The 71174-nt window shown below is 51.7% G+C and overlaps 1 protein-coding gene across 1 annotated transcript; it reads right to left on the bottom strand.

Annotated features, from left to right (window-relative positions):
* Positions 1 to 6812: 6812 nt before the first annotated feature.
* Positions 6813 to 35970, bottom strand: THBS2 (thrombospondin 2). The gene is made up of 22 exons (XM_025422793.3): positions 35639 to 35970; positions 33021 to 33093; positions 30872 to 31425; positions 29061 to 29145; positions 25598 to 25794; positions 24029 to 24169; positions 23384 to 23480; positions 21665 to 21835; positions 20874 to 21050; positions 19994 to 20167; positions 19324 to 19451; positions 19101 to 19253; positions 18394 to 18612; positions 17456 to 17563; positions 16925 to 17084; positions 15583 to 15701; positions 14840 to 15074; positions 13337 to 13564; positions 12626 to 12897; positions 11961 to 12058; positions 10435 to 10574; positions 6813 to 8842 (listed from the first exon to the last, which is right to left on the bottom strand). The coding sequence occupies exons 2-22, from the start codon at positions 33070 to 33072 to the stop codon at positions 8835 to 8837; spliced, it is 3516 nt and encodes a 1171-aa protein (XP_025278578.1). The 5' UTR covers positions 33073 to 33093; positions 35639 to 35970; the 3' UTR covers positions 6813 to 8834.
* Between the last annotated feature and the right edge of the window lie 35204 nt (positions 35971 to 71174).

Genomic DNA, 71174 nt, shown 5'->3' on the forward strand with positions numbered 1-71174 from the left:
TTGTCTGGGCTCTGCGGCTCAGGATCCTTTTTCCAACAGCACAATCTTCTCTTAGCAAATCAACCTACAGAGAAACACATTTCAGCTTTAACAAATGCATTCCTTGGGAAGGTTACACCCAGGACGTTCTGATTAGGATTTGGGTGTTTCTGAGATGCTTCTGCGTCTCCTGCGCAGGCTGCTGCTTGGGGAGGTTACCCTCTGGGCAGGCTGCCTCACCCATCCCAGGCTAGCTGCTCCCAGCCTCACTCTGCAGCCGTCCGCCTCAGCATCCCAGGCCGGGGGGCCCACAGCTGGCTCTCATTTCTCGTTCCTGCCCAGGTCTGGCTGGGGGAGTGGGGAGGGTGGTAACTGATCATCCATAAGGTGTGAGGAGGAGTTCTGAACCCTGCCCGGGTGCACCTGTCCCTCATCTTTCATGGGCAGCTTCGGGGAGTTCAGAGTCTGTGTCTGAGCAAGCCCCGTGGTGGGCATCCCACAGCCAGGGGCTGCGGAAGGGGCTGCAGGGGTGCGGGTGGGAGGCCAGGTCACAGCGACTTCTCCAAATGCCAACTCTGAGGGCGTTCCCCTCACTGCCTGCCCAGAGATCCCTCCAGATGTGGAGTTAAACCTCTGTGACCTCCTTACCCTAGATCCACTCCCTGCCCCTGACACCCCAGCTTGTTTGCCCTTCTCGAAGGGCAGAGGCCACGTTGAGTCCCCCCCAACCCACCACATCTCACCTCCCTTCCTCTCGGGGAGGCCCAGGGAGGACGACACGACTGTCCTGCCTCACCAACAGGAAGCACGAGGCTCCGAGGGTCTAAGTCGTGGTCTACGGTCAGCTCCCGAATCTGTTCTTTTTTTTTTTTTAAGATTTTATTGATTTATTCATGAGAGACACAGAGAGAGAGAGAGAGAGAGGCAGAAACACAGGCAGAGGGAGAAGCAGGCTCCATGCAGGGAGCCCGATGTGGGACTCAATCCCAGGACTCCAGGATCACACCCTGGGCTGAAAGCAGGCGCCAAACCCCTGAGCCACCCAGGGGTCCCCCGAGTCTGCTCTCACTTCTCTTTCCTCCCAGGACAGGATCTCACCAAGATCAGCAGGAACGAGGAGGCCTGGCAGGAGCACAGACCCCAGAGAAAAAGCAAAACCACCAGAGAGGGGACGGTTGGGGGCGTCCTCACAGCCCTGCTCTGACGTGTTGTCCACACTCACCTGAAACCTCTGCACGAAGCAAATGTCCTGAGCTCAGTTGCAGTATGTGTCTGAGGGACTCGTTCCCTGGGTCTGTACTGCAGTTAGACCATGTGCTCCTCAACATCCCATTTCCTCACCAACGTGAAACTCACGTAAACATAAAATTAGCTATTTTAATGTATACATCCTGGTGGGGCTTAGTGAATTCATGACATGGCCAAACCATCATTCCATCTAGCTCCAAAGAAACTTCACCCCAAGAACACATCACCCCAAAGAAACTTCTGTGCCCACTGAGCAATCATCTTGCTGCCCCACTGCCCAGGCCCTAGTGACCACCCCGCTGCTGTCTCCATAGACTTGACTGTTCTGAATATTTCAAGTACAAGATGTAACCTTCTGTGCCTGGCTTGTTTCTCTCCATACAATCCGATCTAGGTTGGCACAGGTTTAGCTTTCTGGGGCCTTCTGAGCTCCCTCCTGTTACGGCTGGATAATACTGCACCGCGGGGCCAGGCCACATTTGGTCTACCGTCCACCTGCTGCAAGAACGTGTAAGCTGCTCTGCATTCTGACTGTGGATAACGTGTTCAGAACCTTTGGGGACACGTATTTGACTTTATTTCCAGGTCTTGGGGGTGTGTGACTAGGAGAGGGCTTGCAGGGTCACATGGTAACTCTGGGTTTAACTTTTTGAAGAACTACTATCCTGTCTCCCACAGCAACTGATCCGTTTCGTGTCCTACCACCACCTGATGCTGATACCTCCACATCCTCACTAGCTGACACTTGTCTGTCCTTATCATCATCGTTCTCCTGGGTGTGATGTTGTTTCCACTTCATGTTGCTGATGGCTAGTGATGTTGAGCACCTCTTTTTTTTTTTCTAAAATTTTATTTATTTATTCATGGGAGACACACAGAGAGAGGCAGAGACATAGGCAGAGGAAGAAGCAGGCTCCCTGCAGGGAGCCGGAAGCGGGGGTTCAAACCCAGGACCCCAGGATCACAACCTGAGCTGAAGGCAGACGCTCAACCACTGAGCCAACCAGGTGTCCAATGTTGAGCGGACATTTGTTTATTTATCTTCTTTGGAGAAACATCTATCCAAACGCACGGCCCATTTTTTCAATTGAGGTTTTTGCCTTCTTTGTTGTTGGGTTGTAAGAGTTCTTTATACACTCTTAAGACCCTGCCAGATCTCTGGGTTGTCAATGCATTCTTTCATTTAAGTGATTTGTCTTTTTACTTCCTTGATAATGTTCTTTGGTACACAAATGCTTTTCATTTCGAAAGAGCAGTTTATCTAGTTTGTTGTGTTGCTCATGCTTTTTGTGCCAGATTTAAGAATCCATTGCCAAATTCTCGGTTGTAAAGATTTAACTGTTTCTACCTGAGAGTTCTGTACTTTTAGCTCTTAGACTTAGGTTGCCAACTCATTCTAAGCTGATTTTTGTGTAGAGTGTGAGATGAGGGTCAACTTTCTTCTTTTACATGTGGAAATCCAATTTCCCTGCATCATTTTGTTGGAGATGATTCCTTCCTCCTTGGGTGGTCCTGGAGCCCCTTTTGAAAACCAACCAGCCAAAAGGACACAGGTTTGTTTCTGAACTCTGGTCTATCCCATTGCTCTATAGGTCTGTCCTTATGACAGTTTTAAATTATGTAAATATGGGTAGCCCCGGTGGCCCAGCAGTTTGGCACTGCCTTTGGCCTGGGGTGTGATCCTGGAGACCTGGGGTCAAGTCCTGCGTCAGGCTCCCTGCGTGGAGCCTGCTTCTCCCTCTGCCTGTGTCTCTGCCTCTCTCTCTCTCTCTCAGTCTCTGTGACTGTCAAGAATAAATAAATAAAATTTTTAAAAATTCTGTAAGTACTGTAGATTTGTGACAAGTTTTAACACCAGACGGTGTGAGTTCTCCAGCTTTTTTGCCCTACCACTCAGCATTGTTTCAGCTCTTCAGAGACCTTGGATCCCATAAAAGTTTGAGAATCACCTTTTCCATTTCTACAAATGAGGCCATGTGAATTTAAACGAGAACCCTACTGACCCCATGACCACAGGGGGTACCTACCGGTACTGTCCTCACAATATTGACACCTTCCTTCTGTAAACATGGTAGGTCTTTTGGTTTAGGTTTGAGCTCATTTCTTTTAGCAATGCTTTCCATTTTTATTCTACACGTCTTTCACCTCCTTGGTTGAATTTATTTCTACGTATTTTATTGTTTGGGATGCTTTTGTAAATGGGATTGTTTCTTCACTTCACTTTCCTATCACATGTTGCAAGTGGACATAAACACAACTGATGCTACACTGTGAGCTTCCTGCATTTCCCACGCTTCCCACCTTGTTGCTCTAAGATTGACGTACAACATTGTCATTACATTTCAGGTGTACTCAGCGGTGCCTTGGGGACTCAGTCAGTGAGGTGTCTACCTTCGGCTCAGGGCATGTTCCCAGGGTCCTGGGATCGAGTCCTGCATCAGGATCCCTGCTTGATAGGGCTGCTTCTCCCTCCCCCTCTGCCTCTCACCCTGCTCATGCTCTCTCTCTTTCTCTCTCTCTCTCTTTCAAATAAATAAATAAATAAATAAATAAATAAATAAATAAATAAATATTCAAAGTGTACTCCCATTTTTTTCAGATCTCTGAAAATTATGGCACCAGAAAAGAAAGGTTTGGAAAATAAATAAATAATCTAAGAAGTTCTTTCAATGAGATATTTTGGGATTTTAGCTATAGATTTCAGAATGGGCAGATATCATATTCTTTTGCAAATGACATGCAATAGCCCGAAGGCAGTCGGCTGTACAGATGCTGCAGAACTGGCCATTGGAAGCGCGTCTTCCACTTACACAGGAAGAGCCTCAGGCAGGCAGAAGTTTCCAAGAGGCTGTGTCTTCGTGAGATGCATACAAGGTGTGTGAATAATATTAAATATTCCATGTTAACATACAGCAACATATTTAATATATATGTCTTTTTTTTAAATATTTTATTTATTTATTCATGAGAGACACAGAAAGAGAAAGGGAGAGACAGAGGCAGAGGGAGAAGCGGGCTCCATGCAGGGAGCCCAATGTGGGACTTGATCCCAAGACTCCGGGACCAAGCCCTGAGTTGATGGCAGGTGCTCAACTGCTGAGCCACCCAGGTGCCCCTTATACATGTGTCTTGTTCAACAATGGAATTTGTTCCAGCAACCGTATTAAAAAGAAAAATAATTCCATTGTAGAGTGGGGAATATTACACACATTCTGTCCCAATCCAGAATAACTAAACAAATTTCACAAATAGCAAAATAAATCTGTGGAACAACAAACTAAATTTATATAAATAATAAACAATAATTTGAAAGTAAATAAATATCATATAAAATAAAGTGTCACCAAGTATACTAACACTTTTTCTTCTTTCTATTCCATTTTTCCCCCCAAAGCCCTTTGGATGCTCACAGTTAATTTGCAGTCAGACTATCCTTTTAACATGAAGTTATAGCCAAGAGCAAACTCCCTGGGGCAGAGCGAGGCTGAGTCCCCGTGTTTCCTGGGCCCGTGGGGATCAGGGGGGTGGGCCCGGCTGGTGGCTGTGGGAACCTGTTCCTCCCGCCTCCTGGGCAGCTGGTCCCAACACTGGCCATCCCGTGTGCACCCGCGTCCACCCACACGGGCACTCGACCTAACTCTGCTCCGGGTGATGTCCTGACCAGAGCCGGGGTGTCCGGGTTGTGTGCCAAGGGAATCTGCTGGACGCTGTGATGTCAAAATACCACCTCTCATAATGCATTTGATGTGTTTGGGCTGAAACAGCCACTCTAAGGAGAATGCAGTGTCCGGACAGTGCTGGGCGTTTTCAGGCGCTGATGCTCCAGGACCGTGAGCTGGAAGCCGGTCTGCAAGGCCAGCCTGCAGCTATAGCCCCGGCTCCGCCAAGGGGCCGGGCCGCCCACACTCCACAAGGACAGCCGTGGGCCAATACTTGGCGGCTCGGGGCCCAGACTTCTTGGCAGGAGTGCCCACCGGCTTCCCCAAAGCTGAGGGCCCCTGGCGGTGCTGGCAGTGGCTCCTCTCGTCCCTGGACCTCAGGTCCCCCGCCAAGTCACTCCCCTGGGAGCAGCGGCTTGGCCAGGGTAGGCTCATCCCCAGAAGTCCTGGGTTGTTCCCTCCCCCACGGGGATTCCAGCCTGTGGCCGATCAGATCTATTTGAGGGTCTTTCTGTCCTTCACAGAACATGGCAAGTGCTGGGTTTCTACCTCACCGTGGGCTGCTGGACCAGGGCCTTGGGGGTGTTGGGTGGCAGTGTCTGGGCTGCTCTGCAAGCCATGTCCCACTCTGCAGCCATGGCTGCATCACTTTGTGAAACTCAGACTAATTGAGCAAAACCTGAGATGTCGAAACCCACAGAAACCCTGGGAGGGACCCCTGTTAACCTATAGTGGAAGCTGCTGGCTGCCAGTGTCCTGGAACCACCTCCCCTCCAGTGGTTACAGCCCCATTCTGGATCCCTGTGAATCAGGATGCTCCACACTGCCCCATGAACCAGCTGTTGTGCAGCAGGGGAGGATGCACATGGTGTGCACTGAGCAACTGCAGCTTCTCCTGAACCAAACATCCCATTGGAGGCGTCCGGATGACGTTGTGTTGGAACCTTGCCCAGAAGGAAGAGAGAGGCCTGCAGAGCAGTGTCTCCAAGTCCTGGGTCTCCTTCCAGGGATGCTCGTTCCTGTCGGGGCACAGACACCATCCCCGGAGGGGACGGTCCCGAGGGCCCTGGACTGCATTTGGAGCAGCCCTCACAGACTTGTGCTCTAAGTCACTAGACAATGAGAGTGTGGAGAAATGTGTCTCACCCTCCTGCCTGCCTCCTGAGCAGTGGAAAGAAACGTAGTGTGTTTTGTTTCATTAGATTCCCTCTACAGTCACCTCCAGGCCGCAAAGATCACTCTCCTCATTGATTTCTTTTTATATTCCTCAGAGGCTTCCTGTTCCATGTACATAGAGCTGGTCTCTCCTTGGCATTTATGTCACGACATCCACCATTTCACCTCCCAGATCAAAGCAGGGCCTTGACTCATCCTGTCACCCCAGGCGGTCTGTCCTGCATCTTGTGGCTCCAGCGCTTGACTCCCTCTGGATTTACTGCCAATCGCACTTATTTCCCCATCTTCCTCCACATCTGACTGCACCATAACTCTCAGAAACCCCACAAAGCAGCTGGGAACCAGAGACACCCCACAGCTCCTACAGAGGGCAGGCTTGTTTGTGTTACTGCCACAGGATCCATCTCTGGTTTGGAACAAGAACAGGTGCATCTGGGAGGGGCGCTGTGTTCAGGGACACCTGCTGAAAGTCACCACCTGGCTCTGCTCTCGCGTCAGGAGGAAGAGCAGCCAGCGGGAAGGGGCACCTAGTGACCGTCGGGTGCAGCGCTGATAGCTGACAGAACCTGAGGCCTGTCCTGAGTGGACCCCAAATCTACACCTGAACCTCAGGAAGGCAGAGGGGAGCCCTGTGACCAGACGTGCTCACGCAGAGGGAAGCAAGACGTCAGCTCTCCCCAGCTGGGGTTGGTCTCCCTTCCCCCCAATAGAAACCCTGCTAATTCTTTTTAAAAAAGGGAGAGAGATTCATTTATAGAAAACCTTTTTACAATTTATTTCCTGTTATTAATCTTTAAAGTATAAAAATTGAGGCTCTAGCTAAATGCAGGGTTTCAGTGGTGAAATTTTGACCATGTGAACAAATAAATAAATATTTACAGTCTTTGGCAAAACAAATGAAGTTTCATCAATCTGGAAGAGAAGTTTGTTCAAAAAAAAAACATAAATAATTTACCAAAAAAACTATGGTACATTCTAAATATTCACATCATCATCCCACAGCACTGTGTTGTTCGGCCAAGGGACACCAACAGAGAAACCTGCACGGCCTCCACGACCGTTACATTTAGTCCAGTCCCCAAACCCCGCTGTTCTGGGGACACGGCTCTGCAGAACAAGGTCAAAAGTGCAGCAAAACAAAAAATCAACCTCGAAGGAAGCAACAAACGTAACTTTATCGAATGAAATGTGGAAGTTGAGACAAAAGTCGTGAATCCTCTCTATTTTGCATAGAAACAAGATTGCTGTTGACAGAAAGGGGAGAAAGATTCGCCTGCATTAGACAAAACCAATTCCTCTCATTAAACCCCTTCTGTGGAGTGAGATTAATATTTCCTGTAGAAAGATCATGCAATTTAAGGCAAAAAAAAAAAAAAAAGAAACAAAAACGTGTGTATATTATGGTATGACTGGTTATCGGGTGTGCCCAGCAGGCTGGATGCTGACTCTTCATCAGCATTAAAGTCTCAAATCCTATGTACAGCAGGTCGGCAACAGTAACAGACCGAAGGACAGTCGCTGGCGACAGTATAGATAAAGGTTCCATTATAAACTCTTCACAATCATTTATTGATCCTCCTCCGTTTTAAGCATGCTTTATCGTGACAACATAATATTGCAGAGCTTGGGTCTTGACAGGAAGGTATTTTGTTGTAACTTCATCTTTGTATTATCATGCGTGTGGTATGTTTTCATCCCTAGGAATCACACTACATGTGTTACTTGACATGTTTAAAATAAGTTATTAGTGAATGGAGCTGCATTCTGTAGTCATTTAATAAATATTAACAAAACGTTTATAAGTGGAACCTTGGGGGAAAGTTTGGCCAGATTAGGTAAGCAGCTCTTGCATAGTGTCGAAGCCTAGAATAGGAGTTAGACGCTAAAGTGCATTTGCTGGTGTGTTTGCCCGCTTGTCTGATCTCCAGCAGCAGAGACTGAGAAAGAAGCTCAAGCAGAAACTCTGGCAATCAGAAAATCAAGGGACAACAGGCCAGGAGCTCCCTCAAGGCTGCAGGGCAGGAGCGGCCTGCTCGGCTCTGCTAACTTCTCTAACGGGGGCTCTGAGGAGCCCTGCCTGGACCCATGTGGGCACCGCCTTGCAGGGTGTCCCTTCTCAGATGAAGCTGCGCCCCTGCCCTGTCGAGGCCGCGGACTCGGGCAGTGGGCAGGGGAGCGGGGTTCTCGTAATTCCCGTGCGTGTTCCCACTATGGGGCTGGCCCCCCGAGGTGTGACGTCCCTGACCTCTCGGCTACACGGTACCACTTCATACTCCAGTGGACCCGTCCCCGTGGCCACCTGCCTGCGGCTGTGGAACAGCTCTAACCCAGGAATGGAAATGGCTCTAAGCACTGAAAGTCGTGTAGCAATATTTTCCTGCTTAATTTATGACAAAGGCTTGCACACAATATTCCCTTCAACTCCATATACACATAAATACAATAAGTAATTACATTTTATATGTAAACGTCGTTCTTTTTAAACAAACAAGAGAAAACGATGTAATGCCATGTTCAATTTTCACTGCACGTAGAGTCTGGTGCATCATCAGGCTGTCTTCCGGCGGCGGGCGGGATGTTTCCCGTCGGGTTCCACGAACACGCACCCTCTGGAGGCATGTGGGCTTGGGGTCGGCGACGGTGAGCGACCCTCAAAGTCAAGGTCAAGGACAGGAGCTGCTGCTAAAGAGAGAGAAGCTGGAAGCACCAGCAGAGACTGGGGCCTAGGTAACAGCGTCTACAGTACATTTCCGGAGATGCGGCAAGTCTTGCTTAGACATCTGCAAAATAAAAATACAATAAACAGAATTAGCATGGGTGGACCACAGGTTTGGTTTGGTTTTATTTTCTTCTACCCGTAACCTAAAATATCATCTTAATTTTTAAAACCTCCACACTTTGGATGGATGTGTGAATGGTTGGACTTGTGTGTGGAAGGGGTGTGTGTGGGGGGAGGAACACATCAACCCAACAGAGGGACAAAGAAACAACGTTCTTGTGTCCTCGTTCTCTCTTTATGTGTAATTTTCAACATGTGGTTGTTGAGAAGTACCTCTGGGCCTCACCGACCCTGCCAGTGGGAGGGAATATGTTCACGTCCCCACGAAGCTGTGGGGTCACATTAGATGGGGCAGGCTCGCTTCTGGGTCTGCAATACGGTGATCCAAGTATGCTCCAGAGAGAGAATGGCAGAGAACCCTCTTCCTTCCTTCCCTCCTTCCTTCCCTCCTTCCTTCCTTCCTTCCTTCCTTCCTTCCTTCCTTCCTTCCTTCCCTCCCTCCCTCCCTCCCTCCTTCTTTCCTTCCTTTTTTCCTTCCTTCCCTCCCTCCCTTCCTTCCCTCCTTCTTTCTTTCCTTTTTTCCTTCCTTCCCTCCCTCCCTTCTTTGCTCCTTTCTTCCTTCCCTCCTTCCTTCCTTCTCTTCTTCCTTCTCTTCTTCCCTCCTTCTTTCCTTCTTTTCCTCCTTCCTTTCCTTCTTCCTTCCTTTCCTCTTTACTCTCCTTCTTCCTTCCTTTTTCTTTCCTTCCTTCCTTCTTTCCTTCCTTCCTTCTCTTCTTCCCTCCTTCCTTTCCTCCTTCCTTCCTCCCTTCCTCCTCTCCTTTTCTCCTTCTTTCCTCCCCTCCTTCTTTCCTTCCTCCTTCCATCTTTTCTTCCCTCCTTGCTTTCCTTCTTCCTTTCCTCTCTCTTCCATATTTTCCTCCTTCCTTCCTCCCTCCTTCCTTTCCTCCTTCCTCCTTCCTTCCATCTTTTCTTCCTTCCTTTATTCCTTCCTTCCCTCCTTCTTTCTTTCCTCCTTTTGTCCCTTCTTCCCTCCTTTCCTCCTTCCTTCCTCCCTCCTTCCTTTCCTCTTTCCTCCTTCCTCCCTCCCTCCTTCCATCTTTTTCTTCCTTCCTTTCTTCCTTCCTTTCTTCCTCCCTTCCTTCCTTCCTTCCTTCCCTCCTTCTTTCCTTCTTCCTTTTGTCCCTTCTTCCCTCCTTTCCTCCTTCCTTCCCTCTTCCATATTTTCCTCCTTCCTTCCTCCCTCCTTCCTTTCATCTTTCCTCCTCCCTCCCTCCCTCATTCCATCTTTCCTTCCTTCCTTCCTTCCTTCCTTCCTTCCTTCCTTCCTTCCTCCCCTCTTTCCTTCCTCCTTCCCTCCTTCCCTTTCTAAGCAAGGGTAGCAATCTAAAATGCTGCCAGAGGTCCAGAACGTGTACAAAATGTACACAGCCCCAGGACCAAGCACAGTGTAGACAAGCAGAGCCAGTGAATAACTGGGAAGTGGCTCTGGATGGGGCTCCCACTCACCACCCTAATGTGCCACTTTTATAAAATGTGTGTCCCTTCCCTGTTCTCTGTGCCATGAGCCGCCTGCACAGTGACAATGTCACCCACCTCTGCATTCATATTTGAGGTCCGAGAAATAGACCATCTCTTGAGAGAAGACAAACAGACCCAGTCGACCACCAGCATAGGTTTGGTCATAGATGGGTCCCGAGTCGGCCATGACCTGTTTTCCTTCGTGCACCAAGACCCTGAAAACAGGAGAAAGAACAAGGTGTGACTGCTGGAGATGAGAGGCCAACTCTCTCCTTACAGCTGGCAGCAATAAATAGGCCAGCGCTCCAAAACCCAGCAGACCTGTAAGTGGCCCCCCAGCTGCAGACAGAGTGCCCTCCAGTCCCCAGCTGCCTGGTGGACAGACAGACAGCCACCATTTCCAGACTCTCTGCCTGGCATCAGGTCCTCACCACCGAGGCCACCCTCCTCATGGCCTTCACATGGCATCATCCACTGGCATCCACCCACTAGGCCAGAGCTGCACGCCAAGAAGGACAGGGCTCTATCCTCATGCCCAGAGCAGGACTGCATGCACCACTGCCTCCCTGACCAGGTCACAGCTCATGGGCAAGGGAACATCGTGCCCAGACAGCGAGGTCGTGCTTCTCTTGCCCTGGTCTGCTTATTCACGCTGGGGACACACACGCTTCTGGCCTTTGTGGAGAATCCCACCTGCCCTGCCCTTATTACTCAAGTTTAAATAATTCATGTTTGTTGCAATCAAGATCAATGAGAAACGCTGTCTATGCCAAAAGAGCAAAATACTGTTAGTCTGATATTTGTGAAAGCTTTATTGGAAAATGTTTTAGGTTCAGCCATCCACAACATCAGAAACAAATATGAGTCTTTACGACTGCTAACTCTGGGAAACGAACTAGGGGTGGTAGAAGGGGAGGAGGGCGGGGGGTGGGAGTGAATGGGTGACGGGCACTGGGTGTTATTCTGTATGTTAGTAAATTGAACACCAATAAAAAAAAATGAAAAAAAAAAAAGAAACAAATATGAATGTCTTCTCTGAAGGAATCACATGTTAATTTTGCAAAGACACGGTTCATTTGCACTTTCTGCCCCCTGCCTGGGATATTCACAAGGATGAGAGATGCTCATCAGCCTCCAAGTTACATTAACAAGACAAGTTGGTAGGGATCCCTGGGTGGCTCAGAGGTTTAGCACCTGCCTTCGGCCCAGGATGTGATCCTGGAGTCCCAGGATCGAGTCCCACATCAGGCTCCCTGAATGGAGCCTGCTTCTCCCTCTGCCTGTGTCTCTGCCCCCCCACCCCATGTCTCTCATGAATAAATAAAATCTTTAAAAAAAAGAAAAACAAGACAAGCTGGATTTTCTCCTCTTCCATAGTTCTTTTTGTTTGTTTGTTTTGTTTTGTTTTTTGGGGTTTTTTTTATAAGTGATGTGCAGTAGAAGATGCAGGATAGAAAAAAGATGCACAAAAGTGGAAGAGCCAAGAGGACAGCAAAGAGGTGAGCGTTCATGTCAGCTCATTTGTCTGTTATTGTTCAGACGCGTCATCTGACAGAAGGACACTCTTGCAGTGGGAGCCAGTTGGGGGAAGCCACCCTCACCTTATGTAGCCTGTCTTCGGTCTATGGGTCAGGTGCCACCTGTAAGCAGTGTAGTCCTTCCAGCCGATATTTTTGGGGTCGTGCCACAATGTGCGCACCTGAGAAAACACATCTGTCCTGAGTCCCGTTGGCACCTGAGTCTTGACCACAGTCTCACTACCAAATGGGAAGCAAAGACGTTACTCTGCACATTCACGCCTGAGGTTCATGCTGCTACATCACCCTCGGCTGGATTTCGTAGCGTGAATCTCTCGTGTGGATCAAAACCCACTGACAGGGAGCAATGTGGTCCTGAGCTCAGGGCAGAGGTGTTTGAGCCGGAGCCGTGGATTCAGATTCTGGATCCTCTGCTTCCTCAACATGGGACTTTGGGTAAAACACTTAAACTTTTAAAACCCATTTCCCCCTACCTCTAGAAGAAGGTATAAATATGTTCAGTTTACAAGAGGATCATCATTGGCGTTTACAAAAGAACCAGACATGGCATCTTTAGTAAGGTTCATACTCAATAAAAGAGTGTTAAAACCAGTGTACATTCAGCCAAAATTAATGACAACATGGAGGCGAGCCGTCTTTGCATTGGACGAAGGCTGCTCTCTTGAAAAGCCATGGTGGCTGCAAGGCCACGTCAAAGGGCACTGGCTCAGCGTGCCCTGTCGTCCTACCTGACCTTCGGTGTTCCCCGTATGCCACAGAGCATTCCTCAGGTGCTCGCCCGTCCCCGTGGTGGAGTTCACCACCTTGAGGGACACGCCGGAGTAGCCGTACGCCCGGGTGGGCTGGTCTTCCCAGTAGGTCTGCGTGACCTGCTTCCACATCACCACGTAGAAGCGGCTACTGGACTGGTAGCCAAAGACGAAGCCGGCGTAGTCATCGTCCCGGTCGGTGTTGACATAAAACGTGCCACTGAAGTCCACGGACCCAAACTCATCAAACCCTGGATGTCAAAGGGAACACGCATCATAGGATTTGGTCAGAATGGCTTTTGAGGGAAAAGCCTGGATTAGCTCCGGGGTCAGTGGACGTGGATATTAGGAGGTGGGGCTTGGCTCTTCTCTGGCATCCACCTCGGGTTCTGTGACTCTGGCGTTAATGAAACGTGTGGGGTTTCATACGCTCAGATCCCACATACCGCGTTTTGGCAGAGCTCTACTGTATCGTGTAACATCTCACAGACCAAATCCATAAAATAAAAAGGCTTATTGAATCTCAATGTGTGATGCTCCAGTCCTTCCATTGAGACCACATAGGCAGACCTGGAAGCACAGGGCCTCCCGAGAGACCTCCCTAATCTTCCCACCCCACTAGCCTCCAGCGTGCCCATGGGCGCCTTGCCCCCCAGAACCCACAACGCCCGGCACGTGTCCGAGGCTCACCAACAGCAATGCCGGGGTCGGAGTTGGCCGTCTGCACCAGCTCCTTGCCTTGATGGCGAATGACCCAGTTGGGGTCGATTTGGGTGGTGCCCTTGGGGTCCAAGTGGACCATCTGAAAGTTTCTGAAGTCGGTTTCACTGATGGCACTGTTTTCGGGACACACATCATCAATGTCTGGGATGCTGTCATTGTCAAAGTCGTCCTTGCAGGCGTCCCCACGCCCATCACCTGCCACCAGGACAAGGAGGAGAATGAGGAAACTAAGTAGAGGGTTTGCCATTTGCCTCTCAGGAGGGTCCTCACACGTGTAGATGTGATGCCCCAAGAGCCACAACCATGTGCTGTAACCGCAGCAGCCGGCAAGTCCCCAAGGGCCCCCCTCAACACTGGGCTGCGGGGCAGGGGGCTGACACGTGGAAGACTGAACTGAACTGCCAGCTGTTTCCAGAACTTCTGTTACGACCTTTCTTCATCATCCTGCCCCAAATCTATCTGGATGGTAAAGCAGGGCTCTTTCTACAAATGGCTTTCCTTGGTGAGACATGACCTTGGTTTTCCTAGAAGCTTCTTTCTACTTGTCCAGTGAGGTGCTGGAAGGGGTGGAGGGAGACCCACGGGCTGCACACGGGGGGACCCACGGCCCCCACAGCTGCCAGTCTGCAGTGAGTGAGACCATCCCCAGGCCGATGGCAGCTTCCTAAACTAGCTCCTGCTTCAGAAGGAGAAAACGGTACTGAGTTCAGCTAATTTCCCATCACATTCTGAAAACCACTTCTTGGTTCCACCCAGTAGCACATGTCCCACCGATAGGGATGCAGGCACGCACGCCCTTGTGCATGAGCCTGGATGGCACTGAATGCTCCGAGCCAGCCAGCCTCTTCCCATCCTGGCCTGTACCTGGACTCCCACAGGATGGCCTGAGTGGAGTGCTGTGGTCCAGACAGGCTCCCTATGTCCTGCTGGAACCATCTGCATGGTGCGGGGATCCCCTGGAGCCACCCTCAGATCCTGAGTCCCCCACTTGCCCATGAGCCAAGTCAGCTCAGATGTCCACATCCCGCCTACACTGCTGAAGGCCAACCAGCCCCACAGGCACTTGCGGCCCTAAAGCCACTTTCTCATGGGGCCCCCAGAGCCCCCAGCACAGCATGCACCTCACTGTCTACTGGAGACCCTCCTGAGAACCCCAATTCCTGAGGCCAGACCCAGCTGCCGCACACTGCATGGGCTCAGCTGCGGGAAAACCAAGTCCTCTTCTTGATATTTCACACCCAGCATGTTTTGCTTGCTTTGCTCCTGAAAGACTAAATCCCAACCTTCCCTGTCATGACCCCAGGTCCCTACCTCATCTCGTGTGTGACTGGCACCTCTCCACGGAGACCACTAACAGCTTTCACACTAAGATGCTGCTGCCCTGAGATGCAAAGAGCTTGCCCTGGCCCCGTGGCTCAGCACCCCCACCCCCCGCAGACAGGTCCCTGGGCTCCCAGGCTCAACACCTACCATCCGAGTCCTCCTGGCCAGGGTTGAACACAAGCCGGCAGTTGTCCCTGTCATCGGGGACACCATCATTGTCATCGTCCGAGTCACAGGCGTCACCCTGGCCATCGTGGTCGTGGTCGGCCTGGTTGGCGTTGGAGATGTAGGGGCAGTTGTCCTGGTTGTTCTGGTGTCCGTCCTCGTCGATGTCCTCATTGTTGTCACACTGGTCTCCCACGAGGTCATTATCCACGTCGGTCTGGGGGACAGAACAGGGACCCACGTGAGCCCCCGGGGACGGGCTGTGCCCTCTGCCTTCCATGCCCACTCTCCGTGGGCTCGTGACATAGAAAGAGGACTGGAAAGAATTAAGGCCACAGAATCAAGCGCCTTTGTGACATCGTTTGCAGCCGTACACCCCACGCACGGCAGCAGGACGTTACGATCGCTGCGTCTTCCAGAGCAAAATCTGGAAGAGGGAAGCAGCTCCCACGTTTGCTGCAGGGAAGTGGGAAGATAAATGGAGGAGGCACGGCTCCCTCCAGCAGGGGAGGCGAAGGCACCCACGCATTTGGCCCGGGGCCACCGAGATATGAGAGTGGAGCCCCGGGTTCAGTAAATGTTTTCAATTAAAATTATTGAAAAGCCTATGCTGTCACTTGTTGGCAGCGCTAACGGAAAGCCACAGGCACGTCCACCGACTACTGACGAGGCCCTTGGGCCCCTCGGGCCCCTGGACACACCCGGTCCATCGCGCCATCAATCACCTGGTCGGGGTTGTGCACCAGGGGGCAGTTGTCGCAGTGGTCACCCACACCGTCCCCGTCGGTGTCTCTCTGGTCGGTGTTGTAGACGTACGGACAGTTGTCCCTCTCGTTGAACACATCTGCAGGTTTTCAAGAGGAAACACGGAAGTGGGCTGAGTTTAGAAAAAGCCCAGAGCCTTCCTACTGCATTTAGAGCAACTTATAGCCAAGCTTTCATTTAATAAAAAAGGATCTAAGATTATGGTAAAGTGTAAATATTATTGGGTTTGTGGAAGACCATATGTCAGATTTCCCATTAAAGTTGAGATCCCCTTAGTTTAAACCAGAGGCGCTCTCAGCCTTTCGGGAAAACGCTGCACACTGAGCTGTGTTCTCACGGTGCAAGCTCTGAGTTCACCGTGTGGACTGTTTCCCTCCCATCACCTTGAAAATATGGCCTGAGCCCCAGACACTGAGTGGCTCCTGGGGTTCGACTGCCTCCTCGTCACCCGTTTGCTATGTGGAGGGAAGTGATGGCGGCAGAGACTGACAGGGCTTCCAGGTGTGATGAATCCCATCAATGTTGGAGTCTTGGAACGTGACTTAACCCCGTGCACAACCGGCAACCCCAAATATCACAACCACCGAGTCAGAAGGAGCGCGTGGGACAGGCTGAGGCGCCTCCTGCCCGGCCCACTGGGACCCCAGGGACGGCACAGGGAGGCCAGTGAGGACGGGTCCCCAGGAGGGCTGGCACGTGCACCAGCTGCCATGGGGAGAGAGGTGCCCATTGGCCCTGGGCCCAGCCCACAGACGCCCACAGGCAGGGCAGACCACCATAGGGACAAGGGCTGCTCTGGAGGGCGCCAGCCTCTGCGGCGGAACACGACCTGGACTTGTCGGACGTTCCTGACACCCAGGGGTCCCCCGAGGGCAGCTTCACCGTGGCTGACTCGTGAATGGTTGGAACCAAGGGTGCGGGTGGAGAATATCCCAGGACAGGGAGGCAGCCACTACCATCAGACGCGTCTCAGAGGCGCGGTGTGGCAAGGACACAGGACAGCGCTCCTGGGGTTCGGAAGGGGGTAAGCACGAAGGACACAGGGAACAGGACCAGGGGCTCGGGTCACAGGAAGGAAGATGCCACACCTGCCATCTTAGGAAGGGAGGACCCGAGGCTGGAAACGTCCCCCACTGGCCTCAGAAAGGGACGGGCCAGTGAGGTTGGGCTCCCGCGAGTACAGCGGAGGCGCCGTTGAACCTCGCGCCAGCCCGTGGATGCTGCGAGCTTACACCAGGCCCACAGGAGGACACCGACGCGCGAGGCCGTAAACCCGCATCCAGGGCAAAGAGCAGGACTGACCGTCTCCGTCAATGTCCACGGAGCACGCGTCCCCCTCGCCATTGTTGTCCGTGTCGATCTGCGCGGGGTTGTGCACGTACGGGCAGTTGTCACAGCGGTCTCCAACCTCATCCTTGTCATAGTCAAATTGCCGGGGGTTGAAGAGAAGCTGGCAGTTGTCCTACAGAAAGGGAAGGGAAGAAGCCAGGACACCGCGTGGGGTTGTACGGGGCTGCAAGTCACGGCCGCATGCAGGGCGGACACCCTCGCACCCAGAGCCAGCCAGCCCCGGCCACGCTTTCTTGCCACCTAACCATTTTGTGATTATTTATACATTAAATATGCCTCCTGCTCAAATGTTGAGATTTTCTTATGGCAAAGATGATGTGGTACGTGCATGATGGTGAGAACAGATACATCCACGTCACAGGCGTGAGCCAAGTGAGTGATGGATGCGGGAAGGGAGATCACAGACGCGTACGGCGGCCTGAGTCGGAGCTCTCCTCCCCGGCCACCCGCTCCCTAGGCCGACAGCAGTCCCGCTGGGCCCACCTTCTCATCGTCCACGCCGTCGTTGTCGTCATCATCGTCACAGGCGTCCCCAGTGCCGTCCTTGTCAAAGTCTTCCTGCCCAGAGTTAGGCAGCAGGGGGCAGTTGTCCTGCAAGCAGAGGACGTGCCCGAGTTATACAACACGCAGGGGGCAGGGGAGCGACCCCGTGGGCTCAGAACTGCGGTGTCAAGGTCAGGAGCTGTCCTCAGGGAGGCGAGGCCGTGCTTGGGGACGCCGTACCGCTGCCGTGGGTCCAAACCAGGGTCACTCGTGGCACTTGCCCAGGACCCCCGTGACGCCACCACACAAGAGCAGAAGCCGTGGGAGCGAGGGCCCTGCTCTGGAAGCCTGGAGGAGGGCAAAGCCTGGGGGTCCCCTTCCTCCCACAGCGCCAGCTCACGCGCCCTCCGCCCTCCTCGGCCAACGGCGCCAGGAGTCAGGTGTGGACATCTGATCGGAAACTGAGACGTAGAGTCCAAACCATCTCCCCAACCAGCTCTTCACACGGTGGGTAACTGGGCGTAATTAGGAAGGACATTTCGTTTCACTCCAACTCCGACTATGTTATAATTCAAACCCAACTGGCTGGTGAAGCACGCATTTCAGTTCTGTTCTCCAGCTGCCACAGAATCCCAGAGTCCACATACGCAGCGGGGACCCCGGGTCCCACACAGGTCCCACCCGGGGCCAGGTCTACAGCCCGCTGCCATCACACCCAGGCTCCCCCAGACTCGCAAATGTACCAAAACGGGAGCCCTGCCCAGCAAGTTACTGCCTGGAGACAAGAAGCCACAGGGAGTGAAGGGAACCCCCCAGAGCTCCCAGATGTTCAGACCCTAGAATTATCTCCGATGGCCACAGCCATCCCATGTGGGAATCCCTGGATGGCGGGAGGTGGTGGACAGGAGCACCTGCAGGTCCCGCGCCCCGGCCCTCACCTTGATGCAGTGGTAGGTGGCGTTGGTGGCGCAGACCAGGTTCTTGTTGGGCCAGCCGTCCAGGTCCGAGTCCTCCCCGCAGATGAGCCCGTCGCCCGCGTAGCCCGTCTGGCACTCACACTTGTACATGGGGTCGCTGAAATGCCCCAGGTAGATGCACTCCGCATGCCTGTGGCAGGCGTGAGTCTTGTCCTTGCACGGGTTCTCAGGCTCACACACCTGTGGGGAGAGGGCCGCGTGGTTAGGACACGGCAAGACCCTGTCCTCAGGTGCAGGGGTGGAGGCAGGCACTCGGGGACAGGCGCAGGGATGCAGAGCTGCCCGGGGGTGCTGCAGGGACAGCAGGTGCTGGGCAGGCTTCCAGGACTCGGAGCTGGGCTCCCTCTGGAGGCAATTCCCAGGGGCTCTGGAGCAGCACCTGCAGGGCGTCCGAGCCCACAGATGACCGTGTGGTCAGCAGCGTGCAGTGGCCCCTGCGTCCTCTCGGGCTCCTCTCAGGCTCAGCTCTGTCCCCACCAGGGTGGTCCGGTCAGGCTGGTGGACAGGCTCCAACAGCCCTCCACCTGCGTCGTTGCAGTCAGCACCTCCCGCTGCCTCCTCCAGGGAGTCCGCCCTGTTCTTCTCTACATCCCCTCCGCCCAGGGCTCTGGGTTCTGCCCAACTGATCTACAGCCTTTCCCCAGAACACAGAAGGCCGGGTTGCTCACCTGCTTCTCGGTCCTGGCTGCCTCCAGGCCGACGCCGAAGGGCTGGCTCCCTTTGTAGCGAGGGGGGCACGGCAGGCAGTGGAAGCCTGGATTTGTGTTGACGCAGCGGTGGGCCTTGCTCGTGGTGAAGCAGACGTCCGTGACCACGGCGCACTGCGGGATAAGCGGGCGTGAGCCCCGACCCTGAGTCCGCGGGCGCCCCATCCCCGGGGCGGGCACCCACCTCATCCAGGTCCTCACAGTGCGTGCCGTTGCCCAGGAAGCCCACGGGGCAGGAGCCGCAGGACCAGGACCCGTCGGGGAAGCTGCTGCACTGGGCGCCGGGGAAGCAGGGGTTGGATAAGCAGCCGTCTGCGGGGAGGACGCGGAGCCAGGTGAGCTCGGGCGAGCACCGCCGAGCAACTCACAGAAGGACAGAAGTGCCGCCTGCGCCCCAAGAGGCTCCGCATCTGCCCAGGACTCCAGCTCAGCCACAGGGAGACTGAGTTATTCAGAGGGAGCCGGCGGCCGGCGATGTGCCACCGCGATCCCGGGCCCCCCAAAGTCACCACCTCCCAGAATAGGTCCTTGGCGGTAAACATATCAAGGCTACGCAGGCACGTGGACAGTGGTTGTCACACCAAACATTCTGCACCGTGCGTTTCCTGTTTTTACAAAAAAACACTGAGGAGCGGGCTGATGAAAGCAGCCGTCATCACGTGTGCAGAACTGCGCTTTCTTTTCTGTTTTCTACTGTTCTGCTTTTAATTTTACATTTTCTATTTTTCTGTTTGCAATCAGAATAAAAACCCGGTGGCTTGTTCAAAGAGCCCTCTGGCTGCAGGGTCCAGACCACAGGGACGGATGTGAGCGAGTGGCGGGGGCAGGGTGTGCCCCTCTCCCCGCACACCTACCTATGGGGCAGCTCCTCTTATTACACATCTGTTGCTCCTTGACATCGCCCACGCAGTCCTTGCCGCCGTGCTGGGGCTCGGGGCTGTTGCAGACGCGTGTCCGCTCCCGGATCCCCCCGGCACAGGTGACGGTGCAGGCGGACCACGGGGACCAGGGGCTCCACCGGCCATCGACTGTGGACAGAGAGCACAGACAGTCGAGGGGAAGGTGACCCACCCAGGGGCTCCTAAGGGAAGAGCCAGGTTGGAATGGGGTCTCTACCCATGGCGGGAACATTAGGAGGTGTCTTTTCGGGGCCCTAAGCTCAGGGGTAATGTAGATGACAGATTGCACTTGGCTTGGTTTTCAGCTCCAGGAAGAGAGATCACACGGGTGGGCCTGCGGGCGTGGTGCGTGGAGACCGGGTGGTCAGCCAGGGCCGGCGGGCACAGGGAGGAGCTCAGGTGCATTCTAGGGGACCCCAGAGAAGGCACCTGCACTCTCCTTTCCCTGGCTGCCAGCGTGCAGGCATCGGGCATCGGAAAGCTCTCCCAGTGCCCTGGGTCCCAGGTCTGGCTTGTCCCCCGCGGCAGGGGAAGCTGCGCCCCCCCAGCATCCCACGCCATCTACATGTCCCCCAGGAACGGGCACACAGCAACTGTTCCCATGGTCTGGCTGGTGTTCCCCTGAGTCGTGGCTGGGCTGTCCTTTAACCAAGCTAACCAGATGAGGTCAGAGCTCCCAGGTAACTGAGGTCACCCCAGGCCACCTTCCAGCACGGTGCCAGTGGGGGACGGCAATGCCCCTTCTGCGTCATCCTGGACAGGAGTGGGCCTGGCCCCGGGGCCCCGGTCCAGCTGTCTGCAGTGCCCGCTCCCGCCCGGCCTTCACCCCACTCACTCGGACAGGGGACGCCCTGGCAGCCTTTCGTCTCACGGCCGCTCCCTTTGCAATTCTTGCCCCCCATCTGGGGGACAGGCGAGTTGCAGAGCCGGATGCGCGTGATGTTGCCGACACCGCAGGTCACAGAGCAGGAAGACCATGGCGACCAGTGGCTCCAGCCCCCGTCCTGCCGGACTAGCACATGGGGGCAGGAGGTCCTCAGGGGAGGCTGTGGCCTGGGCGTCTGCTCACACACAGTGGTGGACAGGAAGACGCGCAGCAGGAGAAGGACAGGAGGACACGCAGCAGAAGGACAGGAGGATGTGCAGCAGGAGGACAGGAGGACATGCAGCAGGAGAAGGACAGGAGGACGTGCAGCAGGAAAAGGACAGGAGGACGTGCAGCAGGAGAAGGACAGGAGGACGCACAGCAGGAGAAGGACAGGAGGATGTGCAGCAGAAGGACAGGAGGACACACAGCAGAAGCACAGGAGGATGTGCAGCAGGAGGACAGGAGGACCCACAGCAGGATGACAGGAGGATGCACAGCAGGAGAACATGAGGATGCGCAGCAGGAGAAGGGCAGGAGGATGTGCCACAGGAGGAAAGGAGGACACGCAGCAGGAGGACAGGAGGACATGGAGCAGGAGAAGGACAGGAGGATGCACAGCAGGAGAGAGTGCATCCCCTGGCAGCAGCCCCCAGACAAGGTCCCGGGTCCCCTGACAGCAGCCTGCCCCCACCGGCCCCAGAACCCCATTGCTGGCAACACCAACCCCGACCCCGACACAGCGCAGCCCCGACACTCACTGCGATTGTCGCACTTGCCCAGGCTGCAGGCCCGCGTCTGGATGGACGGCCCCAAGCAGGTGTTGCTGGTGACATCACAGGACCGCCCTCTCTGCTGAGTGCCGGAGCCACAGGTGGTGGAGCACTCGGTCCACTCGGCCCACGGGGACCAGCCTTCCTCGCCGTCCAGCGCTGGGTGGGAAGCACAGGAGCCCGTCAAGCCTCCGCCCGGTGCAGCCCATGAGGCGGCCCACGAGGTGGACCCCATGTGCTTCGGGAGGCAGGTGTGTGCGTGTACACCTGCCCCAAGCACGCTGCCCAGCGGGGCCACCACCAGAGTCACCCGACATCCACACCTGGTCGGGGAGCAGGGGCTGCTCTCCAGGCAGGACAGACGGCACGTGGGGATGTGGACAGAGCGCTGCAGAGGCCACGGCGTCTACCGTCTGCACACGGAGCCGCTCTAGTCCCCCGTGTCAGGGAAGGGGCCTACGGATTCCTTAAGGTGGCTCAGGAGAGAGAGTCCGGAATCACGTCTACACGGGGTCTCACTGGACTAACAAGGTTTCAATAGCTTCCCTTCTCACCTCCACGGCTGTGTTACGTGCGATAATGAAGTTGTTCAACTTTTGGTTGAGATTACAGGTCACCAAATTTGGTACCAAATAATTTAAATCAGGGAAGTTAAATAAAAAGGGAATTTCCCTTAAAGAAAGTCTTCAGAGCGAATGGCAATCTCTGAGAAAGAGAAAAGACGGGGTCTCCAAGGGAGGGATCTTTCCTGGGAGCCACAAACGGCACCACTTTCCGGCCGTCATATTCGGGTCGTGTGCCGAGCGAGGATTAAGTGTTCCCAAAAGCAGGAAACAAGACAGTACGGTCATGGAAAGGGCTCTCGATGGCTCGGAGCACCTCCCTGTAGCCCGAATCGGGCCCCTGCCTGTCGGGGTCGTATTCTCATCTCACGCCGCGCGTCCCGACGGGAGGCACATCTACCTCCTAACGTGCACATCAGACACAGACGGGTCTACTTGAATATTGTCTGTTTTAACCATAAAACTAACCCTGTGTGTGGGGATAACCATCCCATATTTTACAGATAATGAATCTGAGACCCGAAAAGTCATATTTTGCTCCAGATCACAGTGGCGGAGTCCGAGCACATCTCCACCTGCCCCCCGAGGGCGCGTGAGAAGGGGAGGGGCCCGCGGGCAAAGCCTGCAGGGCGTCCCCACCCTGTGACCTCGGGCTCGCAGCCCCCGGACCAGGCCACCAAGGATGGAAACCAGCGAGAGGTGAACCAGGGCATTTCAGAATAAACATCCCAGGGGGCAGGGACGCCAGCGGGGTGGCGGGCACGCTCACACAGGGAAGGAGGGGAAGGGGCCCACGTGGGTCACAGAGGGGCAAACGCAGCGGAGCCCAGCGGCAGGAGAGCAGGGCGGTGGCGAGCGGCTGGAGGGTGGGACCCGAGCCGGGACAGGGCGCCTGCTGAGGGCTGTAAGCCAGTGCCCTGTCCTTGCACCGTGGCCACCGAGCCCAGCTTCCCCACCGAGAGGCGACAGGACAGGACACTGACTGCAGTGGTCCTGGTCCGGCTCCTGGTCCCTGTGGCCATGCGTGTGGACAGCTCGGGTCCTCCCCGCCATCCGCTCTCAGGTGCAGGCCCCTCCGCGGGCTGCGGGTCGCAGGCACTAAGGGGTGAAGCGGCGGGCGCCCCGAGCTCCACGGCGCACTTACAGTGGAAGCAGGATGGGCAGCATTCTCCTTCCACAAAGGACGGGTTGGCGCAGGTCGCCGGCGGGCAGGTGATTTGGTGGCAAACGGTCTTAAATTTCTGCAAGCAGAGAAAGGTCCGTGTAATGGTCATTTAACAGAACAAGCTTTGGTGTGAGGGCTGGACTGGAAGGGCCGGGAGGACGCTGGGCCCACCCCGGCGACCTTGTGGGCACCGCGGGCAGGAGGGCCAGGGCGGCGTCGCCCACTGACCCCCAAGGCCACCCGCGGTGAAAGCCGGTGAGCTCATCACGGAGGGGAAGAGGCCAGGCTACCTACCAACCCCCGCGTGGGCAGTGACCTCACCTCCAGGCCCCGCAGACCCTCCTGGAGTTACTCACACTGGCCGCCTCCCCCCAGCCGTCTCTTGCCCCCTGCATGACCCGGGACAAGCCAGTCACCTCCCGGTGCTCGGTTTCTTCTGTGTGAAGCAGCCAGGCAGTCGGAGCCTGACGTAGGGTCAACGCCACTTGCACAGCCCCACACTCGGCCTCCTGACACTCCTGCACACGGCCTGCCTGCCGCCGCGCCCCTGGGGAGCCTGGGACCCCGGCCACCCCGCACTGGGCCTCTCTGCCCACCCCGCGGGGAGGGCTCCCCGCGCCTCACCTTGCACGTACACTTCGTGCAGCTGTCCACCACCCAGGTCTCGTTTTCCGCGAAGAACCGGCCGTCCTGCCAGCACGCGGACATGTTCCTCGTCTTGGGCGGGCCGCCGATGAGCTCCCAGAGAAACTGGTTATCATTGGACTGGAAGATTGGGGGGGATCGTTGAAGTGTAGACAAGTACAACGTACCCACTCTCCGTGCTCCCGCACCTTCTTAACCGCAGCGCGCCCGCGGCCTGTGTGGGGCTCTGCGTGGGGCGACACAGCCCCATTGGGGACACGGGATCCAATCTAGGTGGAAGGGTCGTGTCATCTCGGTCGAGGGGGGCAGGCCAGCCGCCGTCGCCCTCCATGGCTCCGCTCGTGCGTCAGCGCCCAGCTGACACGGTGGGAGCTGCCCCTGCACGTCTGCCCAGCAGCTCCAGCCCTGGGGTGCCTATGCCTCGGGGTCCAGCGGCGGCGACTGTTGCTGGACGGAGACGGGGCCTCCTCGCCCAGCGCCACTGAAAACTAACGCCCCACTCGTGAATTCACGCGCGCCTCCAAAAACAACCGACCTGGCCTGATGACACAACAGCAAGGACATGTGTGGACCTAATTCTTACTGTCACAGACCAGAGGGAAAGTTACTGGGTTTTAAACAAAATCAAACAAGTGAAAGGGCCGTGGACTGCCAGCAGCAGGTGTTTCCAGAGCCCCCTCCCTGCAATGCTCTGTGAGTTCGTCTCCCCACCCGGGGCTGCTGAGTGGGGGCCACAGGCCTCGTGAAAATCACAAGAAAGTCAGGGTCCTCTCTGAAAATGCACAGAAACACACTGCTGGTGAGGTTCTGGGAGGTCACTCATGTCCCTGCCCCCCAGTCAGGCAGACTCGTCCCAAGCCCTTCTTATTCCCCTGCTGCCCCCATGAGAGTCCAGCCTGCAGGGGTCCGAGGCTGCGATGCCCGCAACGCCCCCAGGAAGACCCCTTGTCCTGCCTCCGAATTCCTAACTTCCTCCCCGCAAACCGTGGGCAGTGCTGGCGGTGCGGTTGGAAGTCCTGCCCTGTTCCTGCCCAGGGCCAAACCCCAGAAGGTGCACAGCCTCCTGTGGGGGCCTCCCAAGCAGCGCCCTGGCCTCTGCACGAGCTGCCCTGGCTGTGCCCTCTGCAGAGCGGCTCTGAGATGCCTCCAGGGCAGGAGGAGACCCCAGACCTGCAGACCTCCCCGCCCTGCTCTCCCCCCGCTGCCTGTCTGGCTCTTCATGGGCACCACCTGCCCCCGTCCCCTGAGCCCAGCTGGGAGCGTGTCCCAAGGGAGCCTGGCTCCGTCAGCCCCTCTCCTAGGCTGGCACACCTCTGAGACCCTGGCTCCTCCTGTGCAGCTGCACCCTGACCCCCACCTCCCACCCTCCCTCTCACTGGGGACACGAGCATCCCCTGGCTTGGAACCGTCCTGAGGATGCAAAGCCCCAGGGCATCTGTCGTTCAGAGTCCTCCGTGCCCCCAGCCCCCCCTCATCGCCCTGTTCCCACCCGACGCCCCGTGAGTGCAGGGGTGCGTCCCCACCAGGAGCTGCCAGCCTGGGACCCACCACTTTCCGCAGGTTCTCATGCAGCTGGTTCACGATGACGTGCAGCCCGGACAGCTCGGTGATCATGGTGCTCAGCTCCTCGCAGGAGCGCTCGCACACCTCCGGCCTCTGTTGGGCGCCCGGGCCCCCATACTCGGGGCCCCCCTGGGGGCTCAGGTGCAGCGTCTCCGTGTTCTCACTGATGGCGTTGGCTTCGGCTGCGGGAAGCACAAGGCGGGGTGAGCGCGGCCTGGACACATGGAGGCGGAGCCCAGACAAGGCCGGGCCCACACCGCGCCCGAGGTCCACCCCAGACGGGCGGGACGAGGGGTGGCACCGTGTCCATCACGGCCCCCGCTGGCAAAGCAGGGCTCTGCCCACAGCGACACCCTGCCAACAGGGCCTGCCGGCAGCCGGACACGCGGCGGTGGTGCCCAGGACAGGACCCAACAGACGCCAGAAGCCCTGGAAACTGTCTGTCTGCACACGGGCTGGAGCTCTGCCCCCACCAGTGACTCAGCCGGACGACAGGTGGCGGTCTCCCTCTCCGAAGGCCCTCACGTCTGTCCCCACTGGAGTCGGCCTCCACCCACACGTTCTCGGTGAATCCCGCGGCCCCAGCAGCTCCTCTCTTGCCTATTTCTCTATCCCAAACATCCTTTATTTAGGCCCCTCGCTCCGCATCAAGGCGGATTCAAGTAGTTTGGCAGACGTTGCACTCACGGCCCGTCTGTGGGCCTTGCAGCATCCCCGGGAGGGAAGGACAGACCCCTCAGAAGAGCCACTGGGGGATTCGCTGCCCCTGGAGCCGCACAGACTCTCTGGGGTCCTCCCCACGGAGTGGCTGACACAAGCTGGAAACTGTCTTGGTCCCATCCAGAGACGGGGTCGTCCCCCGTGGGAGCCGGGCCGGCCTCGACATGGCCGTGGCCCCCAGCACGTGAGTGTCACGGGGGTTAGATGCCCCACGTCTTGGTGGCTCCATGCTGAGTCACGCCTTGCCAATGCCCTCATTCTGCTGGGGTTTTATTCTCAGTCATAAATCCTCGCTGCTGTCGCAGTGACCTTGGGAGCGCCCCTGCCCTGCTGGGCAGCCGGGGGCGTGCACCACACCAACATAAGCACGTCTGTCCCTGCACAAGGGTGTCAGATTGAAAACAAGGCCTCACGCACGCACTCACCCCACGGCCCACGGCCGCCTGATTCTAGACTGACCCCAGAGCACCTCCTCAGGACTCAGGATGGGTACCCCACCATCACAGAGTCCGTCCCCCTGTGACAAGAGGTGAGGCAGGGTCACCAGCAGTCAGGGCTGGGACCGGGATTGGAGTCCCCTTGTCCTGCCATGGAGGGTGAGGGGTCTCTGCACCCTGCGGAGCTCAGCCCCAATAGTGACACTCAGCTTTCCCGTAAACACCAGCACAGCCCCCTCGGGTCAGAGCACCTGAGGGCCACCGTCCTCTTTCTCCGTGTCTGTGGAACCTTCCTGGTGCAGTTACTGTCGGATGTCCATTTACTATCCTAGCCTTTTCTGAACTTTCTGCTTTGTGATGGCCACATTCTCCCTAAAAAAAGGCAGTGGCTTAAATCACAGGGACAAGCAGTCGGCCTATTAGCTGGGCTGCGCCCCATTAGCTCCTACAAACCAGAGGCTTGTGACGGGAGCCTGTGCGACGGGGCAGGCGCTGCGGACTTCTCTCCACTCCACGGTCTGGCCAAATATCGCTATCCAGATTCCCTTCCTGCCCCATAGTTCAACTGACAGACAGTGGAAGATGGACAGATGGACAGGTGCACAGCCTCAGGAGTGACTCCCGGCCCACGCGGCTCGCCCAGCACCAGCACAGTGGACACCAGGGGGTCCAGCGTCTACTCAGGGCTGGGTACAGCTTGCAGCTCTGGGGAGTGCGGGTCGCGGAGCTGCCATCAAGCATTACAGGTAGCACATCCTGCGTGCTCTGGACACATCGATCCATCACAAGGGAATGATTTAAACGTGTCAGAATGTACGGTTGACACAAAGGGTGTCAATGAACATAAATCCTGCCCTGGAAGACCAGGGTGGGGACGTGGGGCAGCCGCCCACAGGGAGTCACACCTGGTCACTGTGGGACCTCCCCCGCCCGGCGCCGCGGCTTCTTTACTGAAAAACTAACAAGCCCATCTCAAAGGCATTTGAAGATTCACTGACATTGCGTGTAAAGAGCCCAGCAGAGTGGAACTTCATCAAGTAAATGCTCAAGAACGTGTTGTCAAATTATGGCTGCAGGTAAATGCAGAAGGCAAGGAACACACGCCGTGAGATCATCGGCCAGTGGTTCAAGCAGCGTCGATGTTTTCAGGATGGGATCTGTGGGCAACTCTGAGGAGCGTGAGGAAACCTCCCTAAACCTAACGGGGCCAATATCTGTGGTGTTAGCTTACAGAGATGATGTTCACACGTTAATTCATGGGGAAATTTGCATGAATGCATGTTCAAATGCAGGAGTTGTTTTTTTGGCTTGTAAAACTGATTATTTTGGATTATTAAAATATATTCAAAGTTAATCTTTCAAGCACTTTATCATTTTCAGATGTCAGTATGTCTAAGTTAACCAGCAAACTCACTCAAACACAATAATAGCACTTTATTAAAATATTTTTTCTTAAGTCCCCACTAGGGTGTCCCCATATACACACACACACGTACATATATGCACACATATACATGCGCACAGTCACACATACATATACAGACTCATATGCACATATATGGATACACATGCGCACATATGCACATGCACACACAGAGACACACACATAGGCAGATACACACATATACAGACACACGTGCAAATGCACGGTTACATACACACATACATGCACACAAAGACACACAGGCACACACAGATGTACAGACACACAGGCCTATAGAGATACACAGAGACGTACATGCATGTATACAGATACACACATGCACATAGAGACACACATACACACATGTACAGGATCACAGAGACACACATGTATAGACACACACCCAAACACATGCACGTATACAGATACACATGTGCACATATGTGCAATGTGCATGCACAGAGACACACATAGGCAGAAACACATGTAGAGACACATGTACTGATACACATATGCACACAAAGACACATAGGCACACACACGTATGGACACACAGTACCATAGAGAGATGTACACACAATGCACATATACATTTATAAACACTCATGCACATATATACATGCACATAGAAACGTGCACATACATATACAGGCACACATGTACAGACACACATGTGTACAGGTACACATACATGCACACATGTGTATAGACATGCACAGACACACTGAGTCACACACAGGCATACACATACACACACTCACACATACATGCACACATGGATATATACACACCAAGCACACACCTCATAGTAGAAATCCATCCAAGACAAGAAAGGAAACATGAAGTACGTTGTTCAAAACACACCTACCTCCCTGACTTTGCTGACAACCTTTCTTGCTCAGAACATCTTCCACTGAGTTTTCAAACACTAGGTGGACATTCTGCAGCAGACCCTAGAAATGCATGTGAGGAGAGAAAGAGATCAGTGGACACGCATCAGATGTCTGAGACTAAGTGACATTTAAAAAATACAAGATAGGATCTTAAAGTAGACAGAGTATTTCCTTCTGTGCTTTTACACCCAGCAGGTTTGAGCTCTTTACCACAGGTTTTCCTGTGTCTGGTACTTCTGATGCTTTGCTCTCAGGGTGGCAGAGATGAGGGACCTTACGTAGGAAGACAGTGAGGGTGGCCCTGAGACACGTGTGCTAAATTCTGTCTTCCCAACACATCCAGTCGGACACTCTAGGCTGCACTTCCTTTGCAGGGGCCTCTGATGGCTCCTGGTATCTGGCTGATAGTCTAATCACAGACGTGGACAATAGGTCCCATAGGTGATAGTGCCTTCCACACCACCAGCGGTCAGTGGCTCATGCAGCAGAGGCCACAGGAGCTTCCTGACAGTCACCAGATGTGAGTTCAATGACTGGTGAGAATTCTCGCTTTCTACTCAAATAACTGTATTTAAATACGCATTTATTTGCAAGGAAGCCACACATGGTGGGGAGAGGGGGACAGTGCAATGACACTTGTTTGCAGGCTCTGAATGCTTGTGATTTTAGAATGATCTTCCAAAAAATATTTAGCATGAATGTATTTTAAGATGAGCATGGTGGCACATGGGTGGCTCAGTGACTGAGCATCTGCCTTCGGCTCAGGTCGTGATCTTGGGGTCCTGGGATTGAGTCCCAAGGGTCCCCTCGGGGAGCCTGCTTTTCCCTCTGCCTGTGTCTCTGCCTCTCTCTGTGTCTCTCATGAATAAATAAAAATCTTTTTTTAAAAAGATGAACATGATACTATCCTCTTATAAATCAACAGCTGTTTTCTTAAAAAGCATGGCTGCTAACCTGCTCTCCTAGCGTCTCAGGGCTAAATGGGGAGAGGACATTGGGTTCCACATACAGAGCCTGCGGTTGCCAGAACATCTGAAGGAGGCTGATGCCTTGGTCACCAAATCAGTCTTTAAACTGGAAACCAATGACTGTTTGCACAAGTAAGAAAGCACCTGGGACTATTTGCTCTGTGTATTTGTGGTTGAGAAAGGTGTGTGTGTGTGCATGTGCCTATGTATGTGTGTGGTGGTGTGAGTGTGAGAGTGTTCATACACATGCATGTGCATAGTGTTTGTACACTCGCATGTGTGTGATTGGATGTGCATGTGTGCATATGTCTGCATACACACATGACATTTTGCATGTGTGCTCATGTGTGTGCCCACAGGTGCGTGTGCCTATGTATGTGTGTGGTGATGTGTGTGTGAGAGTGTGCACACATGTGCATATGCAATTTGTATGCATGCATGTGTGATCCGGTGTGTGGGCATGTGCATGTGTACATGTGTGTGCACATGCACATGTGTGGTTATGTGCATGTGAGAGTGTGCACACATGTGCATGTGTACAGTGAGCACATGTGTGTGACTGGGTGTACATGTGTGTACATACACACGTGACATTTGTACATGCATACCTGTATGTGTGCTCACACGTGTGTGCATATGTATGTGTCTCTGTGTGACCACACATGGTATGTGTCCCCTGACCTGCTCCAAAATGGGCATCAGATGAAGAGGCCCCCGCCGGTCTGCTCCCGGCCAAGCCAGCTCCCCGGCTCCGAGCCTCTACCGCGGGCCTGCTGCACGTCCCCCAAAGTCCTCTACCGCGGGCCTGCCGTACGTACCCTGAAGTGACTGTCCCGAGCAGAGCCCTTGGCCACGTACATCCTGGTCTTTTCTGTCCGCAGCTGCTCGTAGAAAGGCTCGTCCAGCGTGAAGCTATCAATCAGGTCACAGCCCACGTACAGGCTGTAGGTGTCCCCCGTCACCTGCACAGTGACATTCTTCCACTGCGAGTCAGCCAGGCCCACGTCCTCCAGGGAGATGACGTGCTGGGTGCCGTCTATCCAGTAGGTGAGGTCCAGCGTGTCTGCCGGGCCGTTGGAGACAATCTCGAATTGCCGCTGGGCGCCGGGGCCCTCCAGCGCCAGGAGCGTGCCCCGGGACTTGGGGTCCTGCTTCAGGCTGGCCGTGAGAAAGAAGCCCTCCTTCTGCCGCACGATCTTGGCGATCCTGCTGAGGTAATCTGCGCTCACCGGCGGGATGTAGTCAAACCGGACGAAACGGTACGCTGGCACGCTGGGGTCGGGCCCCCGGAACTGCTTGGCCCCGATGGTCTTTCGGTTTATGTTGCTGATCCTGAAAAGGTCGAAGGTCATGTCCTCGTCCTGGTCACCAGCTGCCGGGGGCACAGAGCAGGGAGGTTACGAGCAGGCGGGGCAGCAGACCGGGATCTCGTGTGCGAGGATCTCGTGTGCGAGCGCGCTAATGAGGCGCCAGTGTCCCTCTGGTCCCCTCCCTTCTCACCAGGGTGCTCGTGGATGCTGTTATGCAAAACCGTGATCCTCTCTTTCTGGGGCTGCTTCCCCACGTGGGGCCCCCGAGACAGCTGCTGGTTCACGGAGCTCGCTTCCCTCCGGGACTGCGTGGGGAGAGAGCGCCGGGAGGCGAACCGAGCACTCTGTCTAGATGGCCTGGCACTTTCCGCAGCCGGACTTTCTCAAGAGAGGAGGCGCCGCCCTGAGCGAGGTTCTTGCACACCTTCCCAGTGCACCCCACTGTCCTCCCACCCACATCGGGGCTAAGCTACGGCCCTGTCCCTAGAACACATCCTGCCAAAGAAGTGGGAGTCTAGGGCAGCCCAGGTGGCCCAGCGGTTTAGCACTGCCTTCGGCCCAGGGCGTGATCCTGGAGTCCCGGGATCGAGTCCCACGTCGGGCTCCCGGTGCATGGAGCCTGCTTCTCCCTCTGCCTCTGTCTCTGCCTCTCTCTCTCTCTCTCTCTCTCTCTCTGTGTCTCTCATGAATGAATAAATAAAATCTTAAAAAAAAAAAAAAGAAGTGGGTCTCTGCCCTTGCTATCACAGGCTGCTTTCTCACGGAAATCGTCTGACTTACACAAGCTACATGGGTGTCTCTTTATTTTGCAGAAGGTGTATTCCGCAACTCTTACTGAATGCTCGAGGTAAGGCCCCGAGGCAGTGTTGGGGCTCAAGTCCACAAATATGTGGTTTTAAGTCACCCTTCTGAAGGACTAACAGAAAAGTGAGCAGACCGTCCCAAGATGACGGTTAAAATAACTCAAAATAATTTACTCAACAGAATGTTTAAAGGAAGCACAGCTTTCTACCTTCTAGAGGGTGCATTAAAACATCATATCCATGGAGTTGCTGATCAAAGTGAGAACTCCACCACCTTTATTTTTTTTTCCACCACCTTTAATAGAGCCACTTGGTAATCCAGCAGAAATCCTTAAAATAAAGCCTCCGACTCAGCAATTTTATTTTCGGAACTTATTCTCAGACATAATCACAAGTACTAGTAGAGATGAATCACAACAGGATTCCTGGTGGCATCGTTTACGCTAATGATGATAAAGTAATGATGGAGATGGAGATTGGTCTAAAAAATGCCAGGGTTATCTCTTGATGGAATATTACACGGTCGTTAAAAACCATTTGTATGAAAATAAGCACACGGGGAAATAGTTATATTTTCAAGTAGGAAAAAACGTGGAAGAAAAGAGTTCTAAAACATCAAGCACTTCCACGGTTATAAATTCAGCATGTAAAAAAAAAAGGCTCAATGTGCACAGCGAAAGTTGCATCTCTAATCTAATACCTAGATTTCCCCAAAATAAGTCATTTCCTATTATATAGCCGAAAGTAAGTAACTACTACTTTAATGGAAGTTCCAGATGTTCTGAGGAGCAGCGGCCACGTTACCTGCTGGGGCCCGAGCAGCCCCGACGACCGGGAGTGCGGCCCACACTCACCTTGAGCGTTGGACGAGGCCCAGAGGGCAAGCAGCACGAGCGCCCCGAGCATCCTGCCGTCCACAGCCGAACCCTGCGGGGGAATCAGACTCCTGTTACGTAGGCGCACACGGTGGCAACTTTCCGTGGCACCTGGAATTTCCACTCAGTAAACAGCTTGTGCATCGGAATCAAAACCAGTGCATTTGTGGGAAGTAAAAGCTAGATAAGGAATTAGCTTTCAAAGAGGGCTCTTGTAACTGTAGCTGATTTTTGTTGGACCAGCACGTGTTGACAAAGCTCTGTGCTAATCACCATCTCAATATTCACATGATTTGATCCTCATAATGACCTAGGGGCCAAGTGCTATCACTATCACGCCCATTTTACAGATGAGAAAATGAAGAACCAGCAATGTTCAGTGCTGGCCCAGAGCCACCAGTCCTGGTGAGACATGTGACCAGGACTTAAACCCAGGACGCGTGAATTCAGGAAAATGTCAGCATTGTTTAGAAAATCAACTACAAAGACATTTCTGAGCAAATAACCAAGAAAAAAAAAAGTTGTGCATAAGTTAAATAGAATAAATATTAGCTGTATGCAGGAAAAATAAATTTAATTTGGTGTATCATAACCACAAAAAAACATAGCATTCCACTTAGCAATCACTTTTACTCGGCTGTTCTGTTTTCCTGCAGGCCTGTTTTTCCATTCTTGAGGATTTTCAGTTGGCGTGGTTCAGGCCAGCAGACGCAGGGCCAGAACTCAGGAGACCTGGACAGAAGCCCGTCCGCTCTTAACCCCTGCTCCGCCTGGGCTCTCCCGCGCCAGCACCCGCCGCGGGCACGTGGGGCACAGAGGTCCCCCGGCAGGAGCTGCTTCCTGCTCTGGACCAAAGCCACGCGGAGACCCTGACCGCTCCCTGAGGACGGCAGCAGAGCTCGGGAGCGTCGCAGGGTCGGGGAAACCCAGGGAGTGTCCCTCTCCGGGAGGCTCAGTAAATGGGACCCGGTCAGCTTCCTGGGATGCAGGAATGTGCCCCAGGAGCAGAGGCCGTTCTGCAGGGCCCCCGGCCCCTCTGAGGTCTGCGCAGCCTCAACACAGACAGGTCCCTGTGCCTGGGTACTCTCGAGTGCCGCATGGTGACACGGCGGGCTCCAAGCCGGGCCGGGACGGCGGCCTCCTCAACCTCCCCGCCTCAGTCCCGTCACCTGCACGATGAAGAGTAGTCACCTGAAACATCCCCTGACGGGCGCGGTGAGAAGGGAGCTGAGTGGGTTCAAACCGTGAAGGGTGCATCGCATGGCAGCGCGGGCACCTGCTGGACACGTGGCTGCCCCCAGACCGCGTTCCCTGGGCTTTCCAGCACAGGAGGGACATGATCGTTCTGGTTCTCAAAGGAGTGAGGTCACCCGTAAGCCTCCAAAGTCAGAATAACACCTGGCGCTCAGGGAGCTGCACGTAAGTGCTGTCAGTGTAAACTGGGGTGAGCACATCAGACCCCCTGCCCAGATGTGTGCGGTCCGTCCCCTGCAGACGGAGGTGACAGCCGCTCCAGCAGAGGGTGGCTCCGTCCAACACGCACTTTCTCAAGCGCTGGAGGCCCGGCTTCAACAGAGCAAACTGGACTCTCCTGCTCCCCAAATCCAGCCTCTGACCCCTCAAAGAGGAGTGTCCCTGGGTATCGGGGTGGATAAATGAGTGAGAGGCGGTCCCCTCGTGTCTCACGGGGTCACCACAGCAGGACCATGAGCCGCGGGGACTGCCACTCTGTGTCCAAGGCTGCTCCAGGGCAGTGCTGCGTGCACGCCGTGTCACCCACCGCACGCGGGACAGATACACGGACACACGCTGCCCTCGCCGTGCGCTTTGCTTCCACGCACTCAGGGTGTAATGTCGGCTCTGTTTCCCCAAGAAAGGTTTTCAAAGCCTCTCTGCAGCGGAATGTAATTAGAACTCACGAGGGGCTTCTAAAGTTCTTTTATATCCGCAAGCAAAGGGACAATGAGTTTGCTGAGCCACATGTAGTCCCCTCCCTCGGGACCCCCCGCCCTCACCGTCCCCCCCCCAGGCCACACAGCAGCCTCCTGCCACTATCCCAGTCCACACGTCTGTGCAGAGCCCCCCTCCCCTGCAGCCTCCGCCGGGCTCCCCGGTCCTCGCACACTTCCCTGGACCTGCGGCGAGTACTGTCCATGAACAACGTTCAGGACGCTCCTGGGCTGTTAGTAACATTTAGAATTGGAGTCTATGATGTCCCGGACCGTGTCCTCACTTTCTCAGGAGTATTTTTCCAGGACGACCCCCTCCTGGCCCCCATCAACGACAGACATCCCTGCGGGAGCTTCCTACTCCGCAGCCGAAAGCAGGCTCGCAGGCAGGTACGCTCGGGAGAGCCACAGGGACCTTGCGACTGCACGACAGCCAGGAAAGCTGCCAGCACGACCAGAAGGTTCCCCGGGGCTTCCTGGCATCCGCTCTTCGCGCCACATGAACCCGAGTTAACAGTCAAGCCCCCCACCTTACATTAGGAATCTGTTTGGCACTTTTCCCTCCTCCCTCTTTAGAAATCAAAACAGCCTCTTATGAAAACTAAAATACGATGTCACAATTTTGTAGTGATTTTATCAAGTGCTTACCGGTGCGGGAGCCAGCGGTGGCGCGAGGGCCGGTGCAGCGCGGGGACCGGGACCGAGGCCGGAGGAGGCTCAGCCCTCCCTGCAGGCGAGCTGGGGTCGGCCCCGCACTGGCCGCCGGGCAGCAGCCGCTGCTTTATATGCTCCGGTCTCCGGGGTGGTGCTGTCAATCAGACACGGAAGGAAGCACGTTTAATTCATCCTTCGAAGGAGTGACATAATCCCCCTCCGCATTCGCTCTGAGCACCTGGCACAGGGGCGCTGGTGCCGCCCCGCTCCCCCCTGCCCTCCAGCTGGGGGACAGCAGAGGAGGAGCCACATGAGAAGGGAAGGCAAGCGCTCGCTTTTCCTGTCTTCTCTCAGGAAATAAAATGCTATAAATACAACCAGCAAGATTGGCTGGAACTCCCCTTTTTGCTTAAGACAAAAATTGCAAGTTCTAGAGTTTTAAGTAAGTTTCACATCAGCCAGACGGAGAAGGGATTTCTAACCCAGACGAGTCACAATCACCGCGATGCAAACTGATGCATCCCTGGAAGGAGTTGATGTATGGATGAAGCTATTGCATGGCTGGATTCATTTATCACGTGCAGAATAAATATTGGATCAAAAAAAGAAGTTGGAAAATGTTATTTTTGCACTTAGATGACTGAGAAATAGGAGAGGGAGGATTTACTCCATCCAAGTCCTCACTGTGCTGTCGAGACTGCATAGGAGGCCTCCCCGCAGGTGCCAAGAATGGGGCCACATCCATCCGGGACTTTGTCCCCAGGGCCATGGACACCATCATCAGCTCCATGGGCTCACCTGGACAGGCACCTTGAAGGATAAGGACTCGAGAATAATAATAGTGGCAGCAGTCAGACACCCTGCCCCTCACCAGAGCTCAACATTGAGCCAATGTGGACAGTGGTCAGAGGGAGGAAGACCTGATCAGACGGAGGTGGAGGTGGACAGAGGGAGGAGGAGGAGGAGGACAGAGGGAGGAAGAGGTGGACAGAAGGAGGAGGAGGTGGTCAGAGGGAATAGGAGGTAGACGGAAAGAGGAAGAGTAGAGAGGAAGGAAGAGGTGATCAAAGGGAGGAGGAGGGGGGCAGAGGGAATAGGAGGAGGACAGAGGGAGGAGGAGGTGGACAGAGGGAAGAGGTAGACAGAGGGAGGAGGAGTAGGGAGGGAGGAGGAGGTGTCAGAGGGAGGAGGAGGAGGTCAGAGGGAGGAGGGGGGGCAGAGGGAGGAGGAGGAGGACAGAGGGAGGAGGAGGAAGACAGAGGGAGGAGGAAGAGGTCAGAGGGAGGGGGAGGTGATCAGAGAGAGGAGGAGGGGGGCAGAGGGAAGAGGAGGAGGACAGAGGGAAGAGGTAGACAGGAGGAGGAGGAGTAGGGAGGGAGCGTGGACAGAGGGAGGTGGACAGAGGGAAGAGGAGAGAGGGAGGAGGAGGTGGACTGAGGGAGGACAAGGGGGCAGAGGGAGGAGGTAGACAGAGGGAAAATGAGTGGAGAGGGAGGAGGATATGGTCAGAGGGAGGAGGAGGAGGACAGAGGGAGGAAGAGGTGGTCAGAGGGAGGAAGGGGTAGTCAGAGGCAGGAGGTAGAGGGAGGAAGGAGGAGGAGGTGGTCAGAGGGAAGAGGAGTGTAGAGGGAGGAGGATATGGTCAAAGGGAGGAGGTAGAGAGAGGGAGGAGGAGTCTAGAGGGAGGAGGAGGTGGTCAGAGAGAGGAGGGTGGACAGAGGGAGGAGATGGTCAGAGGGAAGAGGAGGACAGAGGTAGGAAGAGGTGGTCAGAGGTAAGAAGAGGTGGTCAGAGGGAGGAAGGGGTGGTCAGAGACAGGAGGTAGAGGAGGAGGATATAAGGAGGAGGAGGTGGTCAGAGGGAGGAGGTAGACAGAGGGAAGAGGAGTGTAGAGGGAGGAAGACGTGGTCAGAGGGAGGAGGATGGGGTCAGAAGGAGGAGGAGGTGATCAGAAGGAGGAGGAGGAGGACAGAGGGAGGAAGAGGTGGTCAGAGGGAGGAGGACGTAGACAGAGAGAGGAGGAGGAAAGAGGGAGGAGGAGAGGAGAGGGAGGAGGATGTGGTCAGAGGGAGGAAGACCTGATCAGAGGGAGGCGGAGGTGGACAGAGGGAGAGCAAGGTGGTCAGGGGGAGGAGGGGTGGTCAGAGGGAATAGGAGGTAGACAGAAGGAGGAGGAGTAGAGAGGGAGGAAGAGGTGGTCAGAGAGAGGAGGAGGGGGCAGAGGGAAGAGGTAGACAGAGGGAGGAGGAGTAAGGAGGGAGGAGGAGGTGTCAGAGGGAGGAGGAGGACAGAGGGAGGAGGAGGAGATCAGAGGGAGAAGGAGGTGATCAGAGGGAGGAGGAGGAGAGAGGGAGGAGGAGGGGGCAGAGGGAGGAGATAGAGGGAAAAGGAGTAGAGAGGGAGGAGGATATGGTCAGAGGGAGGAAGAGGTGGTCAGAGGGAGGAGATGGTCAGAGAGAAGAGGAGGACAGAGGTAGGAAGAGGTAGTCAGAGGGAGAAAGAGGTGGTCAGAGGGAGGAAGGGGTGGTCAGAGGCAGGAGGTAGAGGGAGGAGGAGAAGGATAGAAGGAGGAGGAGGTGGTCAGAGAGAGGAGGTAGACAGAGGGAAGAGGAGTGTAGAGGGAGGAGGAGGTGGTCAGAGGGAGGAGGAGGGTGGACAGAGGGAGGAGATGTGGGGTCAGCTCACAGGCTTGTCCAGGGCAGAGGGCACCCATGCTCCCTGGGCATCAATGTCCACTACAATAGAAAGGTCAAGTTTCCACTAAAGAATATTAAAGAGTGTATGAAGTGAGGCCCCCATGGAAGTTTATTAGCAAGATAACATCGTGCGGCACCTGACACTTCACCTGGGTCCCTGTTGGGATCGAGAGCATCAGGCTGGGGCCATAGAGGGGCCAAGGGACAGCAGGAAGCACGCAGCCCAGCAGCTGTGACCCAGTTCCTGGAGCTTCTGCGTGGTATTTGAGGATGGGGCAGGTAGAGATGGGGACTGCAACTGGATGGATGACGATCCTTGCTCACTGTGCATGTTTTTAAGGTTTTATTTATTTATTTATTTATTTGACAGACAGAACATGAGCAGGGGGAGGGATAGAGGGAGAGGGAGAAGCAGACACCCAGCTGAACAGGGAGCCTGACATGGGGCTCAATCCTGGGACCCCGGGATCACAACCTGCGCTGAAAGCAGACACTTCACCAACTGAGCCACCCAGGCGTCCCTCACTGTGCATTTTTGAAAGTCATTTTACCTAATATAGCTCTTCATTTATCACCTGGTGGAGAGTACCAATTTCTGATGTACAAAGAATGTGCGTGTCTGAAGGTAACATACCTTCCTGTGGCCAGCTAGTTGATAGTGAAGTTATCTTTTGAAAAAAAAAAAAATAGAGAGAGAGAGAGACTCTGCACCACTATATTAGTTATCTGCAATTGCAAAGAAGAATGTATAACCACATTTCCCTTAAAGAATCTTCAGTAAATAAATGTCCATTTATCAGTTTATCTTATTTTGCTTACTGGTTGGTCTATCTGTGGCCAGAAAGTGCAGGTTATACCCTCATTCTTCTGTATCAGCCAAAGATGCTCTGAATGCATTTCTTCTTCTATTTGTGCCCTGAGCGGACACTTACTGAGCGGCCCTCTTAGACCTGCCATCCAGTGGGTGTTCCTGCGACAGGTAGATCTTCTGGTCCATGATATTAAGACGAGCTTTGTGGAGGGGAGCAGGCTGCTGTCTGATGCTGAGGACGTAGCATAGAGGGGCGTCTGAGAAGAGCATGACAGGGACCGCGCAGGGCCATCCTCCAGCCCTGGCCTGCAAACATTCCCATCCAGTGACCCATGAACACCAGAGGCACAGCCAGCAGACTCCCGACTGCGGTGAAGCCAGAACAGATAATACATTGGATGATGGAGCAAAAGGTCTCAATAGGCTAAAAAATGGGTTGAATGTGACCATCAGAAATGTCAGAATGAGAGGTTCCTAGTTCTCTGTGGACACTGGGTGGGGCCCGGCCAAAGTTTCTAGAACATCTGACTTAGTGGGAAACGGATTTGTTTGAGGCAGGAGACACAGGGGAGTTGAAAAGAGGCAGGTGGACATTCAGGACAGCAGGACTGGTCCTGGGGACAGAGCATGACCTGGAGAAGCAAATGATGCAGAAGGAGCCCATGGGGATCCGGGAGGCCTGAGCAGCCTGGACCAGAACCCCGGCAGGCCCTCCGGCCTGGGAACACAGGAAGGAGTGACAGGAAGGCCCGACGTAAGGCAGAAAAGCCACCCGATGGAAGTGGCATCACCTGCTAAAGAGCTCAAGTCAATTCCCATCTGTGTCCTGAGGTCCCGCTGAGAGGTGGGCACTGGCTGAGATGTGAGGACACACAGCAAGGTGATGGGGCTGGTTGTACCTCAAGGGGTTCGCAGACCAGCATCCGACAGAGGGCCAGCCTCCCCCAGAGGAGCACAGAGCCCGGGCCTCTCGGGACCAGACCCAGGCCCACACCTGCCCTGCCAGTCCCGCCTAGGGGACGGCTCCGGCCACGTGTGACAGCCGGTCATTCTAGCTTGTGACTAGAAGCTGTGGCTGTGGCAGAGGTCTGGACTGTGAGTATCTTGTGACTGTGACCGGTCATCAGGTCTCGTGATGGAGGACAGTCAGTCCGAGCCTGAGGACAGAGGAGGAGACAGGAGTGCACAGACCTCCACACTAGAGCCCAGTCAGAGAGCTGGTTCTGGAATCAGGCCCAGCCCAGAGTCCCAGCATCGAGCCTGGTAGGAGTGGGGCTTCTAAGCTGCTGACCCGGGGCTGAGGAACACTCCCGCCTAGGGACGCCCGGACTGGGGACCTCTCCGAGTCTGAAGATCGGAAATCTTGGGGCAGCTCAGTCTGGAGAATGAAACAAAGGCCACACTCAGACCAAACTTCCCCTCTTCCAGGGCATCCTCCGCAGAAGTGGGGTGAGGGTGGGGACCCGGCCCTGGGACCCGCTTTTGGGCTGTACTCATGCAGGACATGCTCAGTGTCACCCCCCACCCCCAGGTCCTGGCTATACTGGGCCCAGGCTCAGGTCCAGGCACTGGATTTTAGGAGAAAGGTGACCCTGGTGCAGCCCTTGACAAGGACCCCAGGGTGCAGAGCTGGAGAACGGCAGGGAAATGGAGTTTGTGGTTTCTGGGGCAGATTTAGAATTTATGCATGAAGGAAGCAGGATTAGGATTCCTGTTCCCTGCTCACAGCTGCCTGCGGCGCCACAGCCTCCATTCACGGGGTACACTGAAGCATCCACGGGCTGCTGGGCACCCACCCCCCAAGGGAGACGCAGTGGGGGTCCATGTGACAACCAGGGGCTCATGGGAGAGGGGTCCACACAGCAAGGGGTCTACACAGAGGGTGCAGTGGGGCTGGGGCTCCATGGAAAGGCAGGCCCGGTCCTGGCAGGCCAATCGCTGTTGCCCAGTACATATTAGATGCTCAATTAATATCTTTGAGTTGAAGGATGAAGGACTGGATTCACGAACCAATTAACAAAGTGGCCTCTAATGTCTTTTCCATGTGAAAAGTGAGAGCAGGTTTGTTTTTGTTTTTGTTTTTTAAGATTTTATTTATTTATTTATTTATTTGACAGAGAGAGAGACAGAGCACAAGCAGGAGGAGCGGCTGGGGGAGAGGGAGAAGCAGGCTCTGCGCTGAGCAGTGAGCCCGGTGTGAGACTCGATCCCAGGACCCTGAGATCATGACCTGAGCTGAAGGCAGACACTTCACCGACTGAGCCACACAGGAGCCCCAAGTGTGGGTGCTTTTAAAGGGCTCGCAGGAAGAGGAGCAGCCCCGTGCTGGGGCCTGGCAGGTTCCATGCCACCCGGGAAGGGGCCTTGGGTCCCTGTGGGAAGCTGGGTGCCTGGGGGTGAGGGCTGGTGGCTAGCGCTGGGCTCACCGTGCTGTGTCTGGGGGGCTAGGGGAGGCCCAGGGAGGGCACAGGGCAGCCAGGTCCCTGTGACACGCCGAGGCTGGGAGCTGCTGGCGCTGTGAGATGTCACCGCTCCAGCCATCTGTTTTCTCTTAGTCTCTCCTGGGGCCACGAGTGAGCAGAGGGCTTTCCTGGCCTCTTCGAGGGCGAGGGTTACGGGAAGTGAGTGAGTCCTGTGTGAGTGTGCCCAGGGCTGGTAGCACGAGGAGAAATTGCTGAATAAAAGCTCATGTGGACAGAGGCCCAGCAAGATGAGGTCATGGGTTATTTAGATTCTTGGCGTGCACTGAGCACTCACACAAAAATGCTAGAGGTGGGACCGGGGCTCAGATGGACGGGCCTCTGGGCATGCGGGTGACAGGGCAGCTGTGGGGAGACCCCTCTTCCTGGAAGAGGCAATAAAACGAGAGGTGCCGGGCAGAAAGCCTGGGGTCTAGCCCCACATCAGCTCTGCGAGGCCGCGAGGGGCCCTTCTGGGCCTTGGCTTTCTCCCCTGTGAAATGGGTGCAACAACCAGGGCGCAGTGAGTCGGAGCCTGCTCCCGAGCTAGGCCCAGGTGGCCCATGTGCACATTGCGGGGGGAGGAGCCCTGCCCTCATGGTCCTCCCTTTGTTCTTCTGATGACATCAGCAAGGCCAAGACCCCACCAACCTCTCAGAGCCCCACACACATCTCGGGGCTACTGAGGAAGCGGGGATATGACTTTGGTTCCGGTCCAGAGAACACAGCAGGCAGGCAACCTATAAAAACCCCAGTCAGGTGGCAACTGCCAGGAGCAGAGGAGCGAGGCTGCTGGACTCCCTGCCTGGTGCTCTTTCCCCCAGAGCAGCCGTCTGGGTTATGAAATGCTGGAGCACCGACTTTCCTTTGACGACTCTGAGATGCTGTGAAAGGAACAGAACCCGCACCCGAGGTCGCTTGCTCTCCAACAGGGTCGGTGACCCTGGGGCACCCTGGGAAGGAAGGGAAGCCCCTGTTCATGCCCGGGGCTCTCTTGGGGGTGCTGATGCCTCCCGGCCTCCTCCTGGCTTCTGTGCTCAGTCCTTTGGCAGGGGCTTTAAACCCATCTACCCAAGGTGCCATCGTGTCAACTCCACACCCACAAAGGAAGCCTTGATGCCCTCGCCTTCCCCACCCCCACGGACAAGAGGGCCGCCACCCCCCTTTCTCAGATGAGCAAGCGTCAGCAAGGGGCCTCCTTCTCACGCTACACCCCGAGGAATCCAGATGCTTCTGTCTCTGGGAATCGCGATCTATCCCGTGCGCACCCGCAGCCGCGCCTGCAGCCCCTGCCCAGCACCCACGTAGTCAACCTAACCCCTCTGCACGGACAAGATTACAAGAGAGCGGGGAAAACACGAGTGCCTTCCCGCAGGGCACACGCTGCTCGGCCGGCCTCGGGGCATGCTCTCCACCTGCAAGGGCGCCCGTCACCGGGCCCTTCTGCGCTCCGTGCCTGCAACATGTTCCCAGGACCCAGAGGGACGCCGCATGAACGACGCAGGACTCCCCGGCTACAGCCCCGGTGACCAGCAGCGTCCGCGTGCCCTCCGTGGTCGGCCCCTGCCCACCTCAACGCCTCCCCGGGGCTTCGTCTCCCCAGGCCCCGTCACCTGCCTGTGTCCAAATCCTACTCCCTCTGCCCGAAGCACTTTCCCGTCAGCTGCTCAGATGGCTGGATCTCTCTACCAATAGTTATTTGGGTCTCAGGTCCCAGGTCTCCTCCAGGAGCGTCCAGCACAAGACCCTCCCCACTCCCAGCCGCTCCCCATGGCCCCGACCTGTCCACGTGCCCGTTTCACAGGGACACCTCCTCGCTGGCTGCCCGCGCCTCGCCTCACCTCTCGCTAGACTCCGATCGCACTAGAAGGTGTGCTGTGGGCCGACCTGGAGGACGTGCTGGGTGGGCCCGGCCGACTTAATGAAAGAGCAGCGTCCCTGCTCTCGGCTGGGAGTGCGGGACACGGTTAGCTGGGGACGGACAGAGAGTCACCTCTCGCTGCAGCCACAATCCGACTAATCCTTGGGATGTGGTGTCAGAGGAGAACTTCTGATTACCCAGCAGGCACTCATTAACCAATATCTTTGTTCATCTGCTAAGCCAATCGGTATAAAATTGATGAACACCATACGCCTGAAAGCACCCTAGTCACAGAGTATATTCTCTGTAGTCGCGAGGTTGGCGACACAAGAGAGCTGTGACTTCTTAAGACCTCCGTGATGAAGCCTGGACACATTGGTGGCGAGCGTACAGACAGGTGTAGGGTACCTCCCCCCAGGACCCCGAGACTCCGGAGCAACGGAAGGGCTGCCCCTGCTGCTGCTGCTGACAGACACCCTCTGCCAGCGTCGCCTTCTCCGCGGGGCTTCCGTACAGCAGTCCGCTCGCCAGGTGAAGGCAAACGGGGCTCGAGGACCCGTGGGGGTTTGGCCCCTCTCTGAAGGGGGAGCAGAGGGAACCGGCCGCTGTGCTCAGAGGAACGAGCACCCCCAAAGGTAGACCCAGGTGACCTTGGGGGAGGGAGAAGAGAGGATCTGATTTGGAAGAACTGCCTGCTGGTGGGTCAGGGATTAGACAAAGAGGTGAAGTCGCACAGAGCACGTTCTGTATTGACAGTGAAAGATAGCATTTATTAGGTGTCTACTGTGTACTAGCCCCCTGCTGGCCACTTAGATGGACTACTCAGTCCTCACAGCAAAACCGTGCAGTGGGTGTTACCAGCTGCATTTTATAGGGTCCGAACGGTGCACTAGCTCATGCTGACAGCTATCAGGCTGACCACACCGAGGTCAGCCTGCACCAGAACCTCGGCCCTCCTTGGCCTGCTGTGTCTCCCCAAATGTGTCTCCAGGGAAGGCATCCCTCTTACAGGGCTGGGTGGACTTCTTGGAAATGGCAGAGAAGACTTGAGGTCAAATGTCCAGCATCCCTCAGAAGACAGCAATGGATCTTAGCAGGAATATAAGGGCTGGGAATCAATGTCTCGTTTCCTCCAAGAGGACTTTGTCCATGTCATGTCCCTTCCCCCCAACCTGGCACAAGGGAGCTCCGGGAAGACTCTGGGATAGCTGGCAGACAGACAGGCAGAAGCGTGCCACAAGTCAATGCAGTCAGAGTTTGCAGACCACAAGGGAGAGCCTAGAGCTGCAGAGAGCACATTCAAGCCCCCTGGCATGAAGCGGTACCCTCAGAACTGGAATGAAGACTCCAGTGTCTGCAAAGTCATATGTAGGCAACTTCCAAGGGTACAGATCATTCTCTGGGCTTTGGGATGGGAGACAGGTAGGATCTGAAAGTATTTGAAGGCAGAGTCTTACCATCCAAACAGTGGCTTTGGTCCATGGCCATGCTGGATGGTGTGGGCAACAGCTGGTCCCCCCAGGCCAACCATAGGGGGGAGCAAGGAGGCCGAGACAGTGCAGATCGCAGGTGCACGTGCAAGCAGGCCCGCCTCTTGGAAGGAAGGACACAGTTGGTGCCCTGAGTAAGGATTAAGTTCTTCTCAGGTGCCTGACTGTGACCTCCATCTCCTTGGGCCTCACTGTTCCCAGAGGACCTGCCTCCAGCTGGTCATCCACCAGGTCATATCACAACAGGTAAGTTAAGGGGAGGGCACATCCAAGGCCTCCAGAGAACTGGCCATGAGAAGGAGAAGTAGCTTGAGGAAGTTGTCTGCGGGGAAGCTGGCCTGGTAAATTCTGCCATCATGCAGCCCCAGTGCACACAGCCTCCTGAGCAGCTGCTGGGCCAGGTATTAGCTCAGCAGACGCGACCTACCGCAGAGGGAGGGTGAGCAGCAGGCAGCCTGTAGCAAGCAGTTCACACAGCTACACACGGGACAGGCCAGGACTCTGTGCCTTGCCCACGAGAAGGGAGTAAGCAGAACCAGGCAGGGTGCAAGGTCCCGTGGAAGCCGGGAGGAGGGTCGCAGAAGGGATTTGCTCGGGCTTAACAAGAAAGCAAGTGGGAGCAGCACCTGTGTGACTCAGTGGTTGAACGTCTGTCTTCAGCTCAGGGCGAGATCCCGAGGTCCTGGGATCGAGTCCCACATTGGGCTCCCTAGATGGAGCCTGCTTCTCCCTCTGCCTATGTATCTGCCTCTCTGTCTGTGTCTCTCATGAATGAATAAAAGAAAGAAAGAAAGAAAGAAAGAAAGAAAGAGAGAGAGAGAGAGAGAGAGGAAGGAAGGAAGGAAGGAAGGAAGGAAGGAAGGAAGGAAGGAAGGAAGGAAGGAAGGAAGGAAGGAAGGAACTGGGAGATCCTGCGCAGATAAGTGGGCTTCTCAGTGGGGTTTGTAGTTTGCAGGGGCTCAGATCCCAGGGACGGGTCCCTGCAGGGTGGGGAGTGCTCACCTGGTCCGGGGCCCACCTGGTCAGTGATAAAAAGGAGCTTCTGTGACTGAACCAGGAAGGAAAGCTGGCTCTGGCTTTCCTGGGGAGCCCAGAGCATCAGTGCTCATCTCACACAGGATGCCCGGACCCCCAGCAAGGCCTCCAACAAAAGCTGCTTCTGAGTCCACTTGCAGGATGGTGCAGGTTCTCAAACTTCAGAACACCTGCCATGTTCCATAGAGCTGTGAGAACAAAGTTTGCTCAGTTTCTTTCCATGGATATGTGTTTACTCACATTTAGTTTGTTGAACGTGACACTCAAGACTAGCACTTTTATTTATCTCACTCTTAGCTGCCACCTGCAGAATGCCAGAGTTTTCTGGAACCACGGGGGCCCCAGAGGGACCCACCTGCTGCAGACACAGCCAGGCCTGTGCCCCCGCCGGTACATCCTACTAAATCAGGAAGCATTGGTGTCAGGAAGGCATTTCTGCAGCATTTTGTTCACATTTGCTACACTTTAGCGGGGTTTCACCCCATATTGTGTCTTTCGGGAGGAAATCGTCTTGGTGCTGAATCACGCCGTGCGCTGTCCTGGGAGAATGCACACATGGCAATGGGGTTTCACAAACAGATTCATGTGACTGACATTTACACAATATTTTTGTAACTAGGCAGGAATCTGAGCACAGTCAAAGGGCAGGCACTTGGGCCAACCGGCTTTGTGCTCACCACTCACTCGGCATGTGCATGTGTGCACCGTGTTATTATGGAATTCATTATTTAGTCAAAAAGGGCAGAGGAATTCCAGTAATTATAAAATACCCCAGCGAGCGGGACAGATGTAAATGTGACTCCCAGTATTGAGCAAGCTCAACCTGGCAAAGTGCAATCACAGGAAAGAGTCCAGAAGTTCCTTCTTTCTTTTCGATATCATTGCAAATTAGTGGTAAGGTCTGGTTTGTCAGATGTCCGAAGCTGCACAACCTCATAAGCAGACCTTAGGGTCTCTTTCCTTTTTTTTTTTTTTAAGATTTTATTTATTTGTTCATGACAGATACAGAGAGACAGAGATAGAGACACAGGCAGAGGGAGAAGCAGGCTCCATGCAGGGAGCCTGACTCAATCCCAGGTCTCCAGGATCATACCCCGGGCTGAAGGTGGCGCCAAACCGCTGGGTCATCAGGGCTGCCTGGGACTCTATTTTCTACTCAATTTTGGGTTGTTTTCAAAAGTGCTTGGCAGACCTTGTGTATTAGCTGGGGTTTTCCAGAGACACAGAACCTAGCAGAACAGAGCCATACATACAGCAAGATTTATCATAGGAAGCAACTAGACTGACAAGTGTCAGGATCTGTAGGGCATCCTGCTTGAACCTGGAACAGTTGATCATTTAGGTCCAGCCTGTCTACACAGCCTGAGATCCAGGAGGACTGGTGTCCTTCCTGTCTGATGGCCAGCAGGCTCAAGACCAAGAAATATTCAGTCTTTTCATTAGAGTTCAAAAGGAAGAAAAAAAGCCAACATCCCAGTTCAAGGACAGCCAGGCAAGAAGAGGGCTCCGTAATTCAGAGGAAGGTCTGCCTTTTGAGCTGCTCAGGCCTTCACCTGCCTGGATGTAGCCCACCCACGTGAAGGAGGACACTGTTTTACTCAGTCAACAGATTAGGCAACAGAGCTGATATCACTAAAGGGTATAAAAGGAAACACTGTCAGTCTGGTTTTGAAGCAATTGAAAAAATAGAGAAAATAATAGAAATTTTCTGTAATTACAAAGTTTAATAAAACATTTTACTGTATTCATTCCAAAGAACACTGAGAAAATCCACATAAGATATTCTTAATTTATTTTTAAAGAGCCTATTAATTTTTTTGATAAAGCACCTAGAACAATGTGGCAACTGGGTGATGGGCATTAACAAGGGCACATGATATAATGAGCACTGGGTGTTATATACAACAGACAAGTCACTAAATTCTACCTCTAAAACTAATAATACACTATATGTTAACTAAATTGAATTTAAATTTAAAAATGTTAAAAAAATATCCTACAAGTGATACACATATTTTTAATTGAAATTGCAAATTCAAAAATGAAGCCAGTGATCCAAAGCCAAAGGAAAATTGGACAAAACACAATAAGTTTTGGGCTTTCCAAGACCCAAACCAAGCATTATATTAAAATGTTACAATTTAACTCAGATATAGCTATTTAGGGATCCCTGGGTGGCTCAGCGGTTTAGCACCTGCCTTTAGCCCAGGGCATAATCCCAGAGTCCTGGGATTGAGTCCCACATCGGGCTCCCAGCATGGAGCCTGCTTCTCCCTCTGCCTGTGTCTCTGCTTCTCTCTCCTCTCTCTGTGACTATCATGGATAAATAAATAAAAAGTCTTTTTTAAAAAGATATAGCTATTTACCTTTCTCTGGATTTATTCTATCTAGTATTCATATCTATGGTCAAATTAAGAAATCTACTTTTATACAGTTATTTTAATAACTTTGTGTTTTAACTTCATACTAGGGTTTAAAGTGATTTACATGCTGCCCAGCAGTGCTGTGGCCTCCTGTATGTATCAGGTCTTTGTCTACCCTTACAAGGTTCATTTTTTCATGCACTTCTGTGTTTGTTCAGTGTTCCTTCACTTCAAACTGAAGATATTCAAAGCACTTATTTAAGGCAGGTCTAGGCGTGATGAACTCCCTCAATTTCTGTTTGTCTGGGAAAAATTTTATCTCTCCATTTTTTTTTACATTTTTCTATTGTACTAAAATACACACAATATAAAATTTACCATCTGATTTATTTTTCAGTGCACAGTTCAGTGAAGTTAAATATATTCATAATTTTGTGTAATCATCACCAACACCCATCTACCTAAAAAATTGATTTATCTTTTATGATCTTTTTATCTTACAAAACTGAAACTCTATATTCATTAAACAATAACTCCCCATTTCCTCCTAACCTCAGCCCCTGGGAACTACCATTCTACTTTCTGTCTCCATGATTTTTACTACTATAAGTATCTCATATAAGTGGAATATTATAGTACTAGCATTTTGTGGGTGGCTTATTTCATTTAGCATAATGTCCTTAAGGATTATCCACAATGTAACAGGTGTCAGGATCCCCTTCCTTTATAAGACTGAATCATATTCTATTGTATAGATGTACCACCTTTTGGTTATCCATTCATCCATCCATGTACATTCAATTTGCTTCCATTTTCAGCTGTTATAAATAATGCTGCTATGAACATAGTTGTACAAATATCTCCTAGAGACTCTGCTTTCAGTTCTTTTGGGTAAATATCCATAAGTGGAATTGCCTGATCACATGGTAACTCTATGTTTACTGTTTGAGGAACTATCATACTGTTTTACATAGTGGATGTACCATTGTCTATTCCCAACAAGAGTACTCAAGGCTCTGTTTCTTCACATCCTTACCAGTACTGGTTAATTTTGTTTATGGTACTCATCCTAATGAGTGTGAGGTGGTATATCATTGTACTGCGAATTGCATTTCACGGTACATTGAATATAGTGCTCAGAAAGTTCTTGACCTGGAAAGTGGGAAAGAAGTGGCCCTAAATCATGTACTGCTTTCATTACATCTTGTGAATCTCAAAAGAAGGACATGAAAGTGTTAAACTGCCCCCAACTACTTTAATTGAATTCCAAAATTGAATATAAAAATATTTATAGGGATATAAAAATATTCAGTATGGCACAGAGTAAAATACTCAATTTTGGTATATAATCAAAGATTACTTCATATGTACTGATGAAGGAAAGTAGAACCTCCAAAGAGAAAAATCCTGTAAAACTGCCCAGACTTATATGGATGTTAGAAATAACAACAACAACAAAAAAATGGCATTAAAACAGTTTTTATAACTGTATTTCACATGTTCCAAAAGCTAAGTAGAGACATGGAAGATATAAAACACATACAGGGCAGCCCTGGTGGCACAGCGGTTTGGCGCCACCTGCAGCCCAGGGCGTGATCCTGGAGACCCTGGATCAAGTCCCACATCAGGCTCTCTGTATGATGCCTGCTTCTCCCTCTGCCTGTGTCTCTGCCTCTCTCTCTCTCTGACTCTATGAATAAATAAATAAAATCCTTTAAAAAAATTAAAAAAAAAAACACATCCAAACAGACCTTCAGAGATAAAAACTACAATGTGTAAGATGGAAAGTATGTGTGCTGATTATACATTGAAGAAAAAGAGATACACATTACATTTAGCAACACATTACATTTAGAGGAACAAAATTTGTAACAGCAGTAGGTTTCTATAAGAAACAATTGAAATAAATGAGCAAACTACGGAGCCCCATGTTTATGAGACTGAAGAGAAAAAAACCACCAGCTTAGAATTCTATACCCAGCAAAAATATCTTTCAAAAACAAAAGTATAAGAAACACTTTTTCAGACATATAAATTGGAAAGAGTTGATCACCAATGGCCCTGCAGTTTACAAAATGTTAAAGGAAGTCTATCAAACAGAAAGAAAATACAAATATAAGAAGTAAAAAAGAAGGGAACTCCCTCAACCTGATAAAGGGCATCTATAAAAGTCCTACAGTAAACAACATACTTAATAATAAAGACTGAATGTTTTCCCCTAAGATGCAGAACAAGACTCAGATGTCTTCTCTCCTTGCTCCTATTCAGCATTATATTGGAAGTTCTAGCCAGTGCAACAAGGCAAGAAATAGAGTATTGAGGCTGGAAAAGTAGAAGCTAAACTGTTCCTTTACTTACAAACCACATGATTATCTATGTAAAAAATCCAATGTAATCTATGAAAAATTACTACAAATAAGGTTTAGTGAGGTTGCAGAATATAAAATCAATATACAAAAAACAATTGTACTAATGCAGTTAGCCATGACCCATCAGAAATTGAAATTTAAGATACCATGTACAACAACAAAAACATGAAACACTTAGAGATTAATGAGACAAAAAGAGTGCAATGGCTGTCCACTTACAACTGTAAAACATTGAGAGTAAGTCCTAAGTAAATAGAGAGATATATCATGTTCATGTATCAGCAGACTTAATATTTTTTTTATTTTAAATTTTTATTTATTTATGATAGTCACACAGAGAGAGAGAGAGAGAGAGGCAGAGACATAGGCAGAGGGAGAAGCAGGCTCCATGCACCGGGAGCCTGACGTGGGATTCTATCCCTAGCCTCCAGGATCGCGCCCCGGCCAAAGTCAGGCGCTAAACCACTGCGCCACACAGGGATCCCCAGACTTAATATTTTTAAGAGGCTACTTATCTCCAAATTGACCTGTAGATTCAATACATCCTCAACCAAAATATGACCATACATTTTATAGACATTGACAGATTACAAAATCCATGTGGAAATGCAAAGGACTAAAAGAGACAAAATCAGTTTGAAACAATAGAACAATGTTAGAAGACTAATATTCCCTGATTTACAGTCTTATTGTAAAACCAATCAAGACAGTATGGTATTGTTGAAAACACATAGAAAGATAAATCAATAGAACAGAATAGAGAATTATGAAATAGACCCATACATGTATGAACAACTGATTTCTGACAAAGTTATAAAGAAAGTACAGTAAGGAAAGGATAGTTTTCCCAACAAGTGATTCTGGAAAAATTGAATATATGCAAAAACAAAACAAAACAAAAAACAAATTAAACCTTTTATTCATATCTTGCACAATATACAGAGATTAATGCAAAATAAATGACAAATTTATTTTTTAAGATTTTATTTATTTATTCATGAGAGACAAAGAGAGACAGGGGCAGAGGGAGAAACAGGCTCCATGCTGGGAGCCCGACATGGGACTTGATCTGGGGTCTCCAGGATCATGCCCTGGACTAAAGGCGGCACTAAACTGCTGAGCCACCCGGGCTGCCCTAAATGACAAATTTAAATGTAAAACCTAAAACTAAAAATTCTATGAGAAAAGACAGGAAAATATCCTTGTGGCCATGCTTAAGGCAAAGACTTATTTGCTACAATATAAATTGGCAAAGAAGAAGCCAAACTCTCCCTCTTTGCAGATGACATGATACTGTACATAGAAAACCCAAAAGACTCCACCCCAAGATCGCTAAAACTCATACAGAAATTGAGCAATGCGGCAGGATACAAAATCAATGCCTAGAAATCAGCGGCATTTCTATACACTAACAATGAGACTGAAGAAAGAGAAATTAAGGAGTCAATACCATTTGCAATTGCACCCAAAAGCATAAGATACCTAGGAATAAACCTAACCAAAGAGGTAAAGGATCTATACCCTAAAAACTACAGAACACTTCTGAAAGAAATTGAGGAAGACACAAAGAGATGGAAAAATATTCCATGCTTGTGGATTAGAAGAATTAATACTGTGAAAATGTCTATGCTACCCAAAGCAATTTACATGTTCAATTTAATCCCTATCAGAATACCATGGACTTTCTTCAGAGAGTTGGAACAAATAATCAGAAAAGACTTCGAATAGCCAGGGGAATATTGAAAAAGAAAACCAGAGCTGGGGACATCACAATGCCGAATTTCAAGTTGTATTACAAAGCTGTGATCATCAAGACAGTGTGGTACTGGCACAAAAACATACACAGACATCAGTGGAACAGACTAGAGAAACCAGAAATGGGCCCTTACCTCTATGGTCAACTAATATTCGACAAAACAGGAAAGACTATCCACTGGAAAAAAGACAGTCTCTTCAATAAATGGTGCTGGGAAAACTGGACAGCCATATGTAGAAGAATGAAACTAGACCATTCTCTTACACCATACACAAAGATAAACTCAAAATGGATGAAAGATCTAAATGTGAGACAAGATTCCTTCAAAATCCTAGAGGCGAACACAGGCAACACCCTTTTTGAACTTGGTCACAGCAACTTCTTGCAAGATACATCTATGAAGGCAAGGGAAACAAAAGCAAAAATGAGCTATTAGGACTTCATCAAGATCAAAAGCTTCTGCACAGCAAAAGAAACAGTCAACAAAACTGTCAACAAAACTGTCTTTTAAGACTACCTACAGAATGGGAAAAGACATTTGCAAATGACATATCAGATGAAGGGCTAGTTTCCAAGATCTATAAAGAACTTATTAAACTCAACAGCAAAGAAACAAACAACCCAATCATGAAATGGGCAAAAGACATGAACAGAAATTTCACAGAGGAAGACATAGACATGGCCAACAAGCACATGAGAAACTGCTCCACATCACTGGCCATCAGGGAAATACAAATCAAAACCACAATGAGATACCACCTCACACCAGTGAGAATGGGGAAAATTAACAAGGCAGGAAACCACAAATGTTGGAGAGGATGCGGAGAAAAGGGAACCCTCTTGCACTGTTGCTGGGAATGGGAACTGATGCAGCCACTCTGGAAGACTGTGTGGAGGTTCCTCCAAGAGTTAAAAATAGACCTGCCCTACGACCCAGCAATTGCACTGCTGGGGATTTACCCCAAAGATACAGATGCAGTGAAACAGCAGGACACCTGCACTCCAATGTTTATAGCATCAATGTCCACAATAGCCAAACTGTGGAAGGAGCCTCGGTGTCCATCGAAAGATGAGTGGATAAAGAAGTTGTGGTCTATGTACACAATGGAATATTACTCAGCCATCAGAAACGACGAATACCCACCATTTGCTTCACCGTGGATGGAACTGGAGGATATTATGCTAAGTGAAGTAAGTCAGTCGGAGAAGGACAATCATTATATGGTTTCACTCATACAGGGAATATAAAAAATAGTGAGAGGGATTACAGGGGAAAGGAGGGAAAATGAGTGGGAAAAATTAAATAGGGTGACAAAACATGAGAGACTCCTAAATCTGGGAAACTAAGAAAGAATAGTGGAAGAGGGAGGCGGGCAGGGGGATGGGGTGACTGGGTGATGGGCATTGAAAAGGACACTTGACGGGATGAGCACTGGGTGTTATATTATATGTTGGCAAAATGATCTCCAATAAAAGAATATATAAAAAAAAGACACAAAAAAACACAATCCCTAAAAGAAAGCGCTGATAATTGGATTTTATCAAAATTAAAGAGTGCTTCTTTTCAACAAAAATGTTAGAAGAATGGGGAGATAACTCTCAGACCAGGGTGGGGGATATTTGCAAACTCTATCTCTGAATAAGAACTTATATATGGAATATAGCAAGATCCTCATTTGAGAAGGAACGAGGGAGAGAAATATTTTAAAAGATTTAAGCAGGCATTTTATCAAAGAATATATGAGATTGAAAAGATGCTCAATACACCAATTACCAGGTCAATGAAAATTAAAATCCCAGGGAGACTCCACTTCATACCTATGAGAATGGTTAAAGTGAAAAAGATTGATCATACCAAGTATTGGCAAGGATGCAAAAGAACTCAACTGAAATTTTCATACACTAGTGTTGAGAAGGTAAAGAACACAACCACTTTGGAAAATAATCTGTCTATTTCTTCAAACATTAGATGTACACCTGCCTTGAGATCTGACCATTCCATCCCTGGATATTTTCTCAAAATAGATGAAAGCTTATTTCCACTCCATTTACACAAGAATGTTATATTAGCTCCAAGTAGCAGCCCTCACACTGGAAACAACCCAATGTCCATCAACAGGTAACTGGTTAAATGCAATGTGCTGTATCCAGTCAATTGAGCACCACCCATCCATAACAATAAATGAACTAATGGTCCATGCAACAAATAGGTGAGTCTCAATATAGTTATGCTGAGTGGGGAAATCCAGACAAAAGAGTAGATAATGTATAAGTCTACTTAGTAAACTTGAGAAAATGTAAATTAATTAATAGTGACAGAAAGAAGATCAAGAGGCTGCCCATGGGATGGGGGCGGGGTAGACTGGGGGGTGAGGAGGGAGGGCTCACAAAGAGGCAGGAGGAAGTTTCTGTGGTGATGTACATGATGGGGATATTGTAATGGCTTCCTGAGTATATATATGTGTCAAAACATATGAAATCTTACAGTTTAGAGAAAGTTTATTACATACTATTATAACTCATTGAAGCAAAAAAATGCTAACAGAAATTGAATAACAATGTGCTAGAACAGGCTTGTTCTGCTCTGAAATCCAGTTGATAGGTTTTCAGGATTTTGTGAGCCAGTTAGAGTCAAACTGGTGGGTTATGATTCTCATGTGGGGACCACCTACATCATAGAAATGATGACACTTATTCATACGTCCATTTTCTCAAAAGCGGGTTGACAAACATTTACCAGTACACCACTGCACTGAGAGTATAAAAACATGGTCAGAGGATGGAGTTACTTGTAGAAAAAAAATTTTCCTTTTGATTTTTAATTACACATAGGTAGTATATAAACTACTAAATTTATTTATATATCTGGATATTATCAACTAATTAAATGGCAATAACTCATTACATCTTAAAACACTGAATTTTAATCCTCTATCATATTAAATTTGGTAAAATATTGATGGAAAAAGTCATGAAGCACTTGCCTTTTTTCCTCTCCCTCTCAAGAAGGGGAAAGAAACGATCATTTTGGCTCTCTCATTTTTCATTCCGGGAACTCAGAACCACTAAGTCCTTAAGCACCCCATGTTCTCCTTTTGAACACAATGTTCTCTCTGCCTGGAAATTTTTCACCCAAATTCCCATGCCTCCACTTACCTGACTCCATGTCTGGTTCTAGAAGGGTAGAAATTACACATTTTCCCGAGTGCAGGCTCAGCATCTGACCGAGAACTTTCCATGCCGTGGTGAGTTCATATATCTACAGATAAATGAATGAATTAATGATTTAATAGTCATCCAAGAATGCACTTGACTTAAAATAAAATGTGGGTGAAAATCCTTGACAATTGCTAAGTTATATAGAAAAGGATGACATAATTATTTCTAATTTTTAGTTTTAAATGATAGAAATTACTTGGATGCTAATTGTGTAAATGTATCTTTCTACATAGAGAGACCTCAACAGAGTTTTATCTCTTATCTACCTAAATTGCTTTCTTACTTTATGATGAAATTTAATGTTTCCAATAGTAGTGTAGTTTCTATTCTTGTTTTACATAATCAAAACAAGTAAATAACTATTTCTGTGTATAGGATCTGTGAGGGATTTAAAGGATTTTTTTTTATAAATTTATTTTTTATTGGTGTTCAATTTGCCAACATATAGAATAACACCCATTGCTCATCCCATCAAGTGCCCACCTCAGTGCCCATCACCCAGTCACCCCCACCCCCCGCCCACCTCTCCTTCCACCCCCCTAGTTGGTTTCCCAGAGTTAGGAGACTCTCATGTTCTGTCTTCCTTTTTGATATTTCCCACTCATCTTTCCTCCTTCCCCTTTATTCCCTTTCACTATTTTTTATATTCCCCAAGTGAATGAGACCATATAATGTTTGTCCTTCTCTGACTTATTTCACTCAGCATAATACCCTCCAGTTCCATTGACGTCGAAGCAAATGGTGGGTATTTGTCGTTTCTAATGGCTGAGGAATATTCCATTGTATACAGAGACCACAGCTTCTTTATCCATTCATCTTTCGGTGGACACCGAGGCTCCTTCCACAGTTTGGCTATTGTGGACATTGCTGCTAGAAACATCGGGGTGCAGGTGTCCCTGCATTTCACTGCATCTGTATCTTTGGGGTAAATCCCCAGCAGTGCAATTGCTGGGTCGTAGGGCAGGTCTATTTTTAACTCTTTGAGGAACCTCCACACAGTTTTCCAGAGTGGCTGCACCAGTTCACATTCCCACCAACAGCGTAAGAGGGTTCCCTTTTCTCCACATCCTCTCCAACATTTATGGTTTCCTGCCTTGTTAATTTTCCCCATTCTCGCTGGTGTGAGGTGGTATCTCATTGTGGTTTTGATTTGTATTTCCCTGATGGCCAGTGATGCGGAGCATTTTCTCATGTGCTTGTTGGCCATGTCTATGTCTTCCTCTGTGAGATTTCTGTTCATGTCTTTTGCCCATTTCATGATTGGATTGTTTGTTTCTTTGCTGTTGAGTTTAATAAGTTCTTTATAGATCTTGGGAACTAGCTCTTTATCTGATAGGTCATTTGCAAATATCTTCTCCCATTCTGTAGGTTGTCTTTTAGTTTTGTTGATGGTATCTTTTGCTTTGCAAAAGCTTCTTATCTTGATGAAGTCCCAATAGTTCATTTTTGCTTTTGTTTCTTTTGCCTTCATGGATGAATCTTGCAAGAAGTTACTGTGGCCAAGTTCAAAAAGGGTGTTGCCTGTGTTCTCCTCTAGGATTTTGGATTTAAAGGAATATTTTAAGGGGTGCCTGGGCAGCTCAGTCGGTGAAGTGTCCAACTCTTGATTTTGAGTCAGGTCATGATTTCCAGGTCTTGAGATCGAGCCCTCATCAAGGCTGAGCATGGGGTCTGCTTGGGACTCTCTCCCTCCTCTTCCTCTGTCCTTTCCTGCACTCCCCTCTCTAAAAATGAATAAATAAGGGAGGTTTTTAAATTAATTTTTGGTGTTTAAAGCTATTTATCTTTATTAATATTGGGGGCATAATCATTAAATCATAAAAGTGTCCTGTTCTCTGTTTCCTAAAGCTGATGGCAGATTAATGATTAAAAACACCAAGTAGCATTTATAAGAGCAAGCACACTCTTCATGGCTGCAAATGAATCCTTTTTATGTAACAACAGAATTAACGATATATAAATACCCAGTCTTCATATTTTATCAGATTCACTGTTTCTATGGTATTCCTGTACATTTTTAAATGCAACTTATTTCCTGCAGGTATGTCTCTGATGTTGTACTTCATGTCACTGTCTCTTTTTATTATGGTCAGGCCTCACTCGATACTCACGCACATTTCAAGCTTAACATTATTTTTTTTCTTTTCGGTTTTATTGAGGTATAACTGACACGCAGCACTGTATAAATCCAAGGTGGACAGTGTATTGATTTGACTTACATATACTGTGAAATGATCCCCACAATAAGTTTATCATCTCATAGAGACAAAGAAGAAGAAGGGTTGTTCTGTTGTGGTGAGAACTCCCAGGATCTACCCTACAGGCAGTCCAGCGATGTCACCACACCGCACAGGACACTCCTGAAACTTATTTATCTTCAAACTGGAAGCTTGTGCCTTTTGACCTCCTTCCTCAAAATCCCCCTCCCCCACTCCCTGCCTCTGCTTTCTTGTCCGAGACTTTGCTTTTGGATTCCACGGATAGGTGAGATCATATGCTATTTGTCCTTCTCTGTCTGACTTATTTCACCAAGCATGATGCCCTCAGGATCAGGATATAACACATTTTGCCCTCAGATTATAACCCGGTATGTGCAAACATCTGCTTCAGCATAATTGTAAGTAGGCTCATGATTATTTTCATGTGATGACAAATGTGTCCAAGGCACTTGGTTTCCAGCAGTAAAATGCACTGGGTACATTGCAAAAGAGCAAGTCTATTTGCCTAATTTGTAAGATAATTTTAAATGTCCACAAGTATTTTCTTAAGCTTTAAATTGAGCCCTCAAATCAGGCAACCCAATCTGCAGAAAGTTGAGCCTGAAAGTATCTCATAAACTGAGGGAAAAATACAATTAAATCATCTCCTTCAATCTGCCTCTGAGGAGGCTTAGCTCAGTGAGGAGGAGAAAGCTGGGAAACCCAGATAGGAGTCCTGTCCCTTGCTTTGGGGAGCAGTCCTAACCTCTCGAAGAGCTGCCTTCCTCATCTGTAAAGGCCCCAAGTGCAGCCGTGAGCTCACTGGGTCGTTGTGAGGATCGGTGAGAGGGCAGTGCATCGAAAACACTACACTCGGGATGAAGAGTGACTGCCAGCACCACCGTCATGGGCATCCTCGTCTCCTCCGGGGTCAGGGTAAACAGCGCCGCTCAGCTGGATTGGAGTTTACCACCCCTCTGAGATATGGTTTATCCAAAACACTATCTATGTGTATTCACTGTTAGATACACAAATTCCTTTTTAAAGACTTTCTCATTGTTTAGGGGCTTTCACACTACTTGTTGCCAAAATCCTGGAGGGAGAGACAAACACCAGGTAACGGGGTTGGAACGAGCAATGAGGACCAACTCACCCACATTCATGCTCCTACTCAGGAGGTGACCTGGAAAATGTTCACTCACAGCTTCCCCAGGAAGCAGGGATGCTATCACTGGTGGCAGCGTCTAACCTTCCCTCGAAGACAGCAGAGTCCCCCAAGCCCACCTTCGTCCACACACAGTGTCCAGCGCTCCCTCAGAGGCCCACTGCTGGGGGCGAGCTGGCCTAGGCTAGCCTACAAGAGGGGGACATGTGGACTTGAGCATGCAGGTCCAACACGGGAGAAATAGGGGGCACTGGGTGTCCCAGGCATCTGACAAGACAGGTGTAAAAACCTGCCTGTCACTCAGTGCTCTCGTTCGTCAAGTCCATGGCAGCTCTCCATGCTCCCTGCAGGTCCACGTTGCCACGAGTGTTGAATTGCACTGTTATAGCTCAACTCTATAAACAAGCCCAAGGCTGCAAACTCACTGGAACTTTTTATCAAATAAAACCGGGAGCAAAGGAAGGGACCCCCACATTTCCTTCAGCTGCATCAGCATCACCCTTAACTTGCTCCTGGAGGAAGTGGTTCTGTAATTAGTAACGCTCTGGGAATGACCGTGTCTGTGTACCTCCCTCTGCGTCGGCCGACAGACTCAACCAGGGCACAATCTGGTGCTATCACCTAGCCAGAAACTGCAAGAAGCAGTTAACATCGGCACAATTCGCAGAACTCATACAGACTGTGATAGTTATTTCTCTTTATTTTTATTTAAATATTTTATTTATTTACTCATTTACTATTCATTTGAATGAGAGAGAGAGAGAGAGGCAGAGACACAGGCAGAGGGAGAAGCAGGCTCCATGCAGGGAGCCCGACGTGGGACTCGATCCTGGGTTTCTAGGATCACGCCCTGGGCTGAAGGCAGATGCATAACTGCTGAGCCACCCAGGTGTTCCAACAACTCGGGTTTTTCAAACAGAGTATCATGCAATGATCGGAACAACCGTAAACGCGTCTGCCATGCTTAAGGAAAAAAAAAGAGAAAGAAGAAAGAAAGAAAGAAAGAAAGAAAGAAAGAAAGAAAGAAAGAAAGAAAGAAAGGAAGGAAGGAAGGAAGGAAGGAAGGAAGGAAGGAAGGAAGGAAGGAAGGAAGGAAGGAAGGAAGGAAAGAAAAAGAAAGAAAGAAAGAAAGAAAGAAAGAAAGAAAGAAAGAAAGAAAGAAGAGAAGAAAGAAAGAAAGAAAGAAAGAAAGAAAGAAAGAAAGAAAGAAAGAAAGAAAGAAAGAAAGAAAGAAAAACGAATTTTACAAAAGTACCTGAAAGAACTGAGGGAGGCTGAGCACCGTTACCTGAGTGTGTTTATGAACCGTCTGTTCCCCCGAGATGAGCACAGGTGAGCAAGCCAGGCTCTTGCCTCAGTATTTTATCAATAAGAAACGGCGAACGTCTCCAGGGGTGTGAAGGGACGCAGAAAGGATCTTTTGATCAGCAACTTGGAGTCATCCAGGAGACCCTGAAGGTGTCCCTGAAGGTCACAGGTTATCCCAAAATGGCCTTTTAACAAGGACAGAACTGAGTAAACAATTGTTTTTAGCCAAGTGGGGTAAAGGGTGTCGATCTGAATCGTCTGCCGGGTGACACAGACCAACTGTGCTGGGCATTAAGTCTTCGGAAGCATTAGAGCACAACTGGCCAGATATCGGAAGACGCCTCGATATTCGAAACCTGACCTCCCCGAGAGAGGTTAGAGCTGCTGCAGTAACCCCTGCACGCCTGCTACTTGGCTTCCAAAGTGTTGTTTTCCACTGTTGTTTTCCACCACTACAGAAAATCAAGACAATCGAAGAAAGAATTTAGAAATAAATAATTGGCTGCCTCACCGTTCCAAAATAATCTTCATCATCTCTAAATATTCCAGAGATTTTGTGACATCTCCTTTTAGTTGTTTTGCTGTGCATATTTTTACATATAATTCTTTTTTTTTTTTATTTTTACATATAATTCTGACCACATTTTAAAAAGAATTTTAGGAGTCAACACCAACGGAAAGCTTTCTCCACTAACGCTTATTTATTCTGAACTAAATCATAGTTAACTGCAGGATATGGTCAGGTCCAGTGAGAAGACAGTGTTATTTTTCTAAAAGAAACTGTAACCGCTCAGGGACTATACACAGAGTAATCCGGTGAAGTGCAAGGATAGTAGTTACAGCCCGCTCGCCGCCGCCGCTGGGAACCCATGAGGTGCAGCCCTACTGTTCACGTCCCACACGCCACGTGCACCACATTTCCTGTTGCAGATCACGTGAGAGAGCAGGGTCTGTGCCTGCCTCACTGGCCTAGAGGATCTGTCTCGAGTTCATATGTCCAACTCCCTGGAGGTAAAAACCTGATTGGAGTCGTTTACTGTTTAATGAACATCTATTATGCGCAGGATATGCTATGTTAGAAATTAAAAATGTGACATTTGCAACTGACGTGTTTAAATATATGACTAGAAACATGTATAGTGGAATTGTGCAGGGAAATCACTATGAATTAGAAAAGGAGCGGCCAGGACGGACGGCTGTTCCAAGGACACCACACTGGGACCTGCGCTGAGCCCGAGAGGGCATGTAGGTGGCCCCGGCTGGGATGACAGCAGGAGAGACCCCAGGAGGAAGAAACTGCCTGAGCAAGGGGAGGCTTCGGGGGTGGGAGGCATATCTGGGCAGAAGAAAGCACTCCCTGGCCCCTGGAAGGAGGGAGAGGCGACGAGATGGCAGGAGCCAGGCAGCCCACACACAAAGGACTGTATTAGAAGGAGCTTACCTGGGACACCTGGATGGCTCAGTGGTTTAGCGCCTCCCAGAGCGTGATCCTGGAGTCGGGATCGAGTCCCACATCGGGCTCCCTGCATGGAGCCTGCTTCTCCCTCTGCCTATGTCTCTGCCTCTCTCTCTGTGTCTCTCATGAATAAATAAATAAAATCCTTAAAAAAAAAAAAAAAAAGGAGTTTACCTCCACTCTGTCAATGTTGGGGATCTGGATTTTGCTTGTCTGTTTTAATATTTTTTCTTTTTTTTTTTTCCAAATGCCTAATAGATGCATGTGGTACAAAACAAAAAGCAAATCTGAAAGGATTTTGTGAAGAGTAAGCATCCCTGTCCACGTTCCCCACTGCCAGGGAGCTATAGGGCCCCCATTTCTTGTGTGTCTCCTGAGGACACGTGTGCACAAACATGATTCACGTGAGCAGTAGCACGGCGCAGTGTTGCCACTGCACAACCGTCTCCAGTCAGGCTGCCTGGAGCGGGCCTTTACATAGTGCTGCGAGCCATGTGTTGACACAGGGAGGGCTCCCTGGAGGGACAGGCAGGAATGCAGCTCAGAGCTGGGGAAGGGCGCCCCGAAGCGGAAGGCAGGTCCGGAGGGCTCCGAGGGGCTGTGTAGAATGAGGCACATCTGCAGACGTCCCCGTAGGGCATAGGAGGAGGCCCGGCACTGCTGGCCATGACCGCACGCCTCACTGTTCAGCCAGCGTCCCCACTGCGGGCAGTCAGGACGCCCCCAGCCTCGGCTGACATATAACATTCACGCTGTGGCGTCGTCTATGCCCCTTTGCACCCCATCCCTCCCCCATCACTGTGTTGCCATAGATTACTGATCAAAGGGCCTGTGAATTTTTAAGTTTGAAAAGTATGGCCAAATTCCAGTCTGCAGAATGGACCCGTTTCCCCTTCGGCCAGCGAAGTCTCCGGGCAGCTGGGAGCATGTAACCAGACGTATCCTTTGGGCAGGTCTGCATTTAGAAAGGCGTCCCGGCCACAGCGTGAGACACGGGGAAAGGTCCCTGCTCTGTCCTCGTCTGTGCAAGGGCCTTACAGACTTGGTCCGCCAGGCGGAAGCGCCCCTGGGGGCCCCTGGGGGCCCCTGGGTTGTGGATGCAGGGAGGGCAGGGTGCCTGCATGTCCCACGGCTGTTAGGGTGGCAGGCCTGTGAATGACAGGAGGACCTGAGACTTAGACTGGGGGCCACAGATGGAATGGGAAGGATTCAGTCGGGACAGGGAACAAAGACGGGGCGCAGGTGGCTCACCCTGAGAGTGGGACCCCAGAGAAGATCCAGGCCTGCCACTGCAGATGGAAGGTGTCAGCCTCACGGAGCAGCCCCAGTGCACCCCCACCCCCCGGGGGAGAACGGAGAAGAGGGGGCGGGAGACACTAAGTGGGGGGAACCCAGCAGTCAGTGGGTGGATGCAGCTGGGTCCAGGTTAGGAAGCTCCCGAAGAGCAACCAGGAGAGCAGGAAGCCAAGGGGGTGGAGGAGGGCCAGGGACGCCGGGCAATGCCTCCAGCCACCCCATCAGTGCAGACCGACACAGGATCCTTCCTGTTCTGGATCAGAGCATCACCTCTGGTAGCTTATTGGAGGGAGATTGCCTTAAGAGAGTGCCGACATACCACGTGAAGACCCCTCTCGTGCCTGCTGACTTCCGGGACTCACTTCTCCCCACTGCTGCGGGCAGCTCCCTCCACGACGCCGGAGAGTCCCAGGAGCTGCTGCTGTGGATTCAGGTGGGTAGCACCCAGAATCCCACAACAGCTGGCATCATGCACCCTGGGGCAGCAAGGATGGCCAGTCTCAGGGGAACATCTGACCAGTGCTTAGGGAGCACTGTTGGCTGGGCAGGGACCCACGCACACCGCCATCCTAAGACAGTGCGTGGCCTGGGCCACCCCAGTCCGCAGCACAGAGAGGGAAGGGAGCCCGGCTGTCTGCTCCCGTGTATTGTCCAATGGCATTCAGTGATCCGCGCTAACTGAATTCTGTGCTCTGAGAAACCTGATCATGACAGCGTATCTGCAAAGCAATGCCAGGTAATTTTGCCTTGTCATCTGGGCGTCACTTCTGGGAACTGGTGTGGCTGCTGGCGCTGCCCCTTCAGAGCCTGGCTCGCAGGCCCCTTTCCACGTTGGACTGTGCACTGACTTCCCCCGCCAGGTCCACTGGAGACCTCCCTGGCGACCACCCAATCAAGAGGCTATAAATAATTATGGTTTGATTTTTTTTATCTAAGTTTATTAGTTTTGCAACTTCCTGAGTGGCCCCAAAATTAATGCTAAATCAAAACATAGTGACGTGCCTCATAACTTTCAACCAATTCTCATGCAGCAGATATTTGGAAGTTAGTTTACACTAAATGTTAAATACCCTACAATGACATCACTTACTGTGCACAATTATTTCCACAAAGTTATGCCTTGGCATGTTTCTGTTGTTCATGGTAAGAAAAGATTTTCCATGCCAGATAAATAAGAAGAGTTCTAATTTTTCTCTTCTTTTTTTTTTTTTAATTTCTTGATTAATAAACAGTGAGAAGTGGTATTACGGAGCTTAAGATCTGTGCAGGCCCAGGACTGGGGACCCAGCTAGACCTCGGGACAAGCTGTGTGATTGCCAGCAAGGTACGCTGCCTCTCAGATGTATTTAAGTGAATTTATGTGTCGATTCATTTTGAGAACTATCTAAAATAATTTATGTGAAACTTAGGACACGGGGTGTATCCGGCGATCATGGTGCTGCTGCCATGATTACGTTTAGTCACATCAAGCGACATGTGGCATAACTGCAGTGCAACAAGTTATCTAAATGTGGACACAGATGCGGCCTGTGTAGACGAGGTGGGGCCTACCCATGCACACCCCCCAGACGAGCACTTTCTGTGACCCATCAACCACTAGAATCTCTTCTATTCATACATACACTGGGCTCTTTCTTATAAAAGGAGTGACAGCAAAGCAGGTATTTTTGTGAGCCACTGTGTGGCACACATCCACCCACACCTCCCTGCGGATCCCTATGAGAAGCGCGTCCTGGATGGGTCGTCCCTGATGAAGACAGCAAAGGCATAAACTGCATAGTTCAGAACTCTAAAGAATTTTGAATTTGAGTAAGCAGAAAAGAGGAACCGTTTTCTTTTATTTTTTTAAAGATCTTATTTATTTATTTGAGAAAGTGAGAGAGAAAGATTGAGAGAGAGAGAGAGAGAGAGCAATCACGAGCAGGGTGAGGGGCAGAAGGAGAGGGAGACCCTCCCCTGAGCAGAGAGCAGGATGCGGGACTCGATCCCAGGACCCAGGGATCACTATCTGATCTGAAGGCGGATGTTCAACCTCTGAGCCACCCAGGTGCCCCTAATTAAGAGGTTACAGCTCACCCCCAGGTGCCCTAAAACTGGGGCAGGAGGGCCGAGCTGTGTCAGAAGAGCTGGCTGGGGAAGGAGAGTGGAGGGAGCGAGCACCTCGTGCTTCAGAGCAGCTGAAGCACCCAGAGCGAGCACCCAGAGGACGCTATTCATTAGGCCCCTGGTACTTTAGTGGCTGGAGAATGGTGTTTTCAGTAATAGGGGATAATCGTTCATGTGAAGTTCATCCCCAATGCTTGTCTCTGGGAGACACCCTGTGATCCCCTTTGAGCCCAGGTAGGGGAGACATGGGGGGGGTCCAGCGTTTGCAACTCTGTCCCTCTGGTTTGCAGGCTGCCTCTCTCGCCTGTCCTCTCATCCTGGAGCCCGAGATGTACCACCTTGGAGTGGTGCAGTTCTACATGCTTTTATTTGAGTGTGTTTGGCACAGGATGGTGCTCAGCTGCGGGTGTACGACGTGGTGGCCCGACAGGGCCGTCCTGCTGTGCACACAGGTGTGGCCACCATCTGTCACCACACACACCGTCCCACAAGTGACCGCTCCTGATGCTGCACTTTCCACTCATAGGAGGGACATCTGGTGAAAACAACTTTTCAAGTGTAAACCATCGAAAGCTCTTGGTCAACACAGCTTATTGTAGATCAATCTAAGCAGATCGTGTTCTTCCTGTTTATCAGCGGATGGTCAGTATTACAGTCAAAGTTTCCCTGAGAGAGAAATAAAAGTGTGTGTCCCTCAAGGAGACCAACAGGGATGTGTACTGACAGGGAGGTGGTTGTGTGAAGGGGACGGCACCTGCGAGGCGGAGTCCAGTTCATTTCTCCCTACATGAAACACCGGGTGGCAGCCGGGCTGCTGTGCCCTTGGGTCCATCCTCAGGTGTCATCTCATTGACTCACCCTGTGTGGACCCAATTCCCAGGTCATCTCTGCGGTGGCTGCGGCGCCCAGATGCCATGTGGCCTTCACCCGTGGGAAGGGCAAGAGGGTGCAGACGGACCCCTTTTTAGAAGTCGGAGCTGCACACCCACCTGCACCTCGCAAGTCAGAGCCGCTGCATGGACTTGCTGCTGTGCACCTGGGCTCTCTCTCCCGGGGCGCCTGTCCACCGTGCTGACCCCCCGTGGCTGCTGCTGCAGATTACCGCAGACCTGGTGACGTAACAACACACACACTGACGCCCACGGCTCTGCAGGTAGGAAGACTACGGTCGGCATCGCTGGGCCAGAACCAAGCGCTGCTTTCCGCGAGCCACGGAAATCCATTTCCTCTCCTTTCCGAGTTCTCAGACTCGTTAGCTCCCACTGTGCACCCACGCCCAGCGCCCCGGCGCCTCCTTTGGAGACCAGGCCCCTTTCTCTGCACCCCTGATGCACACCCCGTCCGCTCCTACAAGGAACTGTGGTGGCAGCGGCAGCATTAGGGCCACGTGGACCTTCCAGAACTACCTTCCCCTGGAGACGCTGATTCCATCTCACCTGCAATGTCTCTTCAACCAGGACAGGTTCCAGGATGAGGATCTGCACACCTTCGAGCCATTGGTCAGCCGACCACATCCGCTGGAATTGTTTGGGGACCGTGTTCTTAAGCAGAGGTCTGGGCACTTTCCCCACAGAGGGTGGCGGGGTCAGGGTCTCTGCGGAGGACAGGTGCCCAGCCTCCTTGGGCAGGACGGGTGCATCCTGGTGGATGTGTAAGGAACACGAATATGCAGCAGGATAAACTTTGACAGATTCATTGAATTTTCTTGAGGGCAAGGCCGACTTACCCACTTTCCACACCTTTTCAAAAAAGTCGAGTGACACAGACTGATGTCTTGTGGATGCCTTGGAAGCAGCCTGAATTCAAAGCCACATCCCCGCTCCCATCTGCCCGGGCCTCGCTCTGAGGTTTCAAAGCTCGGGAGACAAGTCCAGGTCATGGAGAGGGGGGCCGCCAGTGGGGTTTGGTCTCCCCTGCATCTCCCCTCCCCCAGGATAGGGGAGTGACGGGCGCATGGCCTCCCGCTCCTGCCACCAGGGACTGCAAGCCTGTCACTCTTTCTCCAGGGGAGACAGTGCACCCAGGACCCCGCACCCAGCAGAGCCACGTGCAGAGGGAACGGATGGTTGGATTGCCCCAAAGAAGGAACGTTCCTGACCACTGTCCTCTGACGAGTCAGAGGCTCCGGGCGTTGGCAGCCCTCCGTGGCGCCCCGTGAGCGTATTCAGGGCAGATCACAGGCGACACTCGGGGCTCCTGTTCTTGGTGGGAAAACGTCGAGAGCGAGTCAGCCCAGTGCTCAGCTTCAGAGACTTTGAGAGTGAGATCCCCGTCCCTCCACGTGGCGTGCGCCCGGAGGAGAGCGTGTGTGGAGCATGTCGTCGCTGTTTGCCGTCCCACCGACTCTCCAGGACACGAGTCATCCATCACCTGCGGAGCTCCTGGCGTCTTCAGTCCCATGGGCGATGAACGGAAGCTCTGTTCTCCCCATACAACATAGGCTGGTTTTTTTCCAGCTTTCCTGCTCTAGTCCACGCAGCCGTCTCTGTGCTTTGGATCGAATAGCACCGGGGATCAACCGGCATGAGGAGGGAGTTTGGGGCTCCCATGCAGAGTGGGGCTCCGGGATCACACGCGGGGACCTCGGAAGGCCAAACGGCTGCAGTTCCAGGGCTCTGACGGGCGCTGACGGGCGCGGACCTTGGGCTCACCGGCCCCCCAGCTTCGGGAGCAGCGGCTCAGCGCGTGGCTGGCGGTCGGGCCGGAGAAGACCGTGTGGCCTACGTCGTTCACGTGCCGATTGTCCGCGGAACAGAAAGACAAAGTTGCTAAGTCGGTGACAGATCCAGAAATAGTATTTCTCTTGTGTACTTTTTGCCTGTGTTAAGGGATACTTTACTCTTTCGCTGACGACGGACCGCACCCTCACACGGACGGAAAATCCCAGAAGCCCACACACAGGGTAGGAGACACGTACTGGGAATAGAAACGTCGGGCTCGAAAGGCTTCCCGGCAAGCAGGTCAGTCGTTGGCCCTCAGGGCGACGTGCCAGGTCCGGACAGCATCACGGGGCTGCTCCACTTGTGCAAGAGAGGACTATTCCCAGCGCTCAGTGACCTGCACGGGTGTCCTCACCCGCGTGCCAGGCTCAGAGACGGCGGCGTGAGTTAGAGCATCTTTGACACGCTGAGTATGGACGGTGTCGGGAGCAGAGTCGTCAAGACAAGCACGGTGCCCAGGACAGTGCGCCCTCCCCGCAGGGACCCGCGGGTGCAGACACGGGCTCTGCATCCTCAGGACATTGCATCGTGGACCGGACCCAAGTAGCCACTGTTCCAAGGTGACTAACGTTTAGCTTGAATGCATCAATACATAATAAACAAAAATGAGGAAACTAAATTTATTTTTTTAAGATTTATTTATCAGAGATATAAGACCACGTTCCAAGGTGACATGAAATATTTCTTTTCTGTGTGTTTGTGTCACCCATTTGATTTGCTGTTAAAATCATGTTTTTGAGTTTTAAAATTTTCTTCTCGATTTGTTTTAAATTACGTAAAATTTTTAAAAATGCACTTAACTCCAAAGTCGGAACTAGAAAACAAGGGATATTCAGGGAAACATAGATTCTTCTCCTGTGCCCTCCCCATTTCCCTGTAGGTAACCATTCTGATTTGTTTCGGACTTATTCATTGTTTTACAAAATAGATATGTTAATATTCATATTCCCTCTTTTTATCCAAAAAAGAAGATTTATTTATTTATTCATGAGAGACACACACACAGAAAGAGAGATAGAGGCAGAGACACAGGCAGAGGGAGAAGCAGGCTCCATGCAGGGATCCCAACGTGGGACTCGATCCCGGGTCTCCAGGATCATGCCCTGGACTGAAGGCAGATGCTCAACTTCTGAGCCACCCAGGCATTCCGGAAACTAAATTTATTCACTTATTTATCTTTTACCATTAACACGAAAGTAATTTCTATTGTGTCAAATACAAGAATTGACAAAGGAGCGCTGTGCTATTAATAAATAGCAAATAAAACTATTTTAAATGAGCCAATTTGATTTTTTAAATGTATCACTAACAGAGATTCTTTTGTTTCATCTTATGTTTGATTTATACTCTAAAAATGTGTTTTCTTGGGGATCCCCGGGTGGCTCAGTGGTTTAGTGCCACCTTCAGCCCAGGGCGTGATCCTAGAGTCCCGGGATCGAGTCCCACGTTGGGCTCCCTGCATGGAGCCTGCTTCTCCCACTGCCTGTGTCTCTGCCTCTCTCTCTCTCTCTCTCTCTCTCTCTCTCTGTATCCCATGAATAAATAAATTAAATCTTTAAAAAAATTTTTAAAAATAAAATTGTGTTTTCTCTAAAATGAAACACAATATCAAATCATTTTCATTGTGAATGAGTAACGCTGAGTAACAAAGCGAGGCAAAGTGGGGTTTTCACTTTTTGTATTTTGTTTTTTTTTTTAGATGGGGACGGTTGGTGCCTGGTTTCAAATTAAAAGGATAAAAGGATGACTTTTAAAGATTGAACGCTCCAAGAAAGTTGAGTAATCTTACTTTTGAGTAAAATTTTGTTTTCACTCAAAAGCAAAAACAACTAGAAAATGGCACACCTACAATTCTGGTTTTTCGTACAAGGAATATTTGATACAGGGATAATGGGACATTTTGGATAAATCCTTGATTTTCAGTTACCACAAGTGAATTATTATGAATCCAAATGACACGACATGTATCAAAATCCTGTCATGCAGGCACTGCAGGTTTATTTTAAAATATAAAGAGGCTTGAAACAAATACTGAAAGTGAGGAAACTAGATTTAGGTGATCCCCCATGTGTGTCCATCCCTTGTTATGTTTGCAGTTGGCTAGAGTCCCAGTGTGCCCACTCCCTGACCGGCGACGACTCGAGATACTGGCTACTCACGATCCGAAGGGCTGAGTATTATTATTTGATTTTTATAAGGAAACTGAGGTTCCTGGAGCTTACCTGCACCCCGGAATCACGCAGCTAGTGAGGCACGAGATCGTAATGGGACTGAGGTCCGTGTGGCTGCAAAGCCCCCGCTCTGCGTCCAGGCGCCGCTGTCCTGCGGGTGGACACCGCACCCGGAGGACCGAGAGCCTCACACGTGTCCGGGTGAGCTGCCGTGGAAGACGGGGCTCCAGAGCTGGTGACGAGGGCCCGGCCCAGCCCCACCCCTCATGACCTCTGCTCACCTTCCATCCATCCCTGTCCACACTCGTACCCGAGTTTCTTGTCATCTGCAAACAGACCCATCTGGCCTGGCCCTTGGGGTTGTCGGTCCATCGGCCAACACACGAATCCCCGATTCCTTGGGAAACATGTGAACCTCCGCAGCCCGCCGCGGCCCGGCAGCTGCCCTCACCTTCGGGCACCCCTGATGCAGACTCCGGCTCTTCCGAGTCCCCGCAGGTGCCGCTCCGGCCCAGCCAGGCTCCTTCACCTGGGTCTTCTCCCTCAGACTCAGCTCAAAGCGAATTCCTCTCGACATGTCACCCTGTTCCCAGGAATGAGGGTAAGTGCCCCACTGTGCTCCCAGGACACCCCAGACCCCCCAGACACCCTGGGACATCCTGGGACACCTCGGGACATCCTGGGACACCCTCAGACACCCCAGACACCCTGGGACACCCTGGGACACCCTCAGACACCCTGGGACACCCTGGGACACCCTCAGACACCCCAGACACCCTGGGACACCCTGGGACACCCGAGACACCCTGGGACACCTTGGACACCTCAGGACACGTGCCACAGCAGACACACGACCCACCTCCATCAGCTGACCTCCTACGTGCTACCCTGCTTCCTCCTCACCCTCAGCCCTGCACCATTCGCCCTGCCTCCAGCCCCCCTCTCAGAGCCGCACGGCACCCCCATAGCCTCACAGCACCCGCTCCCCTTGGAGAGAGGCCGACAAGGTCTCGGGGGATGTCAGCGTTCGCTGGCCTCTCTTAGAGCCCTC

Source organism: Canis lupus, chromosome 1 (assembly GCF_003254725.2).
Source record: "Canis lupus dingo isolate Sandy chromosome 1, ASM325472v2, whole genome shotgun sequence".
Classification (NCBI taxonomy): domain Eukaryota; kingdom Metazoa; phylum Chordata; class Mammalia; order Carnivora; family Canidae; genus Canis; species Canis lupus.

Bases quoted from the DNA above. Each gene is read 5' to 3' on its own strand.
- THBS2 (XM_025422793.3), bottom strand. From the start codon at position 33,072: ATGCTCGGGGCGCTCGTGCTGCTTGCCCTCTGGGCCTCGTCCAACGCT. The intron at 15,075-15,582 runs GTGATTGATGGC...TCTGTCCCCCAG, and splicing joins TGGTGCACAACCCCGACCAG to ACCGACGTGGATAATGACCT. The intron at 12,898-13,336 runs GTGAGCCTCGGA...TTTGACATCCAG, and splicing joins CGACCCCGGCATTGCTGTTG to GGTTTGATGAGTTTGGGTCC.